The 72089-nt window shown below is 31.4% G+C and overlaps 1 protein-coding gene and 1 non-coding gene across 2 annotated transcripts; one reads left to right on the top strand and one right to left on the bottom strand.

The window, feature by feature from the left end:
• Window positions 1–19725: 19725 nt before the first annotated feature.
• On the top strand, window positions 19726–37148 carry LOC109818354 (uncharacterized). The gene is made up of 8 exons (XM_083069998.1): window positions 19726–19882; window positions 23809–24320; window positions 25842–25901; window positions 25963–26068; window positions 26143–27309; window positions 32026–32150; window positions 32763–33053; window positions 33668–37148. Exons 1-8 carry the CDS (start codon window positions 19726–19728, stop codon window positions 35114–35116), a joined length of 3867 nt encoding a protein of 1288 aa, XP_082926124.1. The 3' UTR covers window positions 35117–37148.
• Window positions 37149–48550: 11402 nt separating this feature from the next.
• Window positions 48551–48657, bottom strand: LOC145954003 (small nucleolar RNA R71). Its single transcript, XR_014431215.1, has one exon. It is a non-coding gene; the product is annotated as a small nucleolar RNA R71 (small nucleolar RNA).
• Window positions 48658–72089: the final 23432 nt, after the last annotated feature.

Genomic DNA, 72089 nt, shown 5'->3' with positions numbered 1-72089 from the left:
CTAGATCAAGAAGAAAACACAACCCAAGAGTACAAGAGGCCAAGAAAGAAAAACTAAAAAGGCACAATTAAGAAAAGGCTAAACTCAATATGGAATTTATGAGACAAACCTAAGAGTAGAAAGAAGACTCAAAACTGAAATTAAGGCACATTAATAAAAGGAAAGCACACAAAAGAGTAATTCTTATAATGGCACTAGAATAGAATTTAGCAAGTAGGCTTAAAAGAAAAAAATTATGCACTTAACATGTTTGATTTATTGTCTCATTCGGCCATTAAGTATTGTCCAATGGTCCAAGAATTAACTCCAAGTGCTATGGTATGAAAGTTGGTCCAAAACTCCACAAGTCTAGCATAGGTTCCCTTTTTCTTGTTTTTGGTTTCTTTGTTCTTTTTGGGCTTGTCCAAGTCTTGGTTTTTTTTTTTTTGTTCAAAGTCCAGCCACTTTTCTCTTTTTTTTTTTGAAATTTATACTATTACTTTGCTTGGGTTTTACACTTGTTTTTGGTGGTTTTGTTAGCAACTTTTTGGAGTATTCTTTTAGCAACTTACACTAGCTCAATGAGACAAAATTTGAGTGTTTTTCTTAAGTTTTTAATAGCCCACGTCCAGCAGCAAAGATAGGCATATTGAAATCAATTTCACACTCAAATTATCAAACATCATGTAGGCATACAAGTTCACCAAGGAATACACAAAAAATTGGCCGAAAATTTGAAGCAAGTATGTGTAAAGGAATTAATCACACATGATATTTTAAGTGATGTAGAACATGCTAGAACTAATTAGCATGCATGATTGACTCTCTAAAGCACATTATAGACTCATGGCCATTACATCAAACAAGTGGCATGCATGTCATTTTTTTGATCTTTTCAAGGTTTAAGCATGAATACTTGGAATTTTTTTCAAGGTGGGTTCAAAAGAGACAAGTTTATGACAAAACCGGATGGATTACAAAATAAAAATCATCATTTCATTAATATTTATCATGCAGCCCCAAAATTTCCAGCAACTCAAACTTAAAAGAAAAAATGGTAAGAACTTAAGCAAAGAAGGCTATAACACCAAGATGATTCACAAGAAGGAGTATGGCATGAATCAACACATCAAAGAAGAAATATGGATCATGAAAGTATAGAAAGATGATGACCCACTTTAGCACAACTTTAGAGACAAGAAAGAAGACACATGAACATGACCGGAAATACAAAAGGAAAATAAGAAGTTACCCTTGAAGAACATAGACTCTAGATACCACATGATGGCATCCTTGCTTCCATTGAAGAAGGAATGTTGAACAATGGTAAGGGATGCTTGAACTCCTTGGATCAAAGTTCCTCAAGGGGCGTTTTTAATGGAGGAATGGGGCGGAAATGGAAGTGTGGAGGTTGGGTAGAAGGTGTTTGATGAAAGGTTTGAGAGGGCACTCTAGGGTTTGGCTCACTTCAAGGTAGGTGAAGGCCACTTCTAGGGTTTTGCTCTCAAGGTGGAGATAGGATGGGAGATGGCCGAAAATAGCCAAGGTGACTAAGGATGATATAAAGGCAAAAATGCTCTCTTTATATTCAATTTCCAAAGTATTTACAAGGTGTGGTGCCTAGGGTATTTATAGGAGTGGGAGGCATCTAGGGGTTGCATTTAGGGTTGCATGGCCAAAATTCACAATGCCAAATGCACACCAAATGAAACCCAAATTAACCCTAGATGCAACTTGGTGACCAAGGATGGAATCTTTGGGTTTAGTTAGACTACATCTAGGTGCATGATAAGACCATGCAACCTTTGCCCTCCACTTGGACCTAAGCCTTTCTAAGTCCAAAAACATGTCCAAACACCACCAAAAATGCGTCTAGCTCTCTAATTAAATACCTTAGCCCAAAATTAAAAACCTATGATCTAAAGCACCCCATAATACAAGGGTAAAATGAGAAATACAAAAAAAAATAAATCCTATGACTAAGATACCCAAAATACAAGGGTAAAATAGGAAATTAAAGATAAGGGCAAAAATAGGAATAAAAATAAATGCTATAAAAACTTAGGAGCTAAGGCCCAAAAGTAGGCTTACTCCTCCTATAGTTTTTCAACACTAACCCATTCCTCTTGCCTCCTTCAATATATCACCTCTTGATCTTCTTGTCCTTAGTGTTATTCCATCAATATATCCTATTTCTTAGTTATATCTTCTAAATATAATTGAAGTCATAATTGTCAATAACTCTGATTTGCCCCGCACATATATTACATGCATTCTTTCCTATTTTTATGAACCGAAGAGGTGAGGGGCATACAGTTCAGAACTCATGAACTTTAGATGGCAATTTATTTTTTCAAATTGACAAAGTGTGTTTGTGAATGTTTGTATTTTAATTCATGTTAATGGTCAAATGGGATATAATCATTTGCATGCGTGCCTAGCAAGATTTAGTGAAATTTCATGCAGCTGTAGCAAGATTTCGATCCAGTCCAGTTTAATGGAAATCAAGTCTCCAATATTCTACAATAATTAAAGTAGCTTAAGTGTAAGCGACATGGACAAGTTCTGATATATAATTGAAGAAAGGACTAAGAAAACAAAAAGAGATATCAATACGCAATGGTGGGATGACGAGAGGGTTTGACAATTTTATCTATGAATATTTAAATAAGTAAATGCAGATATATTTGTTTATCATCTCAATAACCCCATTTGTAACAACTTTATTTTATATAGTATTCCTTTTTCTTTAGAAAAAATTAATATAATAAAAATAAATCATTTTTAACATGAATATTTACCTATCTAATATTTTTATATATGAATTAAGTCTCTTGTCAGCTAATAGAATAGGTCGTCAATAATGACCATAAAGATAAAATAAAGGATTTTAGTACAAAAACATAAAATACCATAGAACATTTTGAAAATCTCCCTTACATTTTGCACCGCTATCTTTACTTTACTAGAATTAAAATGAGACAAATAAATAAATCTTCATTCAAAAACTAAATTCAAATTATCATTAGAACGACCTTTAGCTAATGAAACATGCATTAACGGTACTCCAGTCCAGTGTTCAAACAAATATAGAGACTATAAGAAATTTGATCATTTTTAAAGCACTCTTATTTCCATTTGGATTCAGCCCATTGTTGTATCTAATAATCATATAAAACACGCGTTAATCGTACTCCAATGTTCACCCTATAATAGAGAGCATAAGGAATTTAAGTATTTTTTTTAAGGCACTCGTAATTCGATTTGGGTCCAACCCATTCTATACAACTAATTTAAAAATATAGGTTTTTTTTTTCACTCAAATAATTTAAAAATATAGTTGTTTAGCAAACTACTCACCATGTTCGAGCAAGAAGAACGAGCAAAAAAGAATAAACAAAGAGAATTCAAAATTTGGTTCATTCACAATATTCTTCTTTCTTCAAAAGCATAACTCAAAACAATGAGAAACAAGAACACAGTTCACACAAACATAAACAAAATATCAAAGGAACCAAAAATTTCACATAAATGATTTTTTAGTGTCAGTAAAATAAAATATCGAAATGAAGTATTTTCCTTCCAACATAATTTATTGATTTTCTTCTATATCCAAGATGAAAATTTTGAACATTGTTTGATTAAATGACATAAACTACTACTAAACCAATATTGGTCATAAGTGGTAATGACTTGTATCTTTTAATTAAAATATTTAGAATTTGAATAAAGTCTTTGGATATAAAATAAATTATGTTAGAAAGAAAATATTCACCTCATTCGCAGTCTCCAGCAGAGATTAATCACTGCTTTTAGTGGCAAATATTTCATACTAATACCAAAATTAAAAATAAAATAATTAATATTGCTAAAGTTTCAAAGCATTAAATTTTATCATATCTCTCTTGATCAAATACAAAACTATAACGAATGAGAGAGAAAATTAAAGTAATGCAATTAATTAATTCCAATATGCAGTTATTGTTGTCATAAAAACAATCGAAAGAATACATTTTTTTAAGTCCCCTACTCATGGTTATGAATTTGCATCATCTCCTACAATATTCTCTCTCCAGCCTTTCTCTTGCAACATTAATAACCATTGAATATATTTAATAGCTCAAATTTAATCTTATAATTAATGTAACTTCTTAAATGATTTTTATAAGATTAAATTTAAGTCATTAGATATATCTAATGGTTATTAATGTTGCAGGAGAAAGACTGGAGAGAAAATATTACAGGAGAGGATCCAAATTCCATGGTTATACAAAATAGAGAAGGAGCTCTAAATGATAACCTTTGCTTCTTTGACTTTTCAACCATTACCAAGCAAAGCCTAAAATAACCAACACAAAATTTTCTTCATTCACTTCTTGTACTTCCTTCGATCTGAATAAGACATTTTCTATAGAATCACATGATCAATATAATTTATTTTATTAATTAATTTTATTAGGTTTATAAAATAAAATAATAATATATTAATTTAGTACTTATCATTAAATTTTTATGAAAAATGTGAAATGATTACCTTATATCAAAGTTTATACAATAATACCAATAAATTAATAAAAGATAATTGGAGAATTTAAGAGGTAAGAGAGAAAATATTTATTTCTCAAATTTTTCTTTTATTATCTAATAAAAACAACATTTTCTCACGATATTTAATAAGAACAAAAGATAAAAATAAAATTAATACTTTATAAAAATTGTAAAATATTTTATAAAAAAGACTACCATTTTTATTAAATTATGTTTTATAATAAAGATTTGAAAAGAATGTCAAATTGCCAAAACGAAGAGAGAGAGAAAATCATTTATTTTAATCCTTAAGGCGTTGACCATTAAGAAAGAGATCTATAATTTTAATTCTTTTTTTAAGTGTTATTAATTAATACAATAGATATTATTGATACAGTTGTAAAATAGATTTAAAAAGATAACTATAATTGACATAAAAAAATTTCACTCTCCCTTTTTGTTCCACAATAAACATGAAAGGATCACTACACCAAAATTAATTTTTTGTGACAATTAATTTATTATTTAGCGACTATATAAATGATCATTATTTTTTTTACCAACATTTAAACAAAGGCTGGTGTATCCAATATCGCTAATACTATTAGCGGCATTTATATAAAATGCTGGTAAAGATCTACTAAATTATCGGAAAAACTTATTTTTTTTTAGTAGCAATTCTAGTAGCCATTTTAAAGGCTATTAAAAGTTATTTTTTTTAATTGTCTCCTTTACTTTAAATAATTTATTCCTATAATTTCCTTTTCTAAATTCATAACTTATATACTTTTTTTTATCTCTACTCGATGTGAGATTTGTAAGATGAGGGTTATCTTTTATTTATATATTTTTTTAATTGTCTTGTCTCTTTAAAAATGTGAGATTTATAAGGTGAAAGTTGCTCTCTAATTGTTTTATAACACTATTGAATTTGGTAATAATGGATGATTTGATAGCAATTTAGAATAGTGAATTAGGAGTCAACCCTACAAAATGAACTTGTAAGGTGATAGTTATTACTCACTTATATACTCTTTAATTATCTTATCTCTAATCGATATAGGACTTAAGTTTTTTTTAATAAATAATTGTCGTTAATAGTAAATTTTAGTGTAATATAAATACATTTTTAGTGGCTATTATATATTAAATTATTGGCGGCAATTAAATTATTGTCATTTATATAATTGTCGTTAATAACAAATTTTGTTGAAGTGGGAGGAGGAGATATAATAGAAGAGTGGAATTTACCATAGAAAAGAAATCATAGAAGAGTCAAAGAATTGCATATATAAGTAAAAATTATTATTATTTTTTTAGACTGCTTGTTAGAATATTAAATATGGTATAACATATATAAAATTTTAACATATATGTAATTAACATATATGTATTATATTTTTTTTTCATCCCTGGAGTATCCAGGGCCGATAGTAGTGACTAATCTCCTCACTACGTTGGAGACACCTCAAAGGGTGGGATAGCTGGCCCCAAGATTTAACGCGGCTGCATACACAAGGCAGGATTCGAACCCCTGACCTTACTTAAGCATGGATCAACCCCTAACTCTGAACCACACGCTTGGGATTAATTAACATATATGTATACATTACATATACGTTAATCTTTTATATATAGTATATACAACTAAAGATATACCTGGTAAATGAAAATGATGAGTTGTTATATGGTTAAAAAAATATTAAATCATATTTAACAAATATCATTGTATTACACTATTAGAAAAGTGTCATTTTTCTGCGAATTTTCCTCCAAAAAAATATTCGCAGAACTTTTTTGCGAAAAATAATTTACAGATATTTGTTACAAATTTTGCTACAATTTTAAAAAACATAGAAATTTTTTTCCATGGTAAAAATTTGCAAAAAATATTGTAAGAATTTTATTTTGTTTCTTGCAGATTTTCTTGTAAAAATAAATTCGTAAGTAATGTTTACTAGATGGTAGAAAAATTTTGCAAGTAACTTTTCCTGCGGATTTTCCTGCAAATTTTAATCCGCGGGAAAAATAAAAAAAAATATTTAAATTTATAAGTTTAATATTTTATAAAAACTTCAAGTCTCACATCGATTGAAAATAAAATAATTAAAGAGTATATAAGTTGGGGCAACACTTACCTTACAAGTTAATTTGTATGGTTAAGTGTTAGACTTATAATCTACAATCTTAGAATTTAAAAGATTATGTATCACATGTTGGAGGCATGGAAACAAATGCTTCGGATGAATTCATTGTGAGCATTTGAAAGTTGAATAATTATTGATATAATTTATAGTAATTTCTTTAATTTTTTTTATAAAAAATATTCCTGCAGAATTTCTTGCAAAAAAATTCGCAGGAAACTTTCCTGCGAATTTTTTTTTGCAGGAAACTTTCCTACGAATTTTTTTCGCAAGAAAATTTCCTGCAAATTTTAAAATTTGCAAAAATATATTATCCATGAAGGTATTACCTGCAGATAAAATTTCGCAGAAAAATTTGTAAGAATAACGTTTCCTGCGAATTTTTTATTAAAATTCGCAAGGAAAAGTCCCATGTAATAAGAGAAATTCTAGAAGTGTTATTTAATATTAAAATACTAATAAATCATATATGGGAATGAATTTTTTATTCACATATATGGGAATGATCGTTCAATAAAAGTAAATTTAATAAATTGTATAAGTCAAATATACCTTGTATACATACTTTTAATTTTTTGTAGGGTTATGCATATTTCTTGTATTCTTCAATTACGACTTGGTTTCATTTAGGAAAATAATGTAAAACTTACATTTGGTAAAATTGTAAATTAATTGTACAAATGAAAATCATCATTAAAATTACAGTTTGGTAGTTATGTACCGACAGTAATTACAGTTTGATATTCATATACCGATCCTAGTGATGAATGAGAATAGGTCATATTTTAAACAGTGATCTATGATCTGTTTTCTTTAAAGTTTGGCTAATTTAATAAGAAAGGTCAAATTTAAATTTTTAAAAAAGTCTATTTATTTAAAAATATTAGACTTAGACTTAAAAAAGAATTTGTTAAACCTAATAGATTAATCTATATTTATCTATATAATATAATAAAAAAACATAATATACATATTACATTATTAACAATATAATTAAATAAATAAAGTTGTAATGCCAAAAATCAAATTAAAAATATTTTTGAAATTTTCATTAACTTAATTAAATGTTTTATATTCTTTATTTATATGAAATCATGAAATAAAAAATAGAAAATCTAGCATTGGCATCTTCACTTGTTTTCTTTCATCTTTATGGTTGTTTATTTAGAATATTCCAAATGGGATATAAGAAATATTTAGAAACTTTTAATTTTTTTGGATAAAATTATCTTTAATTAAATATGTGTGAGTTTACGTAGGTGTACATGAGTGCACATGAATTGTCCCTCTAACATTATTTAATTTTTATTTTAAAATCTAAATTCACTAGTGCAAAAAAAAATTTTTCTGACGACACTTTTTACGTTGGGTGTTATCCATGATGAGTATTGACTAACCTATTATTATAGAAAGAAACATTCTATGATAGGTAAATCATAACCCACCATAGAATGTGTCGTTATTAGGTTGCTAAGAGCACGAACCCAGTTCACACTCTACTATTTCATCTTCATTTCCACAAGCAACGTCAAAGGCAATTTTCAATGACTCATCTATGCATGCTACCAACTTGTTTTGGTGACCAAGGAAATGAAAATGTTTCACTAACCAACATGATCAGTTCTCCTTCAGTTCATTACCTAAAGCCTAGTGAGTTGTTATTACTTATCAACTTTTTCTTCTTTAGTTTTCCCTTGCACTCCCATATTTGAAGCTTCACTTCTCCTTCTTCCATGTTGTTTAGGTTGGAGTTGTTTCATATTATTCTAATTTGTAGGTTTACTCATTACCTGTTTTGATGAAATTTGTGTATGAATTTTGTATGCACAAAGAGAATTGATTTGTGACAATGTTAGACAATTTGGAAATTTGTTGCAATATTGTGGCAATGTGGTGACTGATTTGAACAACAGTTAGATATCAGTTGTGCATGGTTCCTCTAGGACATGGATAATGATATATAGTTGACAATATTATTAGTCAATTTAGATAGTTGACAAAATTATAGACAATCTTAAGTTAGTTGAAATGTAAAAGTTTAGTAAGTATTACATTAGACAATTTATATAAAATAATTTTAAATTAATTGAGATATAAATTAAAAAATTTTAAAAAGTTAGGTACCTATACAATATTGGAAATTCACTTAAATATCATTTAGGTACTTTAGACCTTTATTGTAATTAGTAAATTTATGTTAGTATATTTAAATAATATACAAATTGTTAGTTATGTAATTGTTAAGTCAGACGAAGCAATTCCCAGCAAAATTTTGAATATGACAAATATAATACATACTGTTATTACTAATCTATGTAGTAGTGTTTCAGATATGTATAAGGACAATCAAAACTAAAGTATGAAGCATGGTCGAGCAAAACAAAGGTCTGACAAATCAAGCCAAATAATAGAAGGATCATGGCTTGCGCATCAGACAACAACAAATATCAAACAAAGATAAGCTAAAAACAATCCAGAGCGCAATGTAAGAAATCAGAAACAAGAGCAAAACTATACCAAGACAGAGTTGGCTCAGCACCAAATCAACATTAGACGAAGCTCAATGGTCAACCACATATAGGCTGATCAAGGTCGTACCCGGTCAAATAAAAATAGTTAAATGTAATACTAGGACGTTTTCCTAAGTCATCTCCCAAGGACCATTTGTCTCTGTCAAAGGTTCAAACACGAAGTGGGGGGGTTTGGTTCAGGTTTTTCAGTTTAAAACACATTAAAACGCAAGGTAATACAGCAAGTAAAGCAAATTGACTCCTTGTTCGGATTGTAACTCTCTTATCCCTGGTTCTTAGATTTCTCTGTCAACTTCCTTGTTCCATCCGAGTTAACCAACTAAGCAAAGTTTAACCCAAGACTTCCCTACACAAATTAAGCAAACGTGTACAACATCAAACCTTCCTATAGGATTAAGCAAACTGTGCCTTTAACACAGAGGTCCAATGAAGAATAAGAAAGCAGAACATAGATACATATATGAATAAAACCTCAAATAGAGCTTCAATCCGTTCAAGGAGCCAACCCCAAGGGATTTAGCCTTCCATTGAAATAGAAATGCAGAAGCAACAAGGTAAAAGAGAAGGAAACGCAAAATCTGTCTTCATTCAAGCAAAATGTAGTCTTAAATACAACCAGAAAAACACAAACGTGAGTGGAGAAGCAAAACGTAAATGGAGATACAAAAATAGAGAGAAAAAAGGTAAAGGAAGGGGAGGAGAAGAACAAAACGTGGTCACATCAGTTTTTTTCATGTTGGTGGCTGCTATGTCAGCCCTAACCTAGACATCTAAGACCTAAAAATGCAAATGGGCCCCCTGCACATGTGTCTGGCCCGAAATTACAAAAATGAGGTTAACAAAAATGTAAACATGTTGTTGATGTGGCACTGACGTGGCAATGTAGTGCTGACATGGCACTGACGTGACACTTTATCTCTTGAAGTCCAAAATTAATATCTAAGCCCAAAAATGCTCCACAATTAACCTGAAAAATAATTGATAAACAAAAATTAGACCAAGTGAATTGAAATTAATTAAAATTTGAATTACTGGCCCAATGAAGCCCAAACAGTAAAACTGTACAATTAATAAGCGATTAAGCCCAAATCAACAATTAAAATAAGAACAAAAAGATAAATAAATAAGGGAAAATAATGACTCATCATAGGCCAACAAAACGATTATCAGTCGTTGGATAACATAAGACGAAGAAACATTCCAGACGGAATAAAAATCGTTCACCCTCAAGACTGATCAGACGATATGAAAAAGTCAAAGTCTAAACCTTAGACAGAGAATCAAATTTTCAGATGCAAACGAAGCATGATATAGAGTCCATTAGTCACAACAAAGAAGATCATATATCATCTCCATACACAAGAAAAGCACACGAAGTTATCAAAGATATGAAAAGAAAGAAGAAAAATGCAAGAGCGCGAATCCACAAGTCAAAGTTGCGTGTGTCAAGACAAGTACAACTACTTTTCAGATAAAGGCAATACCTTTGCAGCTATAATGACAGAAAAAGGACAAACGTACCTAGGTCATGATTTAAGTTAGAAATAAAAAGGAACAAATTATGCAAAAGACTTCACGTAACAAAGATTGAGCAATAGCAAAGCATTTAATGCAAAATCAAATGCATTAAATGAAAAAGATCTATGTAGCCATGAATGAACGTTTATCTGCAAGAAAAGCTCCGCCTCAACGGACACATTGAAATTCAAACAACGGGCAGATCTATCACAAGGCTATAAATAATAAGACCTGAGAAGAAAAGAAAGAAGGAGAGAAGCAGTAAGCAATCAGCAAAAACAAGCATCAAAACAATCTCATCTCTCTTCTTGTTCAGATTTGAATATCCGTGTAAAACTAAGATAGTTTATCTTAGTGAGTGTAGAAACTATTCCATCCTCTCTGCGAGAGTTACATACACACTCTAAACACATCCTTGTAAAACTAAGGTTGAATACCTTAGTGATTGTAGAAATTATTCCATCCTCTCTGCGAGAGTTACATACACATTATAAACACATCCTTGTAAAACTAAGGTTGAATACCTTAATGAGTGTAGAAACCATTTTATCCTCTTTGTGAGAGTCACATACACACTCAAAACATCTATCGTCTGTAAAGCCTGAAGAGGCTAGCAAAAGAATACTTGTAGAACCAGAAGTGGTTTAAGAATACTAGCATCAGCAAGTGAAGTTGACGAACCAGGAGTGGTTGAGAATACTCGGGCAACCAGAAGTGGTTTAAGAATACTAACGTCAGCGAGTGAAGTTGACGAACCAGAAGTGGTTAAGAATACTTATAATCTGTTGTGATTAGTGGAACCCTTCAATTGAAGGAGACTAGACGTAGCTCAAAACGAGTGAACCAATATAAAATCTTTGTGCATTGTTATTTGATTTAGAAACTCAGTTTTACTCATATTGACTTATCAGTCCGAAAAACTTTGTCTACTACTACCTATTCTCTAAATAATATTTAGACGAATTTATATTTTTTTTACTTAGGAAACCATTTTCGAACAGACGATAGATCTTCGGACGCAAAGTTCCTTTTAACCAATCTTTCACTTTCCTTATGTAGTTGAAATATTATTTTCTGACGAAAAGTAGCACCTTTGCAAAAACATTTTTAAAATCCTTCGTTCACACACATTCAACCCCTTTTCTGTGTGTTTTTCACTAAACTTCAGTAATGTTAGGCAATAAGAATTTAAATTAAAAGTATATAAGATTAGTGATATTAGTTAATTTAGAAGATATAGATTAAAAATTAAAATTTATAATTAAAATATTTTTATTACAGTATAAGTTAGTAATAACTAAATAAATAATTTAAATATTACTGATTTAATTTTTGTTGTCTTGACATGCTTAATTATATGTGTATATTATATTTTTGATTTTATATATGAGTTTTAACTAAGTATAATTATATGATTTATTTATGTTTTATATTCACTGAATTATAGTGCTCACGTCAATTAGGCAATCATGAGCGCAACTATTATGTGATGAATCACATGCTCACTTATTGTCGACTACATTAGGAACTCATGGAAAAAGGTAATACATTTTTAAATTTAATTAATTAATTTAACTGTTTATTTAATTGTTTAGGGATCAACTAATTTTTAATTTATCTTTATTTTGTATTAATTGTAGGTATTCAAAAATTCAACTTCATTTTCTCTTGAAAACTTTGTACATATCCGCAAAAGATGAACATCTACTTTTCTTAAGACAATTTGAGGTTAGATTTATGTTTTAGTACATTGTTTTAATTTTATTTGTGTACATTAATTGTTACTTGATAATATGGGTACATTCATATAGTAATTGTTCATTGTTATTAATTACACTAGTGTAAAAATAAGATTTTATAACACACTTTCTATGTCGTGACATAGAAAGAGACATGATGACATACTTGTAAATATGTCAAAATATTCTATGATGGATGTTGACTTGCCCATCATATAATGTTCTCTCTATGACGAATAAGTCAACACCCATCATAAAATGTGTTGGTCAGTCTTTGACTCTAACCTTTCTATGACAAGTGTTTACTTATCCATCATAGAAAGAAATATTTTATAATGGGTAAATCGTCACCTACTATAGAATTTCTTCTTATTACTTACACTAAGAGAATAAACTCAATTCACAATCCACTATTTCATTTTCTTTTTCGTTGAGGTGACAAAGGTGATTCCAATGACAAGCGTTTATACATTGTTAAGGCAATTTTTGATGACACCAACAATCGTTGAAGTGATTTTTGGTGAAACCCTTTGCTCATTATCATACTATTCTCCTTTTCATTCTCTTTCTTGCAACCGTTCGTTTGTTTTTGTGGTCCTAATTAAGTCCATTTTCATTCTCTTCTTTATGTCGCACATTTCATGCACTACAAGGAAAATGATGAATTGTGACGGACAAATTGCGATGGTTATCCTGAAACCGTCATCATTTTGACATTGCGACCCTTCATACGACGGTTTCTCCCAACTATTGCAAAATTTTCCAACATTGCAACGGTTTCTCCCAATCGTCGCAAAATTTTCCAACATTGTGACGGTTTCTCCTAATTATCACAAAATTTTCCAACATTGCGAAGGTTCGTGCAACGGAGTCAAATAAATGCCGCAAAATTTATCTATATTGAGGCAGTTTGTAGTAAACCGTCCAATCTACAAGACAAAAATTGAAATAAAAATTCACATAAAGTCATGCACACTCCAAAATTATATAATTTTACTTTCAATAAAAAATAGAAAAATAAAATCATAATGACATGTAATTACATTTAGAAATGTTAAAAAGGAAAAAATATTTTAATATACTATATTAATTTTATTTCTCTATCTTTTAAATTATTTTAGAATAAAAACGTTTTATGTTAATCCTAGGAAGCTAAAAGTTAAATATATATATATATATATATATATATATATATATATATATATATGTTACATTTTTTTATGTGTTAGTGAAATTAATAATACATCTTAATTGTGGATTAAATCGAGAATATTGAACAACTAATAAATAATTTATGAAATTTATTATTTTAATGGTTAATTAAATATGGGATATTTGATAAATTAAATTATCTTTTCACAAATATTAACTTAAAAATCACTTCTAGGTTTGAATATAATACACACACACATATATATATAACCCCTATTTAATTAGAATTTAAAAGTTATTTTTAGTACAAACTAAATATTATTTTGTTCAAAAATTACAGTAAAATTTGATAAAGTTTAGGATTAAAAACACATTTAATAGTAAACTAGACCAAAAGTAATATTTTTCTTATGAAAGTATTATATTATCTTAATAAACTTATATTTTATTAACAATTTTATATATATTTTGTTTAATATAAGATACACAATTATCATCAACAAAATTATATGTCCCATCTCCACTTGAGATAGAATATCCCATGCATTGTGATTTTAATAATATTAGAGAAAAGTATTATTTTATCATGAAAATTAAAGAAAGACTCATACATATAATTAAAAATAGATTTGTTGACTTATTTAAAATTATTGGTCTATTTAAAATTGTCAATGTAAAATATGTTTTTAAATAAGTTAATAGGTCAAATCAAACTTTTTAAAAGATAAGGTTTAAGAAAAAGCCTACAATAAATAATAAGCTAGACTCAGATTTTAATTTTATAGAATAGGTCTGACTTATTTATTCAAAGTTTGACTTACCTTAACCTATTATAATATTTAATTAATGGTGTAAAATATATAATTTTACGATATTGACCAATCAAATATTACAATTAGCATGAATTTTTATTTATTTATTATAAAAAAAATTAAATTATCATAAATTATATTTGTAATTGGGTGACAATATAAAAATTACATTATCAATGAATACTTGTTTTTCTCATGAAATTATAGAGTGTACATAAAAATGGTGTGTAATTATATAGTTGAAAAAGTGACTATCAATTTAATTAATATTAATATTTAAATATCATGAGCAAATATTTTAAATATGAATTAAATTAATTAAAAAAAATCAATTTAACAAGTTGTAGACAATATATATATATATATATATATATATATATATGAGTAGGGATCATTTGACTTCAAAAGTAACTCTTGGTAAAATTATTTCACTCAATAATTCATTGTGTGTGTTGAATTTCAACGATCCAACTATTAAAATAAAAGTTCTTAATGCATAAATCTAGTTTTTAAATTTTTTAAATTTTTGAAAATTATTTGATGTTTCGTTTCATAAATTTAAATTGACGGATAATCATAAAAATATTTTATACATTAATTTGAATCTATATAACGAAGTATCAAATAGTTTTCAAAAAATGTTAAAATTTGTAGACTTGATCTATGTATTAAAATTTTTTAATTTAATAATAGGATCGCTGAAATTCTACACATAAAATGAGTTATTAAGTGGAGTAATTTTATCAAAATTTAGTCTTGGAGTCATTTGATTCCTCCCCACCTCTCTCTGGTGTGTGTATATATATATATATATATATATATATATATATATATATATATATATATATATATATATGAAGAGGGATCTGCTTACTCTAGGAGTAAGTCTATCTATATTTACTTCATTTAATAATTCATGTTTTATATCAAATTTTAACTATCTAACCGTTAAATTTAAAGTTCTTAATACATAGATCAGGTTTACAATTTTTTTTATAAAAAAATTAAAAAATATTTGATACTTCATTTCATTAATTAAAATCAATGTATAAAATAATTTTATGATTATCCATCCATTTTAATTAATGGAATAAAGTATCAAATAGTTTTAAGATTTCTAAAATTTTGCAAACTTAATCCAACGATTGGATCATTAAAGTAGAACATGAGTTATTGAATGAAGTAAGTCCAGGTATACTTACTCCTAAAGTAAACTTACCCGTCCTATATATATGAAATTGCTAACATACTCTCATCTATTTTTTAGTTGGAGTATGTTAGTAATCTACACCATAATTTTAGGATAATAAAACAACTCCTTCTTTTTTGATTTGGTTAATTTGTATAAAAGATATTATATTTATTTTATTTTATTTTTAAAAAATTATTTTCTTTCTATCTTATTAACTTCATTCTCTAGTTCATTTCTCTTTCTTCTCTTATTTCTTACGCTACCTCCTTTTCTCTCTCTCTCTACAAATAAATTACTTTCTCTCTCCTTTATCATCTTTAAATCTATTAACCTCATCATAGAATAGTTATGTTTTCAATTTTCACATTATTGTCATTACCACGAAGAATATCACAAATACACTATGAATCCATAAAAAAAAAACATTTAATACTCACAAAATTATTTCATCTCCATCGTATAATAATAATATAAAATATTAATAAAGAAAATCAAGGTCTGATTTGCCCAAATTTATGATTTAAAATTCATGATTTCATTATCATTAGAAAACAAGTTAAGAAAATGGCAACACATCTCCCATCTCCCTTGAATTCTCCCCACCACACATTTTTTTCACCATGTCCATCCTTAACACTTTGTCGGTCACCTTAACAAGTTCTCACATTGATTCTTCCCTCTCTTGAATCCTTCACACCTTCAAACTAAATTTATTGCATGCCACCACCTTCCATGGCAACAACTGCTGGTTGAGAGAAAATAATTTATTTGTTCATGAGAGAGAGGGGACATCGTGAGAGGTGAGAGATGAGAGAAGAGAAATGAGTTGTAAAAAAAATTTAATAAGAGAGAGAAAATAGTTTTATTTTTTAAATATAAAATTTTAAATTATTATAATATCACTACTAAAATTTCTCTTATTACATGCGATTTTTCCTACGAATTTTTCATAAAAATTCGCAAGAAACGTTGTTCCTGCAAATTTTTCTGCGAAATTTTATCTGTAGGTAATACCTTCGTGGATAATATATTTTTACGAATTTTAAAATTCGCAAGAAATTTTCCTGCGAAATTTCTTGCGAAAAAAATTTGCAAGAAAGTTTCCTGCAAAAAAAAAATTGTAGAAAAGTTTCCTGCGAATTTTTTTTGCAAGAAATTCTGCAATAATATTTTTTACGAAAAAATTAAAGAAATTACTATAAATTCTATCAATAATTCTTCAACTTTCAAATGCTCACAATGAATTCATCCGAAGCATTTGTTTCCATGCCTCCAACATGTGATACATAATCTTTTAAATTCTAAGATTGTAGATTATAAGCCTAACATTCAACCTTATAAATCAACTTGTAAGGTAAGTGTTGCCCCCAACTTATATACTCTTTAATTGTTTTATTTTCAATCGACGTGGGACTTGAAGTGTTTTTAGAATATTAAACTTATAAATTTAAATATTTTTTTGATTTTTCCTGCAGATTAAAATTTGCAGGAAAAGTTACTTGCAAAATTTTTCTATTATTTAGTAAACATTACTTGCGAAATTATTTTTGCAAGAAAATCTGCAAGAAACAAAATAAAATTCTTACAATATTTTCGGTAAATTTTTACCATAAATTTTATTTATGACCATTAAACTTGTAGCAAAATTCGCAAAAATTTCTTGTAAATTATTTTTCGTAAAAAAAATTGTAAGAAATATCTGCAGATTATTTTTCGCTAATAAATTCGTAAAAAAATTTTGCAAAATTATTATTGCAAGAAAATTCGCAAAAAATTTCTGCAAATATTTTTTTGTAAAAAAATTCGCAGGAAAATGAAACTTTTCTTGTAGTGTATTTCTTATACAAATTAACCAAATAAAAAGAAATGAATGATTTTTTTTTTATCTTTAGATTTTGGCGTCACTACAAAAATGTAGAATGATATATGAAAGTGTTACTATAAGTACATAATACGTAAGTATAAATCTATTTGATGTACAGTTGCACACAATTTTATTATTGATTTTAAATGAAGTTTGACAATATATATTCTGTGTTACTATATAACCTATACCTACAATTTTTTTATCAATTACCAACATATATTTATAGTGTAGGTAAAAATGACTTTTTAATATAACAAATATTATATTACTATATATTGTGTATCACTATATAACAATTTTGTTGTAGTGTGTATGTTGTTAATATACTCAAACTAAAAAATAGGTGAGAATATGTTAGTGATCAATCTCTCTCTCTCTCTCTCTCTCTCTCTCTCTCTCTATATATATATATATATATATATATATATATATACATCGTAAATTGAAAATACAATTTACACTACTAGAATTTCTTTTATTACATGCGTATTTTCCTGCGATTTTTGTATTAAAATTTGTAGCAAACATTATTCCTACAAATTTTTCTGCAAAATTTTATCTGCATATAATATCTTTGTGGATAATATGTTTTTGCGAATTTTAAAATTCGCAAGAAATTTTCTTGCGAAAAAAATTCGCAGGAAAGTTTCCTGCAAAAAAAATTCGCAAGAAATTCTGCAGGAATATCTTTTATGAAAAAATCAAAGAAATTACTACAAATTCTATCAATAATTCTTAAAATTTCAAATGTTCACAATGAATTCATCCGAAGCATTTGTTTTCACGCCTCCAACATGTGATATATAATCTTTTAAACTCTAAAATTGTAGATTATAAGCCTAATACTAAACCATTCAAATCAACTTGTAAGGTAAGTGTTGCCCCAACTTATATACTCTTTAATTATTTTATTTTCAATCGATGTGGGAATTAAAGTTTTTTTAATTTATTAAACTTATAAATTTAAATATTTTTTTTATTTTTCTTGCAGATTAAAATTGGCAGAAAAATCCGTAGGAAAAGTTACTTGCGAAATTTTTCTACCATTTAGTAAATATTACTTGTGAATTTATTTTTGCAAGAAAATCTGCAAGAAACAAAATAAAATTCTTACAATATTTTTTTTGCAAATTTTTACCATGGAAAAAAATTTCTATGATCATTAAAATTGTAGCAAAATTTGCAAAAATTTCTTGAAGATTATTTTTCACAAAAAAATTTGTAAGAAATATCTGTAAATTATTTTTTGCAAATAAATTCGTAAATTTTTTTTGTGAAATTATTATTGCAAGAAAATTCGCAAAAAAATTTTGTGAATATTTTTTGTAGAAAAATTTACAGGAAAATAATATTTTTCTAGTAATACCATCTGACAATTAATAAAAACTTCAAAATTTACATCATTAATAAAATTTAAAGAGTTTTTTATACTGACAACCAATCATATCTTTTAAAGTTATTTATTTTATTATTATTTCATTAAATAAGTAACTGACATGACACTATTAATAGATATGATTGGTTGCTTGTGTAAAAAAACCTTATACTGTATAGATGATTAACTCAAATTTAAAAAGCAACTTCATTATTGTGGTAAAAAAAAACATTAATGCCAAGTGTGGGCAAAACAAATCTCATCTTAAAAGGAAAATAATTTTTAATTAAATGGAAAAGAATTAAAAAGAATTATTATTTAATTCCAAATGAACTTGGAGAGGAGTATATAAGTATAATTGTGTGATTCTCTTTTTCTTTCTCTGTCTCTCAGTGTTAGCTTCTTGTCTCTTATCATCACATTTTAATACCTTCTAGTTATCATGGTCATAATCTATTTTTCCTGAGAAACACAAAATCAAGAAAATTTTCGGGCCAAAAACACATAATGATAGCATATACTCTAGATATCGATAAACAAACTTTGAGGACTCCTATGGCTTCAAAACTTAAATTTCTGAATTGAAGACCTTTGCTTCATTGGTAATTCACGGCTTTAGCTAGTGGTGTAGAGTGTTACTCTCTTCGATTTGAGTTGCAGTTAGGGTGGCCAGCCTCTCTTCCACAAAATTTGAAGGTTTCATTTTACTTTTTTTTTTTTTCCCTTGAAAAGTCCTAGCTAGGTTAAAGTAGAGTAGGAAATTTTTAATTTGGTGTCAATGCTGAAGAAATTTGGTATTTTAATTGATGTTTACTTTTATTTATGTGTTAGATTGTGGTGGTGAACACAATTTCTTGTAGGTGTTGGGTTATACTAGGGTTGATTTTCCATGTCTCCAAAATCAAAGTTTTGGGGTAAGAAAGGCTTCTTCAAGGGGAAGAAGGGGAAGAAGCGCAAGAGGTATGGATCCCCTTCCAAACAGAAAGACTCACCATTGCACCGTGGTTTTAAGCAGCACGAATCCTCTAATTTTGTGGAATCTGCTGGTGAGTGTTCTTTATCATTTTGGTCTTAGATTCATAGTTTTATAACTTATACTTCGTGATGCATAATAATGACCAAATTCTCAACATCTAATTCATGGATTTTTGATCGTTTTGGTCTTAAATTTGTGATTTATAATTTGTGGCTTCTTGATATATTGTCACTAGATCTAGCTTATGAATGTAAAGAGAGACCGTGAAGAAGATCATTAGCATCATTCTCTTTGAAAGAGGAGCGTTAGAAACTCATTCATTAACCTATTATTTTTAACGCTTTTTTTCTTTTGTTTTGTCAAAATAGATGCCCCACAAAACTTTGTCATTTCCAATGAAATTCAATTTATAATACTGTGTTAGAAAGTTTTTCCTAAATTTTATTTTGGTTGAAATTTATTTAAAATTATAAATTTTGGTAGATATCATTACTATATATAAAAGAAATCCTTTTAATGAGATGTGAAACTCAAAAAGAAATAAAAATAATCAATAATAAAAAAAAGCATAAAAAAGAGTTTTGTTAGCATTCTACAATTGACTTACGCCGAATAAAAGAATATGAGAAAATAATAAAATTTATTGCAAAAAATAAAACATTTAAACTCACGATTTAGATGTGTTATACAATTATTTTATATAACATTTTTTTCATCTTTCTTTTATCACAACAATCATTACATCTCATATTTTTCTTTTTTTTTTCTTTCTATTTTCTCTTACTTTCTATTATTAATTATATTTTTAATTTCCCCCCAATTTATGCATGTCTTGAAATTTTATGAACCTAATCATTTTGAGTAAATAAATTTTTAGTTCAAATTTATTTATTTATTTTATCAATCGAAAAGATTATAAAAATGACAACACAATCCGTCAATCAAATTTTTACCTTTTTTACAGAAAATTTAATTTAAATTATGAAAAAATTAAAATGTTGAACAATTTATAACTTAACTCGCTATACTTATTATTTAATTCATTTATTGGTCAAAGACGTATTAGTTGCAAACATATTAATATTAACTATTTATTTATGATTAATATTAAATTTTATTAACTGTTGGTTACAATAATTAATATATATATATATATATATATATATATATATATATATATATATATATATGAAGAGAGTCTCGTTTACGTTAAGAGCAAATCTACATAGACTTACTTATTTCAATAATTCATGTTTTACATCAAATTTTAACGATCCAACCGTTGAATTTAAAGTTCTTAATATATAAATTAAATTTACAAATTTTTAGAAAATTTTAAAATTATTTGATACTTCATTTCATCAATTCAAATTAATGGATAATCATAAAATTATTTTATACATTAATTTGAATTAATGAAATGAAATATTAAATAATTTTTAAATTTGTTAAAATTTGCAAATTTAATCTATACATTAAAAACTTTAAATTTAATTATTGAATCATTAAAATTTGTTATAAAATATAAGTTATTAAACCGAATAAGTCTAACTTATTCTTAGAATAAAAAAATATCTCTTTCTCTATATATATATTTCACATATATATAATAATAGTACTGAAGACTGGAGTTACAATTTAAGAGTCATTCAAATTTTTGACCACTACACCGCAACACGTATTCAAACATATTTAAGTTTCCAATCACAAATTTATTTTAAGTTTTTAACAATTTAATTTTCTTGTTGCAACTAATGAGAATGTATACACGTTGCTTGTATAAATATTTTCCCTTTAAAGAATTATTAGCATGAAATTTTTTGTTTTTTCATTCACTTCCATCAATTTTTTCTCACTATCTCACTTTTTTTTTCTTTTTTTTCAGAACAACATATTTTGTTCCTTCTGACTTTGTGACATTATTATAGCGATTCTTAGCATAACGAAAACCGAATAAATCTCTCATTTTGATTATTATTCTCAACTATTATATTATAAAAAAAATATTTTTGTGTCCTTTCTATTAATTTTTAATGGTATATAAATATGTGCCTCTAATTGACACATCATTTAATCTATATCATTAACTTGTTAATATTATAATAAATTTTTTGCAATCTATTAATTACTCTTCTAATTATTATTATTATTATTATTATTATTATTTTTTATAAAAGAAAGGTTAAAGTGCAAACAACCTAAATACGACTCCTATAAGATAAATATAACCCCATTACATCTTGTCTAAGAAAATGAAAAACACCCAGTCGGTGGCCTATCCATCAAATGTAATACAAATTGACTATTATGGGCAGTATTCACTAAATAGTTAACAACCATATTCACCAACATTTGTTAGTCTCGTATGTATATTAACTACTAATAACCAGAAAGGATGGTTAACCTCCACACCATTCTTAATCAAGTTCAGAGCACTCTTAAATTCCCAAGCAACCTCAAGCTCAAATAGAATTCCCCCATAACTTAGTCATCAGGACATTAGAGCTCCCTAAGTTCATTAAGAATCCTAAAATTCATACTCCTTATGCATTTCGTAACACCCCTACATAGCTCCCAGACACACCTCCATGCATAACGTGTCACTTTAGACTTCGAGCTACCTTGGGGAGGAGCCCTTTAAGAAATATCACGATCATAATATCTCGTGGAACCTCTTAAGAATCTCATTTCTTCATCTATTACATGCATATAGTTAAGGGCTCTTGGCCATATATCAGCCTACAAATCTCAGGAGCATCAAGCTGCTCACCAATAAATAAGATTCTATTCCTGGTTTGTCAAATCAAGTGAACCCCAACATCAAATAGATCCTTCCACTTTAAGTCAAGTATCGATAACATGTGTCCTTGGAATTTTTTATACAACCAATCATATGAATATCATGTAAGAAAGTGCTAAGGAAGACTAGATGAAACATTCTTGCACACCACATTAGTAAATTGATAGTCTCTCAACATATGTAGTGCAGTTTCAGGTGTTTGTTGACACAAGGCACAACTATTATCTTCATTTAGCCCCCTAGAAGCTCTAAATGCATTTATCATGATGCCATCATGTGCCATTTTCCAAGGGAAGCAACTCTCCTTAGGGTGAAGATAATTCTTCCAAACTAATTTTCAAAAGGATCTGTTTGACATATTCTCCTCTCCTCTCAATAACCCATAAGTTGTCTTAGTAGAAAAATCACCATCTGGCATTAAGGACCAAATGAATCGGTCTTCACCCAAAGATTCGGTTGGTGGTACTAGGCCCCCTAATGTCATCAAGGAGATGACGTGGATTAATCCACTGTTGCACATCTACCAGGTTCAAGATCCCATCCACAATTACAAAAATAGAAATTGTAATATTAGATTCCTTAGCAGATAAATGTTGAGGGAAGAACTCATTAAGATGAGTGTCCGATGGTAATCATTTGTAAAGATAAAAATTAAAAAAAATATTAATAAATTGTAGAAGCTTAATTGCAATATTAATAAATAAATAATATTCAATGACGTATCAAATTAAGTACACGTGTAACAATAATAGAAAAAGTACCCAAATATGTTAAATAAAACATACCCAAAAAGAAACCATTATTCTTAACTTTATAACTATATAATTCGGTTCTGTAACTTCTTAAAAAAAACTACCCACTCTTACTGACATGCACCTTTACCTGTTCATAAATCTTAATAATTGTTTTTTACGATCATTTTCTTCTGTCAAAATCCTTAAAAAATAAATATACAAAATGCTTCTTCTTCTATTAGTATTTATAATGTCATATATAGATTAATATAATGACACCCAGTGAACTGAGAATCAAAAGTGATATTTTACTCTTTTTAATGCATATCACATCATTTGTAACACTTTTTATTTTCTCCCTTTCTCTATTTTTTTCTTTCTTTCCACCCATGCATAAACACCTTTTTTGAGATGAACGAAAATCACAAGTCTTTTCCTTTTCATGGTTTCTTTCCTGTGTAGGTCAAGGAGATGTAGAAGCTGTTACTCCTGCTACTTGCTCTAGCACAAAGACTGAGTCACGTGACATGAGGCAGAGGGATGACGAGAGTCATCCCTCGGCTTCTCGACCTAGTGGCAGTGGTGCACATCCTAGAGACCCTAGACCCCAGTTCTGGGAAGCTGCTAAGAAGGCCTCTTCTCTTTGTTTGCCCTCTAAGAGGCCCATTCATGTTACGCTGTCTCATCCCGAAAGGGAGAGTTTCGAGGGATGGAGGCCACTAAAAAAGACCCGTCCTGGAAGCTTCTACTCGCAAAGCCACAGAAAGAATGGGAGCCAAGAGACCACGGGTAAGAAGCCCAGGCTGAGTTGGGGTGATGGACTTGCTAAATTTGAGAAAACCCAAACTAATGATGTGAGTGCAAACAAAGATGGTGATTTCTTCAACCCCAACTTGTTGGTGGAGAAAACTACAAGTGCTACAGGTTTTGCAACTCCATCTTTTGGTGCCTTCACAGGTATGTTTTTAGTATCGGTTTTAATCCTCCACCTAAAGTGATCTATGATGCATACATACAATAGATATTACCCTTATTCAATGATAGTCAAGGTTTAAAATTGCGGTGCATAACACATGTTGTGGCTGCGATATTGTTGTTGCGGTGTTCTTTGCAACTGCGATGATCTGCAATTGCAGTGTACTTTTAAATCATAGGAAAATTCACAATGCAACCACAATACAATTCTAATAGATTTGCAATGTTATTATATTTCATTTTTTTTTGGTTAAAAAAGACACATAAATTCAAATTTTAATCTTCTAATTTAATAGACTTTGTTAAAATGTGATACAAATTTCTAGAATAAGCTAGATTATTTAGAAAAATACATTATATGCTAATAACTACTAAATGATATAAATTCTAGAATTATGTAGACAATTACATATAGATAGAAAACTCTAGAATAGATATCTCTAGAATCTTCTACATAAAACATGAATAGTGGTGTTGAGGCATATAAATAGGCCATGTACTCAATATTTGTAACCAAGTAACTAGTAAGTCATTTCTACTACTCAAATCTATTCTAACTATTCCTCTAAGCTAGTTTTCCTTTCAACTAAGCCTATCATTATAAATTTGTCTTCCCATTTTTTCTACCAATCAAATAAGTTTTTACTATTTGATAATTCATAAACTAACAGATTTGGTTACAAGGGATATGTTAAAAGTGAGAGAGACAGCTAATGATGGCTGGTTGGACTGTTATTGAGAGATGCATCATGCACTTTAGGAAAGGAAAAAATGAGTTTGGAGTGAAAAATTAAGAAAAATAAGTTTGATTGATTTTTTTATTATTATATAATTATTTATTTATGTTAAGTGCAAATATATCATAATTTCATGCCACAATGACCGCGATCGCAATGCATGTTGAAGCAGCTGTAATGGTTGCAATTATAGTGAACACAAATGCAACCGCAATTTAAAATCATAAATGATACTATTATTTTAAAATAAATATAGAATATAATATGTATAATATGCTTATTTAGACACGAAAGAAACTTTTTATATATATATATATATATATATATATATATATATATATATATATTAGTGTTGTTTTTCAATAAGAGTTTGAGTTTTAGGTTGGATAATCTATGAATAAAAGTTTGCATTAATTAAAAGATTTTATAGATTATTGAGTTGACCTAAGTTTTCTTTAGAAAGATATGTATGAAAATTTATTAGATATGATAAGTATTTAATTATAATTTTACAAATCTAAATCTAAATTGAGAACATCATTGAGAATGGAATAAAATGTATAAATCACTATCATTGTAAATCATTTTGCATTTTCTACAGATATGAATAATATCAATCTGACCCCTTTCTTGAAATCATTTAGAAAGAGGAAAATTTTAATTTTTTTATTCATCAGAGGATGATGTTTCTATTTTCTATGCTATACATGCATGCTTCTATATCTCGTGCGTAGCTATATTAGTTTTTTTTGTTACTTTTATTATGGTTTCGATATTTTACAGTTAAGTGTGAAGTATACTGAAAGGATTAGCATTGGATATAGATATGTGAAACAAATGAAAGTATCAATACTTTATAAAAAGTGGTGATATAAGTGTTTATTACGTACTACTGATAATATAGTGGCATCTGATTTGTCCAGATGTTTATCTTAAATCACGTATATTTATAATGAATAGGACTTCAATATTTGACAAGTCAGATTTGTTCAGGTGTCTGAATGTATTATGTATGCACATGTACATTTTTTTTATCCTTCAGTAGTGTGTTAGTTGCCATAACCTAGGTTTTGATTTGCGTCAGGTGTGGGTGATATGATGAGTGTAAGAGCTGCAAATGTGGGCAACAGTGATGGAAATTTGGTTGGTTCACCTTGTCTAGGGTCACAAAATCAAGGGCAGGGAATTTTGGAGAGGATAGATGCCAACTCTTTTACCAGTTTGAGTTCTTCACTTGCTGAGTTGCTAGAGTCTGTTGATCCGAGCTCTGAGGATTATAGTCTAGCAAGATCCACTGCAATGAATAAGTTGGTGATCTGGAAAGCTTTCGTGACAAACGTATTGGAGGTGACTGAAACTGAAATTGATTCACTTGAAAATGAACTGAAATCATTACAATCTAAATCCAGGGATAGGTTGCCATGTTCAGTAGCAACTAGCTCCCTATTGGTATGTCACAGTGCAATGTCAAGTAATCAAGATATTGGAAGATCTGATATGGTTACTGGTTCAAAGCCATTGCAAATTGCTCCTTTGGAATCTAACCTAGTCAATGTGCAGAAGCTGCCTCTTTCTACTAACTTGCATGGCATGCATAGCAATAGCAAGGAAGATAATATTAACAATTTGGGAATAGCAACATCAAAAATTTTAGATGCCCCACTCTTGATTAAAGCAGTATCTTCATGTGATACAACAAGTACTTGCTCCAAAGACTTGGGTAGAATTCAGTCTGCAACCAAGAAATGCTTTGTCCCATATACATATGGACAAGTTGCTTGTGTATCTTCTTGTGGTGATGGTAATTCATCTTCATCAATGAATACTGAAGATGTGATGAATGCTAACCCTAGTGCCAGCTTTTATTTTGGTACTGAAAATACTTTATATGATACAATTATTTCTTCCAATAGAGAATCTGCAAAAAGAGCATCTGAAGCATTTGCTATGTTATTGCCTAAAGAATGTGGTAAGATCAGCAATGTTGGTGTTTGCAGCAGCTCACTCTCAAATAATGATGCATTCATTAAGGAAAAGCTTGCAGAGAGAAAAAGGTTTGAAAGATTTAAGGAGATGGTTTTGACAATTAAATATAAAGCCTTCAATCACCTGTGGGAAAAAGATCTATGCTTACGATCTACGAGGAAGTGCCCCTCAACATCTCACAGTAATCTTGAATTGGATCTGCAAACTATCAGTAAGGGTTGTAAGAAGAACCGATCCTCTATGCGTCATCGTTTTCCTTTCCCAGGTATTTTTCTATTGTTTGTTAATTTGGGAATAATATATATATATATATATATATATATATATATATATATATATATAGTTTTAAATTCTTGATGACTTGGTTTTAAAAGAGTCAAATGATGTCTCTTGATCTATTTAACCAACCACGCCAAGTTAGATAAGGCTTCGTTGTTGTTTGATAATTTTGATACTTTAAATTCGTATCCTATGTGTCAGTGTGTTGCTTGATTTGTACACTTATCAATCACAAAGGCGAGATAATGGATAGTGGGATGGCCACAATATTGAAGATTATAGATACGAGATAAATAATTTAGAAATTAAACTATACACATATAATTCATACTATTTAGTTATTCATGAATAAATCTAACACACCTTCCATTAAAAGTGAGACCAATGAGAACATAGGTATGAAGTTAAAAATAAATGGAAAATGCTTGAATGTGAGGAAGCTATAAGTTTTTGGGGGTTTCATGTTTGAGTTTTGTTATTTTGGGTTGTCTATGGAGGATTTATTGTTCATTAATTTTCTAATTTCTTTCAGTTAATAAAATTTATCCTTTTATGGAATTGTAATTATTGATAAAATGTTGTGCCGAGGAGCAGTAGTACACCCTAAAATAATATATGTAAATTCTAATAAAAGAAGCATTATTTTTCGATGATTTTTAGAAAAAAAATAAACCTAACCTTTAATTTTAACCAATACTTGAGGGCATTAACCAACTTTTATCAAATGTTGTTTCTAGCTCACCCACTCCTCCCTGACATCATGGCATCTACTGATTTCTTAATCACACATGTACTTCACACCCTTCATGCAAGTCTTTGTTCACTTCATTCAAATTTTGTTGTTACGTTGAAATGTGTACATAACCCTTCACAATTTCATGCACTTCACAGTTCGCAGACCTCTGTTAGATGATTTTCATAGTTGAGACCTCTGTTAGATGATTTTCATAGTTGAGAGCTTCGTGTATACTAGAAAAGTGCATTATAAAATGGGTGAGAAAACATGATTTTTATTGTATCTTCTATTTTCACTACATTAGTCCGTTTGTCATGCCATTACTGTGTCTCTTGAGGAAGTCAAATCTGTTGGAATATAAGCTTAATTTTTTGTCTTAATTATATAATTAAAAGTTTAATTTTAAAAAAGGTTTAAATATATTTTTAACCTCTATAAAATTGATGATTTTGATCGCTCTAAAATTTTTTTTGTTTTTCATCCTTTTAAAATTTATAAACATTATTTTTGCTTCTTGTAAAATGATTAAATTTTGATTTGATCCTTGTAAAATATTTTACTTTGATTTTCATCCCTTTAAAATCTAAACCAACTATTTTTAATTCGTAATAATCATTTTAAGGTGGATAAATAATATTTATTTTAAGGACTTATAATGTTTTTTAAAGGTGTTAAATATCAATATAATATCAATAATGGTTGTATGTAACACTTAAGCTAGTTACTTAACCTTTTAATAAATAAAAAATAGTTAAAAAATGATCACATAAAAATAGAGACTAAAAATAATAATTTTAATTTTATAAGAATGAAAAACAAAGAAAATTTTTTATAGGGACTAAAATCAAAATTTGTCAATTTTAAAGGAATTAAAAACATATTTAAACCTTCTAAAAATTTAAGATCAAGATCTACAAACATAATCTAAAAAATCTTTTTAGAAGATATTTATAGAGTAACATCTATAATTTTATAGAATATATATATATATATATATATATATATATATATATATAGGTATTTAAAGAATATTCTAGAAACTTATTTGTAATTATTAGATTATGGTTATGTTAGTAAAATTCTAACAGTTGATTTAAGAAGAGTCACTAGTATAAATAAGGGGTAATGTATCAAACTTTGTATAAGCCAAATGAAGAAATTATCAATCATAAACATAACCTCTTCTTCCAAAAAAAAAACAAACTTCTATCTTTTATTCCCAAACATTTCATCCACTAATATACCACAAATATAATTTTATTCGAACAAAGTGAAACTAAAGCTTGATCAGGGTCGTGTCTTGAATTTTTGGGGCCTTAAGTAGAAAATTTTACGTTTAACTTATATTATTTTAATATAATTTAATAATTTTTATTTCATTCTTCAATTTTTTTTTAATTGTGAGTTTGTTAATTAAAATTTAATAATCAAACAATTTTAACATTACACTTTATAATATTGTTGATGACTTCATGTCAAATTAAATCTTACAAACCGTCAATTTTAGAAAAATTCTCATAAAATTACAAATATTATTATCTACTTCTTAATAACATATTATATTATATTATATTATATTATATATATATATATATATATATATATTTTGGAAAATATTTTTTAATATGTTTGATGGTTGTAAAAGAGTGTTTATTTCTTTTTGGTTAGTATTTCTTTTGGTGCCTTCAACTTCAGAGTGATAAAAATAAGACTACAAAATGAAATCAATACCACTAAAACTAAAATTTATTTCAAGATTAATAAATATTTTTTTAAAAATTTCTCTTTCAAGATATCCAACTATTTAAATTTAAATAAGAGTCCAAAATGATTATATATTTTAGAATTTATTTAAATAATTTGTGAATAAAAGAAAATAATTTGATTTACATTATATTATATAAACTAATCAAAATTAAAATAACTATTTTTTTTATAATAATCAAAATAGTTAATATTTAACTAAATGTGCAATCTAATTACTATTATTATATATATATATATATATATATATATATATATATATATATATCACACTACTTTTATGAAATTTAATCTCTATGTTTATTTCAATGCAAAAATTATTTGTTTGAATTCAAACTAATTTTTCATATAATTTTTTAAATAAATAATAAACCTTTTCAAATATTTTATAACAATATATATAATAAAATAATAAAACTAAGATGTGGGAGGGACCTAAGGCGAATGCCTCTTTTGCCTTGTCATAAACACGACCCTAAACTTGATGAATAGGTGAGCGACAATATGACTTTCGGAAATGAATCTAATGTAAAAGTAAAAGGAAATGCAACATTCTTATCCATTTCAAGAATAGTCAGCACCAATTCATCTCAAATGTTTATTGTGTGTCAAATATGAAAAGTAATATCTTAAGCCTATGACAACTTCTTAAGAAATGTTATGATATTTGCTTAAAAAACAATAACCTTTCTATTAGAGATAATGTGAGCAATTTGATTGCTGAGGTACCAATGTTCAAAAATAGAATGTTGGTGTTCAACATTCAGAACATTGTCAGCAAAATGTCTCAAGATGTGTTACAAGGATGCATCTTGGCTTTGACATCTTTGATTTGGGCATCTCAATTTTGAAGGATTAGACTTGCTCTCTAAAATGGAATAATGAGATGATTATCTTGCATTAGTCACCCTAATCAAGCATGCGAAAGATGTCTACATGGAAAGCAATTTAAAAAAAGCTTTCCAAATGAGTCTAACTCAAGAGCTCAAAAGCTTTTGGAGCTCATACACACAAATGTATATGTGGTTTGATCGAGCCAAACTCACTTGGTAAAAGTAATTATTTCTTTCTCCTCATCGATGATTTTTCAAGAAAACATGAGTGTATTTTTTGAAACATAAATAAGAGAAGGGTGTTTGAGAATTTCAAGTAGTTCAAGACTTTTGTTGAGAAGGAAAGTGGTTTTTGAGATCAAAGCCATGAAATATGACTGTGGAAGAGAATTCATATCAAATGAATTTCAAAAATATTGTGAAGATCATGGAATTCGATGACCTTTAATAGTTCCAAGATCTCCCAACAAAACAGGGTGGTAGAAAAGGAAGAATAGAATAATCCTAAATATGGTTAGGAGCATGTTGAAGAGCAAAAGACTACCAAAGGAGCTTTGGGCAAAAGCTGTGAATTGTCCGGTTTAAGAAATAATCTCCAACAAGAAGTGTACAAGGAAAAACTCCACAAGAAGCATGGAGTGGAAGGAAGCTTGACATTTTGCATCTACGAGTCTTTGAAAGTATTGCTCATGCGCACATACCAAATGAGAAAAGAAGCAAGTTGGATGACAAAAATGAGAAATATATCTTCATTGGTTATGATTTCAAATCCAAATGCTACAAGCTCTACAATCCTAATATGGGGAAGACAATCATTAGTTGAGACATCATTTTCAAAAAAGGAGAGTGAGATTAGGGATCACTTCTTTCCATATTTTGAAGAATATGGTATAGACTAATCAAGAATACACCAAGCAAGAGAAACCTTCTACCCCACCAACTTCCCCAATTGTGAATTCTTTAGAAAATGAAAGCTCAAGTGAAATAGTTCCACACTTCAAGAGTCTACAAGAACTATATAAGGTAATTGAAAATCAAGATAATCTTACTCTCTTTTTCTTTTTTGTTGATTGAAAGCTTATGAACTTTGAAGAAGTCATAAAAAACAAGAATTGGATAAATGTTGTGGATAAAAAAATCAAAGCTATCAAGAAGAACCACACATTGGAGTTAGTTTCATTTCCAAAAGGGCACAAGACTAATGGTGTCAAGTGAGTGTACAAAGCAAAGAAGAACACTAAAAGAAAAGTTGAAAGATGTAAAGAAAGATTAGTGACAAAAGGCTACAGTCAAAGAACTGGCATCAACTATGATGAAGTATTTGCTCTCATTGTTTAGTTAGAAATTGTTATACTTATTATTTTATTAGCAAATCAAAACAATTGGAAGATACATCAAATGAATGTGAAATCTGTCTTCCTTAATGGAGTCCTCGAAAAAGAAGTATACGTTGAACAACCTGAAGGCTATGAAGTCAAGGAAAAAGAAGACAAGGTTTTTAAATTTAATAAAGACACTCTATGGGTTAAAGCGAGCTTTAAGAGCTTAGAATGCTTGAATTGACAAGTACCTACATGAGAGAAACTTCATCAAGTGTCCATATGAGAACGCGCTCTATATCAAAGCCTAAAATAATGATGTTTTAATTATGTGCTTGTATGTAGATGATCTGATCTTTATAGGAAGTAATCCAAGCATGTTTGACAAGTTTAAAAAAAGAGATTTTATGCTTTACTACCTTGGCATTGAAGTAAAGCAAAAAGATAAAGACATTTTCATCACTCAAGAAAATTATACTATAAAGGTAATTAAGAAGTTCAAGATGAATGAATCTAATCCGGTTGACATGCCGATGAAATATAGAATCAAGCTATCAAATCATGAGGAAGGAGAAAGAGTGGATCTAACACTCTTTAAGAGTTTGATTGGAAGTTTGCGGTTTTTAACATACATAAGGCTTGATATTCTCTATGTAGTTGAAGTTGTTAGCCATTACATGGAACACCCAATAACCATGCATTGAAGGTGATAAAAAGAATTCTTCTATATATCAAAGGTACAACTAACCTTGACTTGTACTATATTCTATTTTTTGATGAATACAAGCTTGTTGGATATAATGATATAGCGATTGGAATGGAGATGTGGATGATTGCAAAAGCACAACTAACTTTGTGTTCTACATGTGAAGCGGAGTATGTAGCTGTTATTTCATGTGTTTTCAATGTAGTTTGGTTTCAAAACCTTCTAAATGAGTTGAGCCTGTCACAAGAAGATTCGACAAAGATTTTTGTGGATAACAAGTCAACAATAACTTTATCTAAGAAACTAGTTTTCCATATTGATATGTCGTACCACTACATTAGAAAGTATCGCAAGAAAAGATGTGCATTTGGAGTATGTGAAGACTCATGATCAAGTTGTCGATATCTTCATTAAGCCACTTAGGAAAGAAGACTTCACTAGGTTGAGAAGCATTGGAGTAACAAAAAATCAAGTTCAAGGGAAGTATTGAAACATAAACTTGATTTTGGGCCTTATTTGTCTAATTAAAAGGCCAATTTCTAGAAGTCTAAGGTCAAGATCTAGAAACATAATTTAAAAAAATATTTTTAGAAGATATTTATAGGGTGATATGTAGAATTTTCTAGAATATGTACGTAGGTATTTAAGGAATACTCTAGAAACTCATTTGTAACCATTAGATTAAGGATGTGATGACAAAATCTTAAGCGTTGATTTAGAAGAAATCACTAATATAAATAGGAGGTAATGTATCAAACTTTGTATCAAGTCAAATCAAGAAATTATCAATTATATACACATAAATTCTTCCTCTTAAAAAAACTTCTATCATTTATTTTCAAACATTTCATCCACTAATATTGTTGTTTTATTCTAACAATATCATACTACATTCTACTATTGACTACTATTGTTTGTTTCATATTGATTCATGACATTTTAAATTAATAATTATTTTATTTTAATTAACAATTTATTGCCATAATAAATATACTTCTCTTTTGTCTTGCTTTGCTTCTGTTTTTGCAGGGGGAAAACAACTAAGCTTGGTTCCAACATCTGAGATGATAAGTTATACAAGTCAGTTGCTTTCAGAAATATCCCATCATGAAGTTAACGAAAACATCTTGAAGATGCCAACATTAATTTTGGATAAAAGGGATAAAATATTTTCAATGTTTACATCTAGTAATGGGCTGGTAGATGATCCATTGACTATTGAGAAAGAAAGATCTATGATCAACCCTTGGACATTTGAAGAGAGAAATATTTTCTTGGAGAAATTTGTAGCATTTGGAAAAGATTTTCGAAAAATTTCTTCTTTCCTTGACCACAAGACAACTGCGGACTGTGTTGAATTCTACTACAAAAATCATAAGTCTGATTTTTTTGAGAAAACAAAGAAAACAAAGGCTAGTAAGTACCGGAAGTTGCGTACAACCAAAAATAGCTTGATGGCATCAAGTAAAAAAAGGAATCGTAAGGAGAATGTTGATTCACTTCAGATTTTGAATGAAGCTCCAGTGATGGCACGTCGCACTCAAGGAAATCGAAGAACACGTCCAAGAAAACCCCGTCTTTGGAAGGGATGTGATAATATGAAAAAATTAACAGGTGGTGACAGGATCACTGAGAGATCAAGTCTTGATGTTCTTCAAGATGAAAGAGAGAGAGTTGCAGCTGATGCATTGGTTAGTTTATGTGATTCTCGTTCATCTAGTAAGGCTGTCATAACAAGATCAGTTGATCCCGTGGAAGCTATCAGGGACAAGCCGTGCTTGAAAATGAGGATTCAATGCCAACAACCTGTGATGTCTCAGCCTGATGTTACTCAGGATATTGATCATGGAACTCGTTATGATGAGGGATGCGGTGAAATAGATGATTCTGATTGGACAAATGAGGAGAAGGCAACCTTTCTTCAAGCTGTATCATCTTTTGGAAAAGATTTTACAATGATTGCAAAACATGTAGGGACAAAGTCCAAGGATCAGTGTAAGATATTTTTCATCAAGGGTAAAAAATGGCCAGGATTAAATCTCATGCACCACAAACCAGACTATAATGTATCTCCAGTGAATGATTTAAATAGTGGGAGGAATGACAAAGATGATGGGTGTGTTGTGGTGGCAGATACAATCATTGGTAGTGATAAGTCAGGCACCAAAACAAATGGAGACGAGCCTTCATCTTCCATGAACTTGAACGATGATGAATCCAAACCTGCGGAAGCTGAGAATTTGTCAACCGACATAAATGAATCAAAGGAACTAGAAGCGGAAGTAGATCATGAGGATGGAAACATGGCTTCTAATTCATGCGCCTTAAACAGTGAGTCAGCTTCAGAAAAAACACCTAGGAATGTTGTGTTAAAATTGTTTGGAAAGACAATAACCATTCCTTTATCTTCCCAGAAGTCTGATTTAGTTTCCTAGGGAAACGAAGAAAATGGTACCCATCACCCCAAATTTACTGGTTGTCAGAATGCTGATGAAAAGTTGGCTCTTGGATGCTTGATTATAATGATTATTAAGGCCTCGTAAATGTTCCCATTGTGAGACATTGAGATGGGAGCATATCATAGTCTGATTTCTTTAAACTTCCTGACTCTTCCATCTTGCTTGTGAAATATATTGTTGCATTAGTAGGTATCCTTCATTTTCTGCAAATTAGAGTACATGAAAAGCATCCCAACAAAGACATTTTCCCTTTATTTGTTTACTCCTCAGTTGTTAACATTACTCTTTTGTTGTGCTGTGCCCTATAGTTGTAAAGTTGTTTATTTTTATATCAACAAACTTTGTATATGGGGATAAGTGTTAAACATAGACATGTATTTTATCCAATACTTTTTATCTTTGCACATCTCGTGTTAAGCTGAAAAGATATTAATACTATTCATTTACTTATTAGGAAAAATAAAAAAATAGTTTTAGTAACATAATTCTTTATTATTGGTTAAATTTATCAAAAATTGCAATAAAATCAATGAGTCTTGTTAAATAAGAAGACTAGTATTTTTTTTATTAATAATTTTTAGTCAATAATAAAGAATTAATGTGTTTAAAATACGTGTTAGTATCATTTAATATTTCTGTCATGATTTAATATAATAATGATGGGATGATTTGATGGGTTCTTAAAGTCTACGAAAATTTTAGGTGGTTGTAATATGGCAACACTTTTAATTTGTTGTATTGGATAGCTATACAAAAAAAAATGTTGAAACGGTAACAAGGGGCATTGCCATTTTAGATCCCTTGCATAGCTCCATCACTCTCATTTGGAAGTTATTTGAATAAGAATTCGAGTTTTTACAATTCCCATCAGAGGTAACAAGTGTGTTTGATTCAACATATGTTGGAGAAGTGATAATTAAACTTTGTCTATTTCGTGACATGGATTTTTGAAAACAAATGATCATCTTTTTTAAAAGAAAATGATGTTTTGCAATTCATGTTACTATTTGAACTTGAAAAGTGGTTAGAAGGAGTCACTTTGTGAGCAACGTTCAATGCAGTAGGCTAGAGGCGTCACTCTTGAGGAGCAGAGGCGTGACCGTGAGCAAGAGAGAAGAAGAAGAATGGACCGATAGAGAAGAAGAAGAATGGAGCGAGAGAAACGGGGATTATGTTGTTAAGGGTTAGGTTTGTGGACGAGATGGGAGGGAACATTTGAGTAAGCTGAAATTTTTAAACTACCTGCGGCGGTTCTATATTAACCGTCGAAAAAAAATTAAAAATTGCGTCCGTTGGGTCAAACCGCCGTAATTTTAATGTGTTTTAGTCAAAATTAAAAAACCGCAGGCAGTTCTTTAAAACCGCTGCAAACTTTGTGACGTTATTTCATTTTTTTGGTGTAGTGATGGACTTCTTGGATTTCTTTCTTAATTTTTCCTCTTTACTTTGCATTCAAGTATAAGTGGAAGTCACTAACGTCCAAAGGTCTCAGACTCGTGTAAAAGACATGGTAACAAGAAGCTACTAGAAGTAGCCTTTTGCCTTCAACATGGATTTGAGTCTGTCTTCAAAACATAGGCGAAAGAAAATCAAATCTATGAGCTCAAAAGTAAAATTACAAGTCATTTCTTTGAATGGGGGATGTTATTTCAAAACCTAGCATGACATATTTTCTTCCTAATTATTTTCACTATATCCCCACCCATAAGTTTCAATCTAATTTTCTTTTCTTATTTTTTCATGAAGTCAAAATAAAATTGCATGCCCTTTCCTTCACTACTAGAATTTCTCTTATTACATGCAACTTTTCCTACGAATTTTTCATAAAAATTCGTAGGAAATGTTATTCCTGCAAAATTTTCTACGAAATTTTAGCTGCAGGTAATACCTTTGTAGATATTATTTTTTTGCGAATTTTAAAATTCGCAGGAAATTTTCCTGCGAAATTTCTTGCGAAAAAAATTCGCAGGAAAGTTTCCTGCAAAAAAAAATTGCTGGAAAGTTTCCTGCAAAATAAAATTTGCAAGAAATTTTGCAAGAATATTTTTTATGAAAAAAATAAAGAAATTACTATAAATTCTATCAATAATTTTTCAACTTTCAAATGTTCACAATGAATTCATCCGAAGCATTTGTTTCCATGCCTCCAACATGTGATATATAATCTTTTAAATTCTAAGATTGTAGATTATAAGTCTAACACTCAACCATACAAATCAACTTGTAAGGTAAGTGTTGCCCCAACTTATATATCTTTAATTGCTTTATTTTCAATCGATGTGGGACTTGAAATTTTTTTAAAATATTAAACTTATAAATTTAAATATTTTTTTTATTTTTCCTGCAAATTAAAATTTGCAGGAAAATTCGCAGGAAAAGTTACCTGCAAAATTTTTCTACCATTTAGTAAACATTACTTGCGAATTTATTTTTGCAAAAAAATTTGCAAGAAACAAAATAAAATTCTTACAATATTTTCTGCAAATTTTTACCATAGAAAAAAAATTTCTATGATTATTAAAATTGTAGCAAAATTTGTAAGAAATATCTGTAAATTATTTTTTGCAAATAAATTCGCAAAAAATTTCTACGAATATTTTTTTGCAAGAAAATTCGCAAAAAATTTCTGCGAATATTTTTTTGCAGAAAAATTTGCAAGAAAATGACACTTTTCTAGTAGTGCTTAAAAATCTTCTCATCTCTAACAATTAATTCCTATCTTTCCATAAAATCCATGCTTTACATCTCATAAAATCTTAGCCCATAAAAGTATAATTCCTTATAACCAAACAATATAAAAAACACGAGTTAAAGAAAATAACCAAACTTAAAAAATAATTCTTTGAATTTTATTTTTTTTATGTTCTTTCAATAATATTTTCTTTGCACAACATTTTTGAACCTCGACACTTTTGATACTAATATCTGGTACATACAACCTTAAGCTTTCCTAAATAACAAAACCTATTACTTTTGTATCTCAATATAACTCAATTTCTAAATATCATTTTACAACTCCTAATTAAAAATGAATTAAAAACTCTACAACATCAAAAGCTTTGAACTCCCCGATGATGTCTATGATTTGGCTTTTTGTAGTGTAAATTTGAGAAAGAGTATGTAACTTCTATGAAAGATGTGGTATCAGCGCCTACCAACTGGAATAAGCAAAAGATATTGCTAAAGCAAAGAAGCGAGTAGTGCGTTAACACTACAACAAAATGGACTTTAAGTGACATTTAATATGATTTTTAGTGATAATAAAAATTACTGCAAAATCTTTTACCAACATTTCCACATTAGCCATTGTATATAGTGTCGTTAAAATATTTATCGATAATTATACTGCATGTTGGTAAAGACCCTTATAAATGTATAAGTTTTTGTGACATTTTTTACTGACATTTAATATTTTTTGTTATTGCCACTAAAATTTTAAGAAATAATTCATAATACTATTTAATTACCTTATCTCTAGTCAATTTGGAATTTGTAAGATGAAGATTGTCCTTGACTTATATATTCTTTAATTTTCTAATTTTTTTAATTGTCTTATTTCCTAATTAATTATTTTATCTATAGTCAATGTGGAACTTGAGTTTTTTCCTTATTTTTTAATTATCTTATCTCCTAAGAGATGTGGGACTTGTAAGGTGAGAGTTGCTCTATACTTACATACTCTTTAAATATTTTATCTATAGTTGATGTGTGTAGACACCCAATTTCGTCCCGGGCACCCAAACCAAGGACAAAGGTCTACTAGAGCGAGACAAACAACCCTTGAAGGGCCCAACGCATTGGGTAGCAATTTTGTTATGATAATATCTCTCGTTACAAAACTAATTTTAACGATCCAACCGTTTAGATTAAAGATCAATGTATTGAGAAGATATCATCACAATTCCAGCAAGATCCAACGGTTAAGGAGTTTTCTAGAAACCTCGCACTACAACTGGAAAAAATAGCACGTACAGCCCCTAAGGGCCCAATAGAGCATGTAAGATCCAACCATTTAGATTAAAGATCAATGTATTAGGAAGCTTTTTTCTTTTTTTGAAAATATCTCTCTCTAAAGACTTAATTTTCATGATCCGACCATTGAAGTTAAAGATCAATGTATTAAGAAGATATCATCAAATTTTAGCTTGATCCAACGATTAATTATTTCTTTAGAGGTCTCGTATTGCAGCTGGAAAATATGAATCCCTATACCAGTTAGCGTCTTTGTTATGATAGTATCTCTCACTACAGACCTAATTGCAATGATTCAAATGTTGAAATTGAAGATCAATATATTGTGAGGATACCATTAGAAAACCAGCACAATCCGACAATTAACGAGTTCTCTGGAGGTCCTGCATGGTGCTTGGGAAAAGATTATATTTTCATAAAATTTAGTCTCACATCGGATAGCTCTCTTATGTTTCTGTCTCCTAGTTGGCTATATAAGAAACCCTTTGGCCAAGGGATAAAAATAAAAAATAAAAAAGAAAAAACTACATAGCTCACTACTAGAAAAACTAATATTTGTAACGAATGTTTATGATGGACAAAATATCATCACTAATAGTGACAAATTTTGTGAGGGAATTTTAATTTTTGTGACGGACTACCATTTATTATTGAAGTTTGTGATGGATTAAATTTTGTCTCTAAAAGATCCATCACAATTTTCATCACTGAATAAAAAAATAATATTAGTGACGGATTAAATTTTGTCTCTAAAAGATCCGTCACAATTTTCGTACTGAATAAAAAAATAAAATTAGTAACGGATTAAATTTTGTCTCTAAAAGATCCGTCACAATTTTTGTCACTTAACAAAAAAATAAAATTAGTGACGAATTTTGTGACGGGTTAAATTTTGTCTCTAAAAGATCCGTCACAATTTTCGTTACTGAATAAAAAAATAAAATTAGTAACGGATTAAGTTCCTCTATAAATATTCCCTCACAAAAATGTGTCACAATACTATAATACCGTCACAAATAGCTTAAAATTTTTTATGACAAAATTTGTGAGGAATTATTGATCCCTCTCAAAATATTAAATTTTATTTATAAAATTTTTATATGTAAGAATTATGCAGAATTAAAGAATATATGTTAAATATTTATTTTAAAATTATGACAAATTTATCCGTCGGAAAATTTATATTTTCGATGGAAAAAAATTCGTAGAAAAAGTTATATTATTGATGAAATATTTCTGACAAATTTATATTTGTCAAATTGTAAGAACTTTTTTACGAAAATTGACAATCATATATTGAAAAGGTCAATAAAATAATATATATATATATATATATATATATATATATATGAGGAGGGTTATAGTAACACCGATATAATTACTTTTACTAAGTATTACACCGTTCAATAACTTTATATTAAATTAGAATTTTGTAAATCCAACTGTTAAATTGAAAATTCTTTACTCTTAAATCACATATACAAAATTTTATATTAATCCAAGATGATTTGTACTTCATTCTTATAAAACAAAATTAACGTAATATATACATTTCAAAATATACTAAAATATGAACATTTTGATTACCTTCACGATGTTTTTCAATTTTAACAAAATTTGATATAAACATATAAATTGATATGAACTTTTAATCTAACGGTTGGATTTACAAAATTCACATTTAATATAAAGTTATTGAGCGATGTGTAATACTTAGTAAATGTTACACCGGTGTTAGAGAGAAAGATAGAGATAGAGAGAGAGAGAGAGAGAGTGAAGGAATCAAACAACTTACAAAATAACTCTTGGTAAAGTTATTCCGCTCAATAACTTATGGTGTGTGTTGAATTTCATCGATCCAATTGTTAAATTCAAAGTTATTAAAATTTACTAATAATTAATATAGAAAAAATTAATTAGCTTTGGCATAAATTATTTTCTAATTAACAATATAATTGAAACATTAATTATTTTAAATTATTTAACTAAAATTTTATTGACAATTTACTATATGAACTTAATATTTTTGTATAACTAATATATGGTTTTAAATTTAATGTGAAAATATTATGATATAATTAGATAAGATTTTAAGTTAGTATTTTATTAATGGTTGATAATTAGAAAACAAAACAAGGATAAATAAATTTTTTGAATTTTATATCATTAATTTAAGATAAATAAATATATTAAATTATTTAATAATTTATTTAAAATGTTAAAATTTAATTTATAAGTATGTAATAAATAAATATTTATAATTTTATAAATTATATTATCATTATAAATTATAAAAATAAATAATTTAAATTATAATTTTAAATAGAAATAAGTAGATTGTTAATTATAAAAGTAAGTATATATAAATAAAGATTAATTAAATATATTATTATTATTATTATTATTATTATTATTCATAATATAATTATTATATATTATTATATTTTTATAGTAATCTAACGGTTGGATTTACAAAATTCACTTTTAATATAAAATAATTGAGTGATAGTGAGGTTTTTGTAAAGTGAAGGACTGCCAAAATGCGCCCTGCACGCATTTGGGAAGATTCCCTTATAAAAGTGCTTTAGAGGTTCTAAATTCTTCTCTTTTATTTATTCTTTTTACTTATTTTATTTATTGATTTATTTGTTATTTCATTTATTCTTTTATTTCTTTATTCATAATTTTATTTATAATTCTTATATACCAATAAATAATCATGTAGATAATAGGTATTTTTTGTCATGTAAATAATATTAAATAATAAAAGGGGATAAGATATTTAAAATATTATTTATTATTATGCTAATTTCATCATAGGATACTAATTTAGGGCGTTGTAAGGGTGCCTAATACCTTCTCTACATGTAACCGACCCCCAAACCCAATTTTGGTTATGAAGGCCTTTATTTTAATTTCAAAATCTTTTCTTTTTCTAATGTTTTGAGTAAAACATTGGTGGCGACTCCATGAACTCATTTTTTAAAATCATTATTTGAGGATTAGTTTGGCGTTTGGGCATCACTTAATTAATGAGATTTTTCAAAAAGGTAGTCCAAACCATTGGTCGTAAGATCAGAATTTTTCGAGTTACGAAAGATGGCAACTCCACTAGAGAAACTTAAAGAGGGTCAGGCCCAAATAAATGATAAAATTAGCAAAATAAGAATAATAGTTTAAATATCTTTTCTCCTTTACTTTGTTTGTTTTACTTGTTTGGCATACAACAGTTCCCTCTATACTCGAGGGCATGAGCACCTAAACATTAGAAATGGTTGACATACGACTGACCCAAGTATGGCTTTAGAGCTTGCAAGCCTTGTCAAAAATCACACTCAAGGTGATAATCGATTACTCTAGTCTGAAATACTATGAAAAACCTTAGAGTTTGTCAAGTGACAGCTACAGAGGTACTTGGTCCCTATAATGGGGGCACCTTGGGAGCCTTAAAGACCAGTGAGATTAGAACCGTCCTATACAACACACTTTTCTTGATAGGGACCGCAAACCAATGATTTGGACGTGATTGTTTGCGGGTGTACATTTGTTGTGTTTTCTTGTTCATTTCAAATAGATAAGAATTATAAGTAAACAAATAAATATTAAAATAAAAATAAAAAAAACACCCTTTTGTATGCCCTAAACGTAAATTATCATATAGGATAGTTTATTCCAAAAAGAAAAAAGTATAGCCGAAAAAAGAGAAAAAAGTCATGCATCATAACCCTTAGTAAAAAAAATGATAAAATTTAGGCAAGAACAAATATCATGCATCTTTTAGGTTAGCATATGCATCCTCTCAAACCCATCAAAGGAATACACTTAGAAAGTCATCACATTGAATTAACACATTTTTGGAATGAAACCAAGGGCATATCCATGTAGGGATGGCAAATATACCCATACCCGCGGGTAATACCTGAACCCGTCCCGACTTTGACGGGGAATACCCAGTTTGATCGGGTACGGGTACAGGTACGGGTAAAACCCGATATATTAAATCGGGTACAGGTATGGATACGGGTATGTACTTACCCACCCCGTACCCGTACTCGTACCCATCCCTGTTTCCATTTTTAATTTAATACCCACTTTCAATTTAATTATATTAAAGAATTTTAATATTTTTTTATGTGTGATTATTTATTATAATATGAGATAGAGAAATAACCTAATTATAATTATAATATAATTAAAAAATAATTTAAAAATATCATATTTTTTTTACAAAAAAAAAAAAATTGACACGTACGGGTATACCCGATACCCGACGGGGACGGGGACGGGGATGAAAATCACATACCTGACGGGTACGGGTACAGGGACGTGGATGGGTTTGACTCGCGGGGACGGGGACGAGTATCATGAAGCCCGTACCTGACCCGCCCCGTTGCCATCTGATAGAAAGAAGTAGAAGAAGTGAATGTTGAACTCCTTCTAAGTTCCTTCTAGGCACGGATCAACTTCAATGGAGATAACACCGTATGGATAAACACTTTAGGAGATGGAGAACTTTCGGATTGAAGGCCAAAGCCTTAGAGGGAAGCATCCAAGCTCAAGCAATCAAGAGATTTCTCACTTCAAAGGGAAGGAACTAGGGATTCCTAAGGTTTTGAAGGCACTCTCTCTTGCTCTCTCTTAGAACTTCGGTGACTCTTGAAGATGGCTGAAAATTCAATTAAGAAATCTTATATCATCAAAAGTGAATACAATAGGTGGGAGAAACACTTAAGTAGACTTCCGGTTATGCAAACTTTGGGCGCCTAAATCAAAGGCTACATGTGGCGCCCAAAATTTGAATTCAAATTTGAAATTTGAATTCAAATTTTGGCTCCCATGTGCTTGGCCAAAAATTCAGGTACTTAAGGTGCATCTAGGTTGAATTTGGAGTGTCATTTAGGGTTAATTTGAGGTCACATGTTCAGCCACCAAAGGTGTTAAACATGTGACTCAAATGTAACTTAAATGGCTTCCAAATTAAACCTAATTTAACCTAATTAGCCTACTTTAGTATTCCTTGTATTTTACTATTCTAATGACCTAAATACATTGGTCAAACAAATACAATGGAAAGGAAAAATTACAAGAATAAAAATGAGCCCAATATTGGGTACCAAAAGCCCAAAGGCCCATGAAGCCCAAAACTAGGCCCAACAAGCCTAAAACCTAAATTGCTACTCTATGTGGTCCAAAATACAAGACCAAAATATATTCAAACTATGCTAACAAAATGTAATAAGATTGTTCATAAAAACATAGGCCCATGTTAAAAACTTGGTTTGGGCCTTCCAAGCCCATAGGGCCCATTGGGCCTTGACTGGCCCAATCTTCCATGTCTAGCCCACTCCTCTTGGATCTTTGAGTGTGTCACCTCTTGCATTCCCAAGTATGATTCCATCACCATCCCTATATCCATGTGAAGGAACCCTCGGTATGGCTTTCCAGGTCAACCTTCCATTCCATGGCATATCTCCTTGGTGTGGGTATCTTGGAGAAGCTTCTCGATGGATTTGAAGTTAGAGGAAAAACACATAGAAGGGGGGTTGAATATGTGTGTGTGAAGGTTTAAATAAATCTTTTCGCATAAAAGACTTTTTCATGTTTCATACCGACGTTTTCAAACTCAATATGCATCTCACATTTACTTTTAATATAACATTTGAAAGAGTTTTGCGTCTACAAGTTTTATTGTCTACACGAGAGTGTTTCTTGCAATAATAAGTTAAACAAGAGATGTTTTCCATCTGAAAGTTGTTGTAGTGTGAAATAAGCAGTAAGATTTTTAGTATGAAATACCAAATAAATAAATTTGCGTTTGAGAAGAGTAAAATAGTGCAAAGAATTTTATATTGGTTCGCTCAAACTGAGCTACGTCCATTCTCCTTCAATTGAAGGATTCCACTAAATTTTTAATTAAGTACAAGTATTATCACCACTTCTGGTTTGTCGAGTATTGTCGACCACTTCTAGCCCGCCAACTTCACTCGTCAGCGCTAGTATTCTTTGTTCAGCCTCTTCAGGCTCTCAGTAAGTATTCTCAACCACTCCTGGTTCCCGAGTATTATCAACCACTCTTGGTTCGCTAACTTCACTCATTGGCACTAGTATTCTTTGTTCAGCCTCTTCAGGCTCTTAGTGAGTGTTCTCAACCACTCCTGGTTCCCAAGTATTATCAACCACTCCTAGTTCGCCAACTTCACTCATTGGCGCTAGTATTTTTTGTTCAGCCTTTTCCGACTCTTAGTGAGGATTATCGACCACTCCTAGCTTGCTAACTTCACTCATTAGCGCTAGTATTCTTTGTTCAGCCTCTCTTTCGGATCTTAGTGAGGATTATCGACCACTCCTGGCCCGCTAACTTCACTCATTAGTGCTAGTATTCTTTGTTCAGCCTCTTCAGGGTCTTAGTGAGGATTCTTTGACAAGCCTTTCCAGGCTTATACAAGTATTCTTTCCCTAGCCTCTTCAATCTTTACAAATGATAGATAATTTGTTTTGAGTGTGTGGTTTACTCTCATAAAAAGGATACAAAGATTTACTACACTCACTAAGGTTTAGGTTCCTAAGTTACACTTAGAACTCCTTAGTCTACAGAGATAAATACAATATTGTACATTTGACTATGTATGCTCTGTCTCTGATTTTGTTGCTTCTTAGGCTTGGAATCACTCTTCGCCAACCATTCCAGGTTAGGAGTCATGACATATTTATAGCCTCTGTAAAATCTTCCCATTGCAAGTGTCCGTTGAAGTAGAATGTAGTCGTTCATGACTAGTTTGATTTCTCATTTAATGCACTTGATTTTGAATTAAATGTTGCTTCCTATTTATAGACATTGCGTGAAGTCTTCTAAGTTTTTGTTAGTTGTAGTGTATGACTTTAACTGTGACCTAGGAGTTTCTTGTCCTTTTTGTTAGAAAAGAATGACACAATCCAAGAGGGGGGGTGAATTGGATTCTATGACTTTTTAAAAAATTTCAGAGTATTTAGGATCTTTATTTCACTTAAACTTTTCTAAGACTGAATTTTCAATGAAGTTTCTTCAAAGACTTGTTTATAGAAGAATGAATGTTATATGCTTTCTTGATTACAAAGTAATGAGGTTCAAATGAAATGCCTTAATTCAGTTTATACCACCAATATTGACACACACATGTTAATCAAGAATCATCTTCTTTAATGTACAATCAAGATATTACTCAAAGTAAAAGATAAAGGTAGAAGAAGATTGCACAAGTCTTTTATCCTGGTTCAGCCACTCTACATGTGACCTACATCCAGTCCTCAATCAGAACCTGATCAAGATTTTTTCCACTATCTTAATGAAGAAGGTTTACAAGCATACCACGCATGCATATACTTCAACACTCAAGATAACCACTTTCTTGACCCCAAGAAAGCACCCCTTGTAGAAACCCACTACAAGAATCCTTATGATGTTGTGAATTTTACTCGTATTTTAGCACTTTAATTCACAAGAATTCATAGCATAATCATGCATATCTTTCATGTTTTTAATAAATTTTTATATCATTTTCCTATTTTATGCTTTTCTTGGTATGTGTTGTGTTTTCTCTGAGCAGGACCAAGATTTAAGAATTAAAGAGGAAATGCTGAGCTACAGGGAAAATCACGGCCGTGATTCTAAATCACGCCCGTGATTCACCAGAGAAAATCACGGCCGTGACTCCCAATCACACCCGTGAACGCCACTGACCCTTCATAGATGTGCTCCAGAGAAGATCACGGTCGTGATTCTCAGTCACGGTCGTGATTCACTTCGCGTCCCAGCTTTTTAAGTTTTATGTTTTATTTTTATTTTATCTTTGTAATTTTTTTTTTCTTGGTAGTTTTACCTTTTTACCCTTTTAGGTTATAAATTAGATGAGGTTAGCCTAGAAAGGGGATTTTTGTTTCGGAGACAGTTTTTTTTAGTTTTTGACACTTGGAGAAGGTTGGGCGCCTGTGCCATCGACTCTAAGGTTTGCTTTTCTTTTATTCTTTTTTTCTTGGAGAACTACTATGAACTCCTGTGAGTAGTTTCCCTTTTTCTGGGATCAGGGCTTAGCCTCTGAGAACCTCTTTATTAATGCATTATTCAGTTTCTTAATTTTATTCCAATTCTTGATCTGTTCTTTTATATTTTATATATGAACTTTAATATTATTGTTTTCATAATAACATTAATTAAGGATGAACTGAGAGGAGAACTTGATTATAATTATGATAAACAATTAATCTTAATTTTCATAATCATAGATAATTAGGGATGAACTGAGAGGAGAACCTAATTATCGGAACCTAAAGGAACAGACTTGAGTGTTAAATCACGAGAGTTGATTTAAGCTTTCGAGGAGCAATAGATTAACAAAGATCTTAATGGGTTTAATTGAACGTAATTACCACGAGAGTAGAGATTAATTTTAATTAAACACGTCCTCGTAGCCTGAGAAGGTGCAAGGATTAAATTAGGTTAAGACTACCTTCAAGATGGAATAGAATTAATTAATGAAAATAATAATTCAATAATGTTGGAACTCTTTGTGCAAACCCTAGATTCCCGGAAATCTCCTTATCTTATCTTAAAGTTTTATCTTATTCATTAATTGCATTACTATCTCTTTTACCATCGAATCTGATCTTATCATCTCAAAACAAAAATTCCATCTGTTTTAAAATTCAAATTAAAATACTAGTAATTCTAGGTCAAACACGTAGTCCCTGTGATTCGATATTTATTACTTGACGACAACCGTACACTTGCGGTTTTCCATACATCAAGTTTTTGGCGCCGTTGCCGGGGACTACGTCTCTTGATTTAAATTACATTTATTTTAATTCGAATTTTTAAAAAAAAAAAAAAAAAAAAATTAAATAAATAAATAATTTTTTTTTTTAGTGTTTACTTCTCCAATTCAGATTTCACGGGTCACTTTCTTTTTTTTTTTTTGCAGTGCCTTAGGGTTAATGCAAAAGAGATCTCTACGTCTTGGGAAACCAACACCACTTGATCCTGAGATTGAAAGAACTCTCCTGAGAAGGAAAAGAAACCTTTCTAGAGAATTTGACATGGCTGCACAACGAGATAATTTACCGCTTCGGGATTACTCTGCACCCGTAGCTCGTGGGATACCTGGAGGGGAGATGCAAACTGGAGCTACTGTACCAGCTTCTCTGGTGAATATGCTCAAACAGAACACCTTTGGAGGACTACCATCAGAAGATCCTAATGACCACTTAGAGGGGTTCTTGGAAATCTGTGAGACCCAGCAATTTGATGATGAAGTTTCTGATGGAATGCGACTCCGCTTATTCTCACTCACCTTGAGAGATAAGGCAAAGGTGTGGCTAAGAACAGTGCCTAGAGAAAAGATAGCAACTTGGGAATTATGTGAAAGAGCTTTTCTAGAGAAATTCTTTCCTCCTTCTAAAACTAAAGAATTGAGGAAGAAAATCACTAATTTCCAACAAGGCACTGGAGAGACTATTTATGAAGCATGGGAGCGGTTCAAAGGATATCTTCAAGCATGCCCACAACATGGCTTCAACCGTTGGCTTACCATCCAATTTTTCTTTGAAGGATTGGACCAACAAAGCACCATGATATTAGACTCAGCAGCTGGAGGATCTTTCATGGGGAAACCTATTAATGACTGCATGATTATTTTGGAAAATGTAGCCTCAAATCACAGCCAATACAGTGAAAGAGAAGTCACAGCAAGGAAAGGAACTCCGGGGCGATATGAAGTGAACAATATTGAGTTACTCTTAGCAAAATTTGATACTCTTAATCAAAGATTAGACAAGATGGAAAAAGCTAAGGTTAATTCAGTGGCTACAAATCAAGTATGTGACCTTTGTAGGGAACAAGGGCACACTGCAGTAGATTGTACCTCAATTTTTACTGGAGAAAAAGAAGATACTACTGAACAGGTGGCAGCTTCTCATAATTTCTATGACACTCCTCGAAGAGAGAAGAGTAATCCATATTCCAACACATACAACCCTGGTTGGAAGAATCATCCTAACTTTTCTTGGAAGAATAACCCAGTTCAAGGAACTAGCAATCAGCAACCTAATTTCCGTCCGTCCAATCACTTCATTAATGGGGAAGGAAATCCAGTACAGACACCCTCAATTCAACAAAGTGTTTCAAGATTAGAAAACCTTATGGAGAATTTTGTCACTAATCAAAAACAGACCAATGATTCAATGGCAAATTCTATTCAAAACCTTGCTGTCAAGGTTGAGAATATTACTCTCCACAACAAGATGCTGGAAAATCAAATTGCACAGTTGATGCCTAGTTCAAACAATTCTCCAGGTAAGTTCCCAGGTAAAACAGTTGCAAACCCAGCTGAAAATGTTAATGCTGTTACTTTAAGGAGTGGGAAGAAATTAGACAGACCTGTGTCTAATCAAAATGATAATATTGAGATTGATGAAGACGCTTCTCCTATGGTTGAAAAACCTGAAAAAGAGAGATTAGAAAAAGAAAAAGTATCTTCATCAAAGCCTCAAACTGTTTATCACCCTCCAATTCCTTTTCCTCAAAGGTTAGCAAGGACTAAACTTGATAGACAATTTGAAAAATTTTTAAATATGATCAAACAAGTGTATGTAAACATTCCATTTGTAGAAGCTCTACAACAGATGCCTACATATGCTAAATTTCTTAAGGATCTTTTAGCTAACCGAAGGAAATTGGATGATAGAGAGACTGTTACATTGATCCATCATAATTTGCCCAAAAAACTTAAGGATCCTGGTAGTTTCTCTATACCTTGTCTCATTGGAAATCTAAGGTTTGAAAAAGCCTTATGTGACCTTGGGGCAAGTATCAGTTTAATGCCTTTATCAATTTGCAAGAAATTAGATATGGGAGAATTAAAGCCTACAGCAATGTCAATCCAGTTAGCAGATAGATCTATAAAATATCCCATAGGAATTTTAGAAGATGTTCCAGTTAAGATAGGTAAATTTTTAATTCCGGGAGATTTTGTTGTTTTAGAAATGGAAGAGGACAAACAAATACCAATCATACTAGGTAGACCATTTTTGGCTACAGCAGGCGTGATAGTAGATGTCAAACATGGAAAATTGTCCTTATCCATTAATGATGAAACAATGGAATTTAATATTGCTAAATCTGTTAGACAACCTTCTCTTGAAAATATTTGCTGCAGGGTTGATATATTGCCTAAAGACATGGAGGAAGAAGTCATGAGATCTATTTTGAGGGATCCCTTGGAGAATTTTCTAGTTGGAGGAAAGCACATAGATCTTGAGGGGATTCAACCTAATTATGCTTGCTTGATCGATTCAAGTCCCCCGTGTAAAGAAAAAGATCCTCTAGTAGAAAGTCTTCTTGAGTCTTCAACAGATTGGCAAGAAGAAAACTCTCCAAAGTTAGAACTTAAACCACTTCCTTCATCTTTAAGGTATGAGTTTTTGGGGGCTAATTCCACTTATCCAGTCATAGTAAATTCAGCTTTAAATGAAAAAGAAACTGAAAAACTTCTCAATGAGTTGAGAAAATTTAGAAAAGTTATTGGATATACTATGGCTGGTATAAAGGGAATTAGTTCTTCATTTTGTATGCATCGCATCTTCTTGGAGGAAGGATCCAAACCTTCTGTTGAAGCTCAAAGAAGACTAAATCCCAAGATGAAAGAAGAGGTAAAGAAAGAAATTTTGAAATTATTGGATGCTAAGGTAATTTATGCTATATCTGATAGTCCTTGGGTAAGTCCAGTTCATGTGGTTCCTAAGAAAGGTGGGATGACAGTAGTTAAAAATGATAATAATGAATTAATTCCCACAAGAACTGTGACTGGGTGGCGTATGTGTGTTGATTATAGAAAATTAAATAATGCCACTAGAAAGGATCACTTTCCCTTACCTTTTATTGATCAAATGCTTGAAAGGTTAGCAATGCATTCATACTTTTGTTATTTGGACGGATACTCCGGTTTTCATCAAATCCCTATTCATCCATTAGACCAAGAGAAAACTACTTTTACATGTCCCTATGGTACTTTTGCTTATAGGAGAATGCCTTTTGGCCTATGTAATGCACCTGCTACCTTTCAAAGATGTATGACTGCAATCTTTAGTGATTTATTAGAAAAAGAGATGGAAGTTTTCATGGATGACTTTTCAGTTTATGGTATTTCCTTTGATGACTGTCTATTAAATCTAACTAAAGTATTGCAGCGTTGCTCTGAAGTGAATTTAGTCTTAAATTGGGAAAAATGTCATTTTATGGTACAAGAAGGAATTGTCTTAGGACACCTAATATCTGGGAGAGGAATTGAGGTAGATAGAGCAAAAATAGAAGTAATTGATAAATTGCCTCTTCCAATAGATGTTAAAGGTGTTAGAAGTTTCTTAGGGCATGCCGGTTTCTACCGAAGGTTTATTAAAGATTTTTCAAAAATCTCTAAACCATTATCTAATCTACTTGTGAAAGAGGTACCTTTTAACTTTGATGTTTCTTGTAAGAATGCATTCTACAGGTTGAAAGAAGCTCTCACTACAGCTCCTATTCTGCAAACTCCTGACTGGAGCCTTCCTTTTGAAATCATGTGTGATGCAAGTGACTATGCTATAGGAGCTGTATTGGGACAAAGAAAGGACAAGAAGGTTCATGCTATATACTATGCCAGCAAGACTCTTGATGAAGCCCAAGCCAATTATGCAACAACAGAAAAAGAATTGTTAGCAGTCGTCTATGCTTTTGAAAAGTTCAGATCTTATCTTGTGGGGTCTAAGGTTATTGTTTACACAGATCACTCTGCCCTAAAGTATCTTTTTAATAAAAAGGATGCTAAACCTAGGCTCCTCAGATAGATTCTCCTTTTACAAGAATTTGATTTAGAGATTGTGGACAGAAAGGGAGTAGAAAATGTAGTAGCTGATCATCTCTCTCGACTTCCACAAGACCAAGCAACAAAGGAGGAACTCCCTATTAATGACAGCTTCCCAGACGAAAAGCTTTTAGCAGTTGTTGTGAAAAACAGTCCCTGGTATGCAGATTATGTGAATTACTTAGCATGTGGAGTCCTTCCTGAAGACTTTAATTATCAACAAAAGAAGAAATTCTTTAGTGACCTTAACAGCTTTATTTGGGATGAACCTTACCTATATAAGAGGTGTAGAGATGGTATCTACAGAAGGTGTATCTCAGAAGAAGCAGCTCCTCACATCATTCACTCATGTCATTCTTCCGCATATGGAGGGCATGCTAGTACGTCAAAAACTGCAGCTAAAATTCTACAATCTGGTTTTTACTGGCCAAACTTATTTAAGGATACTTGGAAGATGGTAAATTCTTGTGACCAATGCCAAAGATCAGGGAATATATCCAGGAAACATGAAATGCCATTAAATGGGATTTTAGAAGTAGAAATTTTTGATGTATGGGGAGTAGATTACATGGGACCATTCCCAAGTTCTAAAGGTTACAAGTTCATATTAGTTGCAGTTGATTATGTGTCCAAGTGGGTAGAAGCGATTCCCGCTCAAACGAGTGATTCAAATACTGTCATTAAACTCTTCAAAAGAATTATATTTCCAAGATTTGGGGTCCCAAGAGCTGTGATCAGTGATGGAGGCTCACATTTTATTGAAAGAAAGTTTGAATCTCTCTTAAAAAAGTATGGAGTCACTCACAAGGTTGGTACACCTTATCACCCTCAAACAAGTGGACAGGTAGAAATATCCAACAGAGAAATCAAAAAGATTCTTGAGAAGACTGTATCTACAACAAGAAAGGACTGGTCTTTAAGATTAGATGAAGCTCTTTGGGCCTACAGGACTGCTTACAAAACACCTATTGGCATGTCTCCATTTAGGCTGATTTATGGCAAATCTTGCCATCTTCCTGTAGAGCTAGAACACAAGGCTTTGTGGGCAATAAAATACTTCAACTATGACCTAAAGGATGCTGGAGAAAAAAGGAAATTGGAACTCAATGAGCTTGATGAAATCAGATTAGACTCATATGAAAATGCTAAGATTTACAAAGAAAGAACAAAGAGGTGGCATGACAAGCATATACATAGAAGAGAATTCAAGCAAGGGGACTCGGTGCTATTATTTAATTCCAGACTCAGATTGTTTCCTGGAAAATTGAAGTCAAGATGGTCAGGGCCTTTTACAGTTCAAAAAGTATATCCCTATGGAGCTGTAGAAATCAGAAACGATAAAGGCGACATATTCAAGGTCAATGCACAGAGATTGAAGTTATATTTCCATGGGGAACACTTAGAAAAATTATACTCTATGGTTCTTCAGGAACCTACTCAAGCATCATGAAAAAAAAAAAAAAAAAAAAAAAAAAATAATAATAATAATAATAATAATAATAAAATAATAATAATAATAATAATAATAAAATAATAAAATAAAATTTCAGAGTTCCAGAGAGAATCACGACCGTGATTCTAAATCACGGGCGTGATCTTCTCTGGAAAATTTTTGGAAAACCCCAGAGAGAATCACGACCGTGATTATAAATCACGGGCGTGATCTCCTCTGTTTGAATTTTTGAAAACTCACAAAGAGAATCACGGCCGTGATTTCCAATCACGCCCGTGATTCCCTGCTGACGCTCAACAGATACAACCCGTGATTTTTGAAATTCCCCTTTCCCTTATATATTTTTCCCCCTCCTTTTACATTCTCACTTCTCTCAAACTTACGAACTCTGCCCATTCTCTCTTTTCTTCTCTCCCAAACCCTAGCTTCTCACTTCTTCTTCCTCTTCTTCCCTCTTCCTCCCACATTCACTCCTTCCGTTCATCCATGGCTCCCAAGCGCACCCGTACCGTTGGTTCGTCCTCCACCGCTTCCGATACCCACAGTTACGAGGAAGAAGCAAGTGAAATTCCGCACCTTCCTCCGAGGTTCTATCGGAACGATGAACAGCGTGAGCGGAACGAGGTATTACGCTTCCGCACTATCCATCCTACCAGGTATCTCGACTTCCCATTTATTCGTAAGTTGGGTTTACGTGCTGATATCAATTTCATGTTAACTAACATTGGGTGGACAACCTTTGCTACCATGCATAATGATGTTGTTTATCCTCGACTAGTTCTTGAGTTCTTGAGCTCTCTCCACACGGAAATATTATCTGGGCCAAATTGTTCTGAAGGTTTGATTTCTTTCCGTATGTTTAACCAAGAACACGAATTAACCCTGGCTCAGTTCAATAATATTTTTGGATTTCCCACTGGAGGGAGCACGAGAACCCCAAGTTCTTTCAACCCTGGTTCTTTTTGGTATAGTTTGACAGGTACAAGTAATTGGGTCGCTGGAAAATGTAATTCCTCTGCTTTCCGCCATCCCGCCATCCGTATTATGCACCGCTTTATTGCCTCTACTGTTTTGGCCCGAGGTGATTCTGAAGGAAAGGTTCGTTTGAGCGACCTTTTAATTTTATGGGCTATGATGGAAAACAGAGAGGAGCCTATTGATTCTGGCAGTCATTTGGCACGACAGTTCCAGAGTATTTCCAATACCAGCTACGGTGCGATTGTGAATGGCGGCCTCATTACCACTATAGCCAAACACCTTGGCTATCACGCTTGGCTGGACCAGTTAGAACCACTCCCTGGAAGCCGTACTATTAATTTTGCTACCTGCTCTTCTATGAACTGCATTGCGAAAGATGAAGATGATAAATACTACTTTGTAGTAACCCAGTCGGGAGTGCACCACCAGTTACCAAATCCAACATACACCGTGAAGAACCGGGCTACACGGCAGTTTCCACTGGAGCCATTAGAGGACCTACCTCCAGCAGCTGAGGAAGCGGCTCCTGCAGATGAGGAAGCAGCTCCTGAACAACCCCCTCTACATCCTGGACCTGAGGTGGACAATGCTGCTATCCTAGCAGCTATTCAATCAATGGATAACCGGCTGAAACAAATGGATGAACGCCAGCAGCATTATAATTACATGGTTGATCAAATGTATCAATGGCACATTCAACGGTATCCAGATGATTTTCCACCACAGTGAGATCTTTCTTATTCCTTATTTTACTCTGATGCTTAGGGACAAGCATTCCTTTCTGTTGTGGGTTGGTTGCATATTCATGCATTTTATAATTTTGTCAAAATAATCTATCATGCATTCATTAGCTCTTTGCTTCGGGACAAGCAAATCTTTAAGTTTGGGGTTAGGAGGATGTACGCATTTCATTCATTCATGCAAAAAAAAAATAATAAAAAAAAAATAAATAAAAATAAAAAAAAATAAAAAAAAATCATGCATATATACATATTCAGTTAATCCCAGCTTGAATTTGTGTTTGAAAAGTAAATATTTTTAATGAAATTGTTCGTCTTTGAAAACACTGAATGTGATGAATTGAATCTTGAAGTCTCAGAACAAAAGGTTGAAAAATTAGCTGGTTTTATGGCTAGCACTTGGTTCTTAGTATTGAGGCTTGAAATGATCGAGAATTATAAAAATAGTCTCTTGAAGATAAATTCTTTTTAATTCGTGCTTAAAAGCTTTTGGGGGGTAAAAAAAAAAAAAATCACCTAGCACCCCTTTGAGGTCATAGGTTAGAGGGAGAATATTCTTAACCTTAGAAAACTAAGGGAACTAATTAGCTACTGGGGAATTGTTTAGTAAAATAGCTAGCCCCCCTTTGAGGCTACGTGTTCTTGAAATTATCATCCTCTCTACACTGATTGGCTACTGGGGAAATGTTTTAGGTGAGACAAAAACAAAAATAAAAATATTACCCCTATTTGTGTCACAAGCATTGAAAAATTATTTCTGTTAAATTATCTTCGTTCGACTAATGAGCTTTACAAGATTTGACATCATGAAACTCTTAGAAACTAAGAGTTGGCGCTAGTAATGAAAGATTAAGATTCTAATTGGACCTTGTGAGACTAAGAGTAAAGATTTTAAATGCTCAGTTAATTCTTGATGAATTTTTTTTCAAAGTGCTAATTATTGTTTGAGGACAAACAAAAGTTCAAGTTTGGGGTTATTTGATGTTGTGAATTTTACTCGTATTTTAGCACTTTAATTCACAAGAATTCATAGCATAATCATGCATATCTTTCATGTTTTTAATAAATTTTTATATCATTTTCCTATTTTATGCTTTTCTTGGTATGTGTTGTGTTTTCTCTGAGCAGGACCAAGATTTAAGAATTAAAGAGGAAATGCTGAGCTACAGGGAAAATCACGGCCGTGATTCTAAATCACGCCCGTGATTCACCAGAGAAAATCACGGCCGTGACTCCCAATCACACCCGTGAACGCCACTGACCCTTCATAGATGTGCTCCAGAGAAGATCACGGTCGTGATTCTCAGTCACGGCCGTGATTCACTTCGCGTCCCAGCTTTTTAAGTTTTATGTTTTATTTTTATTTTATCTTTGTAATTTTTTTTTCTTGGTAGTTTTACCTTTTTACCCTTTTAGGTTATAAATTAGATGAGGTTAGCCTAGAAAGGGGATTTTTGTTTCGGAGACAGTTTTTTTTAGTTTTTGACACTTGGAGAAGGTTGGGCGCCTGTGCCATCGACTCTAAGGTTTGCTTTTCTTTTATTCTTTTTTTCTTGGAGAACTACTATGAACTCCTGTGAGTAGTTTCCCTTTTTCTGGGATCAGGGCTTAGCCTCTGAGAACCTCTTTATTAATGCATTATTCAGTTTCTTAATTTTATTCCAATTCTTGATCTGTTCTTTTATATTTTATATATGAACTTTAATATTATTGTTTTCATAATAACATTAATTAAGGATGAACTGAGAGGAGAACTTGATTATAATTATGATAAACAATTAATCTTAATTTTCATAATCATAGATAATTAGGGATGAACTGAGAGGAGAACCTAATTATCGGAACCTAAAGGAACAGACTTGAGTGTTAAATCACGAGAGTTGATTTAAGCTTTCGAGGAGCAATAGATTAACAAAGATCTTAATGGGTTTAATTGAACGTAATTACCACGAGAGTAGAGATTAATTTTAATTAAACACGTCCTCGTAGCCTGAGAAGGTGCAAGGATTAAATTAGGTTAAGACTACCTTCAAGATGGAATAGAATTAATTAATGAAAATAATAATTCAATAATGTTGGAACTCTTTGTGCAAACCCTAGATTCCCGGAAATCTCCTTATCTTATCTTAAAGTTTTATCTTATTCATTAATTGCATTACTATCTCTTTTACCATCGAATCTGATCTTATCATCTCAAAACAAAAATTCCATCTGTTTTAAAATTCAAACTAAAATACTAGTAATTCTAGGTCAAACACGTAGTCCCTGTGATTCGATATTTATTACTTGACGACAACCGTACACTTGCGGTTTTCCATACATCACCTTACCACTTGAGAAACCCTTCTCAAGATTTTACAAATATTCACAAAGAATTAAGGAACGAATTCACCTGGAATTCAGAAGCAAATCCTCTTCCCCTTTCAAGAATATGATGATGATGATGATTCTTTCTCAAAGTTTTTCACAAACGTTTTTCTTCTTGGATTCACAAAGAAAACTCTCCAAGATTCTCACAAAGACTCAACAAAAACGCTTTTCTAAATTTGATTCTCAATTCTAACTCTGTTCTGAAGTTTCAAAAAGTTCAAACTATTTATAAAAGTTTCAGAACCAGATAATCGATTATTTTAAAGAATAATCGATTATTTTGTTCTTCAGGTTTCCTGGAAACCAACCAAGAACAATATAATCGATTATTTTGCTGGATAATCGATTATTCCAAAGAGTCATTTATGGGATAATCGATTATTTTGCAAATAATCGATTATTGCTGCAAGGCATCCTATTTTGCCTGTTGCTGGAATAATCGATTATATTTAATGATAATCGATTATTTTGAGTTAGTTTTCAAAACTTCGTGTTAAGTCTCAAAAATAAATTTTTAGTTCTTTTAACTCATCATCATACACTTTCTAATTAGTTTAGATATAGATTTTTCTTATGCACACAGCACACACACAACACATAAAATCATTTAAAACAATTTATATACTAATCCCTATTACATAGCACTTTCTTTGACTTTGTTTTTGTCTTCTAAGTTGTTGTTGTTTGTTGTTGTCCTTGACAAACATTTTTTGATCATCAAAACTCCTTTAAGCTTCAGAGATAATCTTGACCTCATCAAGTTCAGGCTCCCCTAAGCTCAACAATCTCCCCCTTTTTGATGATGAAAAACCAATCATTTGTGCTTCTAATTTCAACATACAAAACCTGCAAAAACATACACACACAAGCATAATACCTGCAAAACAACAACCATATACACACACAACAACCTTTCTCCCCCTTTGGCATTATCAAAAACAAACCAAGCTATGTTTTACACAATACAAGCCATATGCATTAGATACAATCTTTGTGAACAACACCATCTTAGCCAGAATTATTTGATCAATCAAAAATTACAAGATACAAAATACAACTAAGAATTTTTTTCAACCCAAAAACATCAACAATATACCAGCAATCATTCATACTCAAAACAGAGCATTATAATCAGCAATCAACCATGACTTGGTTCACTAAAAACATCACAATATCAAAGTTAAAAACTAAGTTTTCAAAAATCTCAAATTAATCTCTTTAAATTTAAGCAAGTTTTCAATCTTTTGAAAGTAAGTAAAAATGTTTTTGAAAGACTTAACAAAAGCTTTAAAGAATAGTTCAAATCATTTCTTAAAAGAAATTTGTGAAAGAAATTATTGATATGAAGTTTTCTACATAAAAGTTTTTGAAACAATGCAAAAATATGTTCTGGTAATCCATTACCAGACCTTGTAATCCATTACCAGAACAAGGAAACTTCAAAGTTCAAATTCTGAATACAAAATGTGTTCTGGTAATCGATTACCAAAAGAGAAAACTTCAAAAATTTGAATTTAAAAGATACAACGTTTCAAATTTTTTGAACTTAAAACCGTTGTAATCGATTACCAAGTCTTGTAATCGATTACCAGAGCATTTTTTCTGAAAAATTATAAAGAGTTACAACTCTTCATGAAAAGACACAACCCAAGAAATAATTGTCTATAAATACCTATAATTTTTCAGAAGAAGTTTACGAACTCTATTATGAAAAAGTCATATACAAAAACATCTTGGCCAAATTCATTTGTATTATTCTAAAAGAGTTCATTAAGATCATAAAAGTGTATATCTACTCTTAAAAGAGAGTTATTCTGTAATTTCAAATTGATCATTGGATTTGTAAAGGAGAAATGGTTTTTCTCCTCGTTGGTTTTTGAATCTCAACACAAGGAAAGGGAGTTCCAAGGTGTTGAAGGATTCAAGTCTTGTAAGTTTTACAAGAATAGTGAAAATATCAAGTGGGAGACTTGAGGTCTGGACGTAGGTAGGATTGGTCGAACCAGTATAAAGCTGAGTTTGCAATTCTTCTTTCCCTACACTTTTAATTACTTTTTGTTAATTGTGATTGAGTAGCTTGCATCATCATTCATTCTTTATATATAAATCTATCTAAGGAATTGAATTTGTAAGAAGGTAATTCGGAAAAGTTTTATAAGAGGAAAATTTGGAAAACTTAATTCACCCCCCTCTTAAGTTATATAAGGCTATTTGACTAACAAATGTTCATTAGAATACAATTAGGGTTGCATTTCATTTGAATTTGAAGCATGTATGGAGGGTCACACCTAGGTGTCATCCACATGCCTCAAATCCACATGAAATGCAACCCAAATCACATTCTAATGGACACATAATCCGTGATAGTGTGTAAGGCTGGTGTGTGACCAACCAAGGCACCCAAATTTGAATTTTCAATTCAAATTTGGGCGACTAGAGTTTAAAGTAACCATACCACGGTCTACTTTAAACTCTAGTTAACATAGCTTCTCTCACAAGCTTCCCCACTCTTATAAATACCATTAACACTTGTAGTTGACCACTTTTTGATGATATATGATTTTCACTTCAGAAAATTCTCTCAAAAGGTCACGGTTTACTTAGGGAAATTCTCCCTCCTCAAGCACCTTCACAAAGGGGTCCTTTCATTGTGCTTTGGAGTTGCTTTTTCCTTCACATGGAAGATAAAACCAACCATGGATCCAACACTTTCTTCATCATTTCCAAAGTCACATTCATCCATTGGAACCTCAAGGAAGACATGTGGACTTTGGACGAAACAAGGAGAAAAACCTTCATTCACTTCTTCATGCTTGTTGCATCAAGTACCCTATGATAAATTTAGCATAATAACAATTATAATTAAATATTTACCCCTTTTGTTTTATTATCCATTTAAACAATTATTATCTACATGATTATTGGTTTATCGCATGTGAATAGGGTTGTGAGTTAAGCAAATAAAGAGGAAAAGAAAAAAAGAGAGAGAATTAGAACCTCTAAAGCAAACATTTTATATAAAAAAATTTAAGAATGCGTACAGGGGTGCGTTTTGGCAACCTTTCATTCTACAAAAGCCTCACTGATGGAGGACCATCCTTGGAACTTCATGTGGGACCCATCAAATGGTCCATAGCTAAGAGAATGGAGGAAGATGAAGGAGATAGCATGCCTAGAGCCATACTCATCATAAATATGGAGTATTCATCCATCTCCTAGGCCCATTTTGAGTAGTATAGGATTGTATTGCTTTATTTCAATTTTACCCTTGTATTTTGGGGTATTTTAGTCTTAGAATTTATTTTACTTGTATTTCCCATTTTACCCTTGTATTTTGGGGTATTTAGTCATAGGGTTTATTTTCTTTTGTATTTCCCATTTTACCCTTGTATTATGGGGTGATTTAGATCATAGGTTTTTATTTTTGGGCTAAGGTATTTAATTAGGAGGCTAGACGTATTTTTTGTAGTTTTTAGACCTATTTTTGGACTTATAAAGGCTTAGGCCCCAGTGGAGGGCAAAGGTTGCATGGTCTTATCATGCACCTAGATGCAGCCTAACTAAACTCAAAAGATTCCATCCTTGGCCACCAAGTTACATCTAGGGTTAATTTGGGTTTCATTTGGTGTGCATTTGGCATTGTAATAAATTTTGGCCATACACTCTCCAAATGCAACCCTAGATGCCACTCACTCCTATAAATACCCTAGGCACCACACCTTGTAAATACTTTGGATTATATGATATTGAGTGAGCATTTTATGCCTCAAAATCCCATCCTTTGTCACTAGGTTAATTCGGCTAACCTACTTCATTCTCCATCCTTGGAGAGTGAAACCCTAGAGTGGCCTCCATCTTCACCTTGGAGTGAGCCAACCATCCTTGAGCTTCCATCAAAATGCCTAAACCATCTCTCCCACTTCACGCCCAAAATCCACTACAAGAAAATGACGATTTTGTGACGGTTATATGGCCTACATTGCGACGGTTAGAACTGCCGCAAAGACAACATTGCGACGGTTTGGGAACCGTCGCAGAATTGTCCGTCACCAGGCAATTTTGCGACGGTTATCAGAACCGTTGCACAAACCGTCGCAAACTTGGAATTGCGACCCTTTCATCAACTGTCGCACCAACTGCCTCTATATTAATATTACAACTCATTTTTTACCTGTCGAAAATTATAATTTTTTTTTAATTTTAATAAATTTATTAATGTAACAATCCTCATATTTGGCCTCTCAAGGGTTGTATTTCACAATATTTCACTATTTAGCGTGTTTTATCCTTACTTGTGCAATTTTTGAAAAACTTCCCAGAAGGTCACCCATCCCTGTACTACTCCAGGTCAAGCACGCTTAACTGTAAAGTTCTGATGAGTAGGCTACCGAAATGTATATGTATGTTGTCAGTATAACTTATACAAATTAATTCATTTAAGTTATCCTCAAATATACAATCTCATATTTGTACTATAATAATAATATATAATAATTTTATATTATGAATAATAATAATAGTAATAATAATAATAATAATAATATATTTAGTTATTCTTTATTTATATGTACATACTTTTATAATTAACATCTACTTATTTCTATTTAAAATTATAACTTAAATTATTTAATTTTATAATTTATAATGATAATATAATTTATAAAATTATAAATATTTATTTACTACATACTTATAAATTAAATTTTAATATTTTAAATAATTATTAATTAATTTAATATATTTATTTATCTTAAATCAAACATATAAAATTCAAAAAAAATGTATTTATCCTTGTTTTATTTTCTAATTATCAACTATTAATAAAATACTAACTTAAAATCTTATCTAATTATATATAATATTCTCATATTAAATTTAAAAGCAGATATTAGTTATACAAAAATATTAAGATCATATAGTAAATTGTCAATAAGATTTTAGTTAAATAATTTAAAATAATTAATGTTTCAATTATATTGTTAATTAGCAAATAATTTATTCCAAAACTAATTAAATTTTTTATATTAATTATTAGTAAAATTTAATAACTTTTAAATTAACAATTAATTGGATCGATGAAATTCAACACACACCATGAGTTATTGAGCGGAATAACTTTACCAAGAGTTATTTTGTAAGTTATCTTAAATCAAACATATAATATTCAAAAAAATGTATTTATCCTTGTTTTATTTTTTAATTATCAACCATTAATAAAATACTAACTTAAAATCTTATCTAATTATATCATAATATTTTCATATCAAATTTAAAACCAGTTCTTACATTTTCGACAAATATAAATTTTTCTGAAATATTCCATCAATAATATAGCTTTTCCTACAAAACTTTTCTCATCGAAAATATAAATTTTCTGACAGATTGAATTTAATTTTATAAGAAATCATCTTCGATTAATATAACATTTTGTATATATGATTTAAGAGTAAAAGATTTTCAATTTAACGGTTGAATTTACAAAATTTACATTTAATATAAAGTTATTGAGCGGTGTAACACTTAGTAAAATTTACACCGATGTAATTATAACCCCCCTCATATATATATATATATATGAGGAGGGTTCAAACGACACCGGTGTAACTTTAACTAAGTGTTACACCGCTCAATAACTTTATATTAAATGTGATTTTTTTAAATCCAACCGTTAGATTGAAAGTTCATATCTCTTAGATCATATATATCAAATTTTATATTAATCTAAGATGATTTGATACTTCATTCTCATAAAACAAAATTGACGTAATATATACATTTTAAAATATATTAAAATATGAACACTTTGATTACCTTCAAGTTGTTGTTCAATTTTAACAAAATTTGACATATATGATCTAAGAGATATAAACTTTCCATCTAACGGTTGGATTTTTAAAATTCACATTTAATATAAAGTTATTGAGCGGTGTAACACTTAGTAAAAGTTACACCGGTGTCGTTTGAACCCACCTCTATATATATATATATATACACACATTAAATGTGACTTTTACTAAGTATTACACCGCTCAATAACTTTATATTAAATATAAATTTGGTAAATCCAACTGTTAGATTGAAGGTTCATATCTCTCATAGATTATATATACAAAATTTTATATTAATCCAAGATGATTTGATACTTCATTTTTATAAAACAAAATTGATGTAATATATTCATTTCAAAATACACTAAAATATAAACACTTTGATTACCTTCCAGTTGTTCAATTTTAACAAAATTTGATATACACTTATAAAGTGATATGAACTTTCAAATTAACGGTTGGATTTACAAAATTCACATTTAATATAAAGTTATTGAGCGTCATAATACTTAGTGAAAGTTACACTGGTATAATTATAACCCCCTATATTATATATATATATATATATATATATATATATATATATATAGGGACGGATGCACGTTTGAATAGTGGGGCACTTGCCCCCACTACTATTTGACATATACATAATTTTTTATCTAAAAAATAATATATTTTAAAAAATAAAAATTATATTCTAATAAAATAAATTATAGATTCTAAAAAAATATTTATTTATTTGATATCTGTCAAATTTTTGAAAGAAATTAATTCTCATGTGATAAAAAAAATTTCTTAATAATGAATTAATTTTTAAAAAAGTTTAATTATAATATATATATTGATATATATATATATGTCTTAATATTCACATATATAATGTAATATATTAAAATAAATAATTTTTTGATAAAATAAAATTTGTCCATGCATGTTTATCTTTTGTGTTTTTTATTTATTGTATACGTTGATTGAAAAAATCAAAATAGTAAAATTGTATATATTAATTAAAAAAAAATCAAAATAAGAAAAATCTGAAGATTTATGTTCCATAGAATTGTTATTATAAGATATATTTTAAAATAAATTATCATCTAAAAATATATATTAGATATTAAAAACATATTTATATCATAAATAAATTAAACTGGATTTTTATAAAATGTAACATATTTATTTTTATATTTTTAATAGTGTTATAAAGATGGAATTAAAAATAAAATTTATAAAATTTAACATTGTAAATTATTCAATAATATGTGATCTGATAACTCAAAAATTAAGTTATAAAATGATAATTATATTTATTTATATACTCTAACACATCTTACATACAAGATAAATTCATAAGTTTGTTGAAAGATAAATTTATATTCTAGTCACGATTTTGAAATTATATAAAGAAAAAAAAATCTTGTACCTCATGTTAAAGGAAGTATATATAAAATTGTTAATAAAATATAAGTTTATTAAGATAATATACATAATACTTAAAAAAAAATTAATTTTAATAAAAAAAATTGTCTGAAAATTTTGCGACGGTTTATGACTAACTGTCGCAATGTTAAAAAAAATTTGCGACGGTTTATGATTAACTGTCGTAATCTTTAACAAATTTTGCGACGGTTTATGATAAACCGTCACAATGTTCAACAAATTTTGCGACGGTTTACGATAAACCGTCCAATGTTGAACAATTTTGCGACGGTTTTTGATAAACCGTCGCAATGTTCTACAAATTTTGCGACGGTTTACGATAAACCGTCGCAATTTTGAACAATTTTACGACGGTTTTGAAAAACTGTCGTATGAAGGGTCGCAATATCAAAGCGACGACGGTTTTTAGATAACCGTCGCAATTTATCCGTCGCAATTTATCATTTTCCTTGTAGTGATCACTTCCCCTTCACCCTAAACATCTCCATCCATTTCTTGTCCTTTGGTGAGCCTAGATCCTTGGGCAAGGTGACCCTCTTCAAGATGCCAAAATCATCCATGGAAGGGAGGTCTCCATCATGTGGTATCAGAGCCAAGGTTCATCAAGGGTAACATCTAGTCTTGTGTTTTCTATTCGGTCATTGTCTCCTTCTTGTCATTTCATTGTGTGGCCGAATACTTTGTGGTTCATATTTTGTATCTTGTGAACCTTCCTTGAACATTTTAGGCTTCCTTGCTAAGTGATATCCATGCTTTTTCATTTTTAGGTTTGAGTCTCATATGAACATGATGAACATGCTTTTTGATTTTTGAATCTTTTTAAGTTTTGTCAAGTCTTGTTTCCTATATTTTGTCTACAAAATTCCATGTATGTATGCAAAACACCTTGCATGAATACATGAACCAAAAATATCATGATGCATAACATAAAGTGGGCGTGACATATAGAAGCCATCTAGGAGTCATTCATGCATGCTATTTAGTCCTAGCATGTTCCATGTATGTTTGAATATCCATGTGTAAAATGCTTCCTTGCACATGCATTGCCGCCCCACTTTCCTTGCATTTCCACTTGATTTAGTTTATTTTTGTTGATTGAAAAACCCTAAAAGAATCTAAGAGGTGTGCTAAAAATTTGGTACAAACAACTTGTGCTAAAAGTACAAAACCAATTCCACCCAAAAGATTCCCTAAAAAGACCTCTAAGAACATGCCACTTGTCTCCTTCTCCTTCTCCTAAATTTGACCTAATTTCTTCTCCACCCACAAGTGCAAAACCTAAGCAAAAAAAAAGGGTTGAACCTTAAAAAGAATTTGGACCCAAAAAGAAAGAAAAGTTAACATGAAAAAGAGAAACAAAAAGAAAAAGAACAAAAAAAAAAAATTTGGACCAAAAAGGACTTGTTGCTAGACTTGTGGGCTTGGACCATTACCTATGCTTTTGGAGTTGGACTTGTCACATTTTTGAACCTATTTTGAGACCTTAAGAGTGGTTGGACCAAAATTTTAAAAAAAAAGGACTTAATCAAGTGGACTAAACAACTAATCCATTCTAGTGTCATTCTAAGACTATTCTTTTGTGTGCTTCCTTTTTAATTGTGTCTTAATTTTAGTTTGTCATTTCTTTGGCCTCTTTTGTTTTGTCTCAATCAATTCTCTCTGAGTTTAGCCTTTCATTAATTGTGCCTTTTCAGTTTTTATTTCTTGGACTCTTGCTCTTGGGTTGGTTTCATTTTGAGTGTAGATGAAGAACCTTTCTAGTCAATTAGCAAACCTTTGGTGGATTTGAGTGGAGAAGAAAACTGAATCCATACCTAGTCCTTTGGAGGGATTTCCACACCCAAAAGGAGTGCTTAAACACTTGGAGAGGACTAACCAAAGTTTGTTCATTGTGAAGGAACCCAATTGGAGGAGTTGAAGACCTAATTTTTCTTTCTCTTAATTCTTGCTTAATTTCTTTTGGGCCTGGGCCTTGTTTCTTTTATCTTGGGTTGTAATTGACTATTTTAAACCTCTTCATTTTTGGTGGTAGTTCGTGTAGTTGAAGGTGATTTTAAAACCTTCACCTAGGCATTCGACTAGTATATGTTCTAAGTTGCTTTCCTTTGCATGTTTTAAGGCTTTTGGTAGTATAATTACTTAGGTCTTTATTTTGTCTAAATTTCATTTAGAAGGCTTTCATTTGCCTACTAGGGGGCCATGCACACCACACACTTTATTCTTGTGCAAAATTGTTGTGTGAGAAAAGTGTGAAAAGGCTTAGTGATTTTTACATGAAAAGTTTTGGTTTTTAAGTGATTCTTAGTAGTCCACCTCCCTTGATAGTTAACTTTGTACACTTAGGCCTTTTCATACCAATCTTGCATCTCAAAAAACCTTATTGTGAAAACCTTTTTATCACTCATTCTTTGTGAAAACCTTTTTACCAACCTTTTTGAAAACAAATTTGTGAAAACCTTTTTGATCAAAGATGAGTGATCATTCTAGTGTACATGGTCATAACTCTTGTAGTACTAGATCTAGTGTTAGGGATGAACTTAGGCAATTAAAAAAGTACCTAAGAAAAAAAGAAGAGGAAAATATAAAAAGAGAGGAAGAGTTAAGAAAAAGAGAAAAATAAAATGAGAAAAATAATGAAGAAATAAAAAGGTTGCTTGCTAGGTTAGTTGTGGGAGGAGAGGCTAGTGGTTCAAGACCAAGAGTCTCTTCCCCTAAATCCTCAAAGGGCAAAGGGGTTAGATTACTCTCAAGTACTCATGAGGAGGAAGGGCATCATACCCAACCTCCAAGTGATAACTTCTATAGTAGTCATCACAATGATGATTACTATCAAAGGCCCCCAAGGCAACCAAGACATAGGGAGTCTTCCAATAAAGAACCAAACATCACTTTTCCCCCATTCCATGGCAAAGACAATGTTGAAACTTATTTGGATTGGGAAATGAAAGTAGAACAATTATTTTCTTGCCATGGAGTGAGTGAAGAGAGAAAGGTTTCTTTAGCAACCCTTAGCTTCCAAGGGCATGCCATGTATTGGTGGACCTTCTTAGAAAAGGAAAGAAGAATAAACCATGAGCCCCCAATTCAATATTGGAATGACCTCCGTAGTGCCTTGAGAATGAGGCATATTCCTCCATACTATGATCGTGAGCTTATGGACAAGCTACAAAGATTGAAACAAGGATCATCTAGTATGGAAGAATATAGGCAATCTGTGGAGTTACTCATGATGAGGGCTGGAATAAGGGAAGAAGAAAGGACCATCATCTCAAGGTTTCAAAGTGGTCTCAACCTTGAAATAAGAGACAAAGTTGAACTCTTACCATATAGAGATTTGAATGAGCTTGTTCAACTTTGTTCTAGAGTGGAGCATCAACTTAAGAGAAAATATTTTCGAAAGGACTCTGTCGCCACCGGCCCAAAACGGGCCTCGGCGGTCGCGAAGACGGTCGAGCTCTCTTTTTATTTTTTGTTTGAAAATGTATTGGATTGTTAGAACGACTTGTTCTCAAACTGAGACCTCGTCGATCTTATCCAATTTATTATTGAAAGAGTCTCACCAATCCAATTTAATCCCAAGCGGGACCCTCCATGGATTAGTGGTTTTTGTAAAAAGGGAGGGTTCGTGGAGTCGCCACCAATGTTTTACTCAAAACATTGGAAAAAGAAGTTAAGGCAATCGATTTCAAAAATCGACTTCGGCCATTATAACCAGAGTCGGGTAAGGGAGTCGGTTACGCGTGAGGAAGGTGTTAGCACCCCACAGCGCCCCTAACGGGTTCCCTATGACGGATTATTTTACAAATAATAGCACAAAATTACTAAATTACCCCTTTTATTTATGAACGATTATTATCTTAAATATCTACATGATGCTTAAATTAAACACACAGAAAGCAGTAAAAGGAGGGAATTAAAGAAAACCTCTTGGAGCGTGCTTTTATAAATCTCAATAAATGCTAGGAGGCTTTGCGGCGCTCCTTCCCTCTACAAGCTCGCTCGACACTCTCCTCGAAGAAAATTTTTGACTAAGGGAATCAAAAAGATTTCCCCTTCGGTTAAATCCGAGACTCAAGCAAAGCGCTCAGAACTCGAGGATTTAACCGGTCCTGACTCCCAGAGAGGTTCCTAAGGCAGAGCACTGCTCAAAAACCCCAGAACACTCAATAAGAGAGTCAAGAAATGGTTGAAAAGTGTGTATTGACGTCAAATGACGCCATATTTATAGGAAATAGGAGCAATACGGGCGCTGGGGTCAATACGGCCCGTATTGAGAATTTGTTCTTCAATACGGCCGTATTGAACTCAATACGGCCGTATTGAAGTTCACAAATCTTCAATACGGCCGTATTGAGTCCAGTACGGCCGTATTGAAGTTCAAAACTTCAATACAGGCCGTACTGGTCCCCAAGCAGCCCGTATTGGTCCCAATTCCTCCTATTTTCTATTTTTAGCTATCCTAAGACCTCTTAGACCTATAGAGAACCCTCCTTGGGCCTTCTGGAAGTCCTTCTGGCTGATCCTTCTTCAGTCTTCGAGAGTCTTCAAGCTTTATTTCCGACCCGGACAATTTTAGGGGTCTACAGCTGCCCCCCCCCTTTACTTGGTCAAACGGCCTTTTAGTTTACCGGTTGACAAGTAAAGGTGTTGACCCAATTGTCCGGGTGATGTGCCAACCTTCTGACTTGTAGCGTCTTCCGGTGGAAAATTGGTTGAGTAGCCTCTCCAGGTTAGCCTCGCTAAACGCCCTAGCTGGAAGCTGTGAGTACAACTTCACTCGCTGCCCGAGTCGGAAGTTGCGTACCTCCGTGTTTTCTGAACACTTTGGTACAGAGTTTGCCCTCTCCAGGGTGAGTACCGTCTCTCCAGATACAACTTTACTCGCCGCCCGAGCCGAAAGTTGCATACCTCCGTGCTTTCTGAACACTTCGGTACTGAGTTTGCCCTCTCCAGGGTGAGTACCGTCTCTCCAGATACAACTTTACTCGCCGCCCGAGCCGAAAGTTGCATACCTCCGTGCTTTCTGAACACTTTGGTACTGAGTTTGCCCTCTCCAGGGTGAGTACCGTCTCTCCAGATACAACTTTACTCGCCGCCCGAGCCGAAAGTTGCATACCTCTGTGCTTTCTGAACACTTTGGTACTGAGTTTGCCCTCTCCAGGGTGAGTACCGTCTCTCCAGATACAACTTTACTCGCCGCCCGAGCCGAAAGTTGCATACCTCCGTGCTTTCTGAACACTTCGGTACTGAGTTTGCCCTCTCCAGGGTGAGTACCATCTCTCCAGATACAACTTTACTCGCCGCCCGAGCCGAAAGTTGCATACCTCCGTGCTTTCTGAACACTTCGGTACTGAGTTTGCCCTCTCCAGGGTAGCTTCACTAGACGCCCTAGCCGGAAGCTGTGAGTACTGTCTCTCCAGATACAACTTTACTCGCCGCCCGAGCCGAAAGTTGCATACCTCCGTGCTTTCTGAACACTTCGGTACTGAGTTTGCCCTCTCCAGGGTCTGCCTCCGTGTTTCTGATCACTTTGGCAAAGTGAGTTTGCCCTCTCCAGGGTCTGCCTCCGTGTTTCTGTTCACTTCGGCATGGCGAGTTTGCCCTCTCCAGGGTCTGCCTCCGTGTTTCTGATCACTTCGGCATGGCGAGTTTGCCCTCTCCAGGGATCTGTGATTGATTTGTCTCCACAGTCCACGATGCTGTTTCGACGGTTTGATTTTGATTTTGATGCCGCTGAGGGCTGGATAACGCAGGGATCCGTCTCGGGGATGTGCAGTTACTCATAGGTTCTTGTGTCCCAACTTTGCATTGTATGGTTGGTGCCCATTGAGGAATTTCTGTTTCCTTGGGGTGTAGACACAAAGATGCTCTTTTTGAAATGAGCGATGCCTTATGTTTGGCTGACGTCCTGTCGACGTTGGTGGAGTATCCCGGTTATCCTTATTCGGGTGACTCTTTTTGACTTTTCTGGTTTTGTAGCCTCTGTGTAGGCTGTTATCCGCTAGGGATGTTGACATGTTGATTTTTTGACTGGCCTCTTCTGTTAGGCAGATAGTCTTGATGTTCGATGTTTTGGCGGGATGCCAAATTCCGCTTGGGGAATTTTATTAATCTTTTTGATTTTCTTCCCCTTTTGTGGGGATGCCTCTTGGATAGGCGATCATCCACTGGGGATTGATGTTGACTGGCCTCTTTTGTTAGGCAGATCATCTTGACGTTCATTTGTTAGGCTGAGAGCCAAATTCCACTTGGGGAATAGTTTATTGGTCTTCCTTTTGAAGAGATGCCTCTTTAGTAGGCGATTGGGGATTCGAAGTTTTTATTCATCCCAGAGTATTATTTAGAAAGCCTCTTCAGGCTTAGCTTCACTCATCGCTTTTGAGTTGGAAAATTATCCTCCATTGGGGAAGTTTAAAGTCCTTAGACATTTTTCTTGGATGATCAGGCCTCCTTTGGGGATTTCGCTGATCGCATTCTGATAGCTTTCACTGGGGAATTTGGCCCGTGAGTGTAAGCTTGAGATATCTCCGGGGAATCGAGCCTTTCTAGGCTCAACTATTCTGAAGGAAGAGTATTGTTTCTGCGAGCCTCTCCAGGCTCAATTATTCTGAGGGAGTATTCTTTCTGCGAGCCTCTCCAGGCTCAATTATTCTGAAGGAGTATTATTTCTGCGAGCCTCTCCAGGCTCAATTATTCTGAAGGGAGTATTCTTTCTGCGAGCCTCTCCAGGCTCAATTATTCTGAGGGAGTATTCTTTCTGCGAGCCTCTCCAGGCTCAGTTATTCTGAAGGGAGTATTCTTTCTGCGGGCCTCTCCAGGCTCGATTATTCTGAAGGAGTATTCTTTCTGCGAGCCTCTCCAGGCTCAATTATTCTGAAGGGAGTATTCTTTCTACGAGCCTCTCCAGGCTTTAGTTATGATGAAAGAGTATTATTTCGGCGAGCCTCTCCAGGCTCAATTATTCTGAAGGAGTATTATTTCGGCAAGCCTCTTCAGGCTCAATTATTCTGCGGGAGTATTATTTAGGCAAGCCTCTCCAGGCTTTAGTTATGATGAAAGAGTATTATTTCGGCGAGCCTCTCCAGGCTCAATTATTCTGAAGGAGTATTATTTCGGCAAGCCTCTCCAGGCTCAATTATTCTGCGGGAGTATTATTTAGGCAAGCCTCTCCAGGCTCAGTTATTCTGAGAGAGTATTATTTCGGCGAGCCTCTCCAGGCTCAATTATTCTGTATGTTTTGTTGGATTTTCTGTATTTTGCCCTTTTTTCGATTTTGGCTTTTTCTGTGTTTTTGCCTTTTTT

The sequence above is a fragment of the Cajanus cajan genome, chromosome 1, assembly GCF_000230855.2.
Source record: "Cajanus cajan strain Asha chromosome 1, NIPB_CcT2T_4, whole genome shotgun sequence".
In the NCBI taxonomy this organism is placed as follows: domain Eukaryota; kingdom Viridiplantae; phylum Streptophyta; class Magnoliopsida; order Fabales; family Fabaceae; genus Cajanus; species Cajanus cajan.
Note: the sequence above shows the minus strand (reverse complement) of the source record. Positions and strands in the feature narration are given on the sequence as shown.

What these genes read in the sequence shown, in the direction of transcription:
- LOC109818354 (XM_083069998.1), top strand. Translation starts at nt 19,726, where the DNA reads ATGTCTCCAAAATCAAAGTTTTGGGGTAAGAAAGGCTTCTTCAAGGGG. An exon ending in CAGGTATGTTTTTAGTATCG is followed by an intron (nt 24,321 to 25,841) that starts GTTTTAATCCTC and finishes GATATTTTACAG; the next exon opens with TTAAGTGTGAAGTATACTGA. An exon ending in TCATCGTTTTCCTTTCCCAG is followed by an intron (nt 27,310 to 32,025) that starts GTATTTTTCTAT and finishes TTATTTTATTAG; the next exon opens with CAAATCAAAACAATTGGAAG.